Genomic DNA, 72,089 nt, shown 5'->3' on the forward strand with positions numbered 1-72,089 from the left:
CTATTCCTGCTCAATTTTTTTATTCTACTAGCATTGAGTGGTATATGTTTGTAAATATACATATCTTGCACCAAGTGGAACCACAAGAGGAAAGGAAGGTTGAGTCACATATGAAGTCTGCCATTTTGAACCAGTCTCTCATAAAATGATTTCTTGGAGAAAGACTACTCAGGCTCAGTACTGGGGTAAAAAGTGACCAGGAGTATTAGAGTATGGTGCTGTGCTTTCACTTTTCACTTTCACTCATTGGAGAAGGAAATGGCAACCCACTCCAGTGTTCTTGCCTGGAGAATCCCAGGGATGGGGGAGCCTGGTGGGCTGCCGTCTATGGGGTCGCACAGAGTCAGACATGAATGAAGCGACTTAGCAGCAGCAGCAGCTGTGCTTTTATTTAGTAGTTCTGTTCATTTTTTAATCTGCTCTGTTTTCTGTCTATTCTTTGATTAAAAAATCATTCTGATTTTCATAGCTTTATTTTGCTCTTCCATATCTGCTACTACAAGTTCCCCTCATTCTTCTTTGAAAAAGTGAATTTGCTCAGTCATGTCCAACTCTTTGCCACTGTATAGACTGTAGCCCACCAGGCTCCTCTATACATGGGATTTTTCCAGGCAAGAATACTGGAGTGGGTTGCTATTTCCTTCTCTCATTCTTCTTTATTTCTTAGTTATTAATGGTATTATTTTTTCTAAATAATCTTGATCATTTTTTCTCATTGATGTAATTTTATTAACTCAGGGTACACTATGCAACTGGTTTTTGATATGTAAAAATATCAATCAAGCAATTTTATCATTTCAGATAACATATATTTTAAGTTAGCAAACTTGATTTATGAGATATAATAGTTTTCCACAGACTTGAGAAGACATAGTCATAAAACTTCATTATTAAAAGGGGTGTAGGACATGTTTGAGAGATTTTTCAGATTTACAAATGACATCAAAAATTACACTGTATCATAGATTATAATAAATTTGAAAGTAATTTCAATAAAAATCTCATTTTGAACATTAAAACTTCTTATCCAAGAATATGATAAATCTCTTCATGTATTAAAGACTTCTCACATGTCTTAGTAAAATTTTATAATTCTGAGTGTTTTATATAAACTTAGGTATATTTGGTTAAGCTTATTTCTAGATTTTTTTATATTTTTGTTTCCTATTAAGAATTATATTTTTATGTCATGATTTCTAACTGATTTTATTGAAAATCAATAAAAGTTACTTTTTTATACAATTATTTTATAGTTGATCCATTTACTAAATTAGTTCATATTAATTTGAATATATTTAATTGTTCTTTGGGTTTTCTAAATAGGAACTTTTAGGTAAGAAATTATATTATGAGCAAATAATTTTCATGTCCCAGTGTTCATATATTTCATGCCTTTTCCTTGTTTTTTAAAGAGGCTAAAGTTTCTAAAGGTGGCAGTTTTTCATTCTTTTCTTGTTCTTTGTTAAATGATGATGCCCTTCGTGTTTAAACATTATACATATATTGGCCAAAGTTATTTATTTATTCATCACCTTTTTTTCAACATGTCTGAGTATTGAGAATTATAGAAGTACAGAAAGCAAAATAAAGACTATTGATAAATTTAATGCAATCCCAATAAAAATACTTAGCAAAATGATTCTGAGATTTATGCAGGATGGAGACTTCTTAAAAATAAGCAAAATCTTTTATAAAAGAAGAACACTAAGAAGAAATTTTCCCTGTATGATAATAAATATATTTATGAAATATAATAACAAATATAATTACAAAATTATAATGGAGTGTTCAATGCATCCCAACTGTACAGTTTTAGATTTAGCAGGTAAAAATATGGGAAAACAAGTTAAATTTGTATTTCAGGTAAACAATGAATAATTTTTCTTATCATAAGTATGTTTCATTCAATATTTGCAACACAGTTATACTAATTCATATTTAACTGAAAGTCTTATGCTTTACTGGCACATTAACTGAATGCTTGTATGTGTGTGTGTGTGTGTGTGTGTGTGTGTGTATATATATATATGTGCATATAGATGTACCCTGTATACCACTGAGGTACAGAATGGAGAGACAGACATAATTCTCATAGAACTCTCAGAATATAACCCTCATAGAACATAACCCTCATAGAACTCTCTGAAATAGCAAAACAAATACTTTTTAAAAAATATTTAATTAATGTATTTTAATTGGAAGATAATTCTTTACAATGTTGTGATGGTTTTTTCCATACATCAACCAACATCAATCAGCCACAGGTACACATGTGTCCCTCCATCCTGAAACCCCGTCCTACCTTCCTCCTCAGCCTATCCCTCTGGGTTGTACCAGAGCACTTGCTTTGGGCGCCTCTGCTTCATGTATCGAACTTGCACTGGTCATCTATTTTACATACTGTAATATACATGTTTCAATGCTATTTTCTCAAATCATCCCACTCTCACCTTCTCCCACTGAGTCTGTTCTTTTCATCTGTATCTCCTTTGCTGCCCAGCATGTTGGATCATCATTACTGGCTTTCTAAATTCCATATATTTAGTATTAATATATAGTATTTGTCTTTCTCTTTCTGACTCACTTCATACTGTAAAATATGCTTCAGTTTCATCCACCTCATAGGACTGACTCAAATATGTTCTTTTTTATAGCTGAGTAATATTTCATTGTGTATACGTATCACAGCTTTCTGTGATATCTTTCTCTGCTAATGAACATATAGATTGTTTCCATGTCCTAGCTATTGTAAATAGTTCTGCAGTGAACACTGGGGTATATGAGTCTCTTTCAATTCTGGTTTCCTCAGGGTATATGCCCAGTAGAGAAATTGCTGGGTTGTATGGCAGTTCGATTAAACTTAAAAGCTTTTGCACATTGAAGAAAACTATAAGCATGGTAAAAAGACAGCCTTCAGAATGGGAGAAAATAATAGCAAATGAAACAACTGACAAAAAATTAATCTCCAAAATATACAAGCAGCTTATGCAACTCAATACCAGAAAAACAAACAACCCAATCAAAAAGTGGGCAAAAGAACTAAACAGACATTTCTCCAAAGAAGAAATGCAGATGGCTAATAAATGAAAAGATGCTCAACATCACTCAGTATTAGAGAAATGCAAATCAAAACCACAATGAGATATCACCCATCAGAATGGCCATCATTAAAAAGTCTACAAACAATAAATGCTGGAGAGGGTGTGGAGAAAAGGGAACCCTCTTACACTGTTAGTGGGAATGCAAATTGGTATAGCCACTATGGAGAACAGTGTGGAGATTTATTATAAAAACAAATAATTGATAATCAATAGATAGTTCAAAACAGTTCTGGGTGTACTGAAATACTTAATACATGATAAAGGTAGTTTTCAAAATTAGTGAGAGGGCAGATGCATTAATTTTAAAATATCAGTGGTATAATTGGTTATCCATTGGAAAGAGAGCTAATTAAACTAGACTGCTACACTTAAATTCCTGGCAACTAGGGAAAAAAATGAAGAAATCGTAAGAATACATTTCCTCTTTTTAGAATGAGCAAGATATTTCTAAATAAGATGCAAAACTTAAAATATGCAAAAGGAAAATGGTATAAACTTTAATTATAATTTCTTTCAACAAGTCTATAAAGATAAGTAATAGATTCATAAAAATATAAGAATAAAATATATAATAATGTTAATTTAAAAATGATTGCTTACAAATTTAAAAAAAAAAAAGTTGAAAAATTAAGAATGAGAAACTATACAGATAAAAAATTTTAAACCTATTAATAATGAAGAGAATTCAAATCAACAATGATAAATTGTCAGTTTTCACTTTTCAAATTTATAAGAACAAAGATAAAATATATAATTTTGACAAAAATAGGAAAAAAGAATTCCATGAAGTATTTTGTAGACTATACAGTGTTGTGATACAATATTTTTCAGAGAATACTTGGCATTATTTAACAATATTTTGTAAAAAATGTTATACTCTATGATTTTTAAATTTTGCTTTTAGGAATCTCATCTACCAAAATATTTATATATGTGCACAAATGTAAATTTCAATGATCATAGTTTCTCTGTTGTTTTATTAAGAAATATAAAAACCTAAATACCCACCATAGTGCACAGAATAATGACCTCCAGAGTTACCAAGTTTTAATGTCTAGAGCCTATGACTATAACTTTCTATGACAAGAAAAGTACCATAATTTGGTTCCAAATTTGACTTATAAATTGGAATATTAATAAGCTAAGAATTTTGAGATAAGAAAATTATCTTGGATTATCCAGATAGGCCCTAAATACCATCACAAGTAGCCTTGTAAGAAGGAGTCAGAGGATAATTTGACACACACTGAAGAGAAGGCCACATGAAAATGGAGCAGAGAGAGATTTGAAGATGCTGTCCTTAAAAACTGTAGTGATGTGGCCACAAGTCAAGGAGTGCTGGCAGACTTCAAAAGGCAAGGAATGGATTTTCCCTGAGCGCCTTTGGGGAAATCAAAAGATGGAAGAGGCAAGGAGTGGGGTCTCTGGAGGGAGTATAGCCCAACTGCCAAGCTGATTTTAGCCCATCAATACTGATTTAAGGCTTTTGGTCCCAGTATCATAAAAAAATAAGATCCTGTTTTAATTCATCTAGTTTGTGCTTAATTGTTACAGTGGCCACAGGAAATTAATACACCCACCAAAAGGGGAATAGTCATATAAATTATGTTCTGTCGATATACAGGAATTTAATCATTGCGATAAGTGGTGGCTTTATATATATACATGAAAATTTTTCTAAGATATAAATTTAAGCAGCATAATATATAGACTATATATGTGAAAAAGAAAAGTAAGCCTGTATGTGTGTTCATATAAGTACAGAGGTGGGAACTTATCTAGATATTGTTTTTAAATGTAAAAGTGCAATATTTACCTATAGAAAGGGTGTAGGTTGGAGGGAGAAGGTAGAGAATTTTCACAGTATTAATTGTTTAGGTGTTCTGCAACATGCATAATTTGTATAATATTTGTATCATTTTTAAAAGTGGTAAGAATTTCTCCAAGCTATATTTTTTTGCAGATTCCAAATATGCAATCTCTTTGACTACTCATTAAATATTTGATTCCGTCACTAGACTTAAAGTTGCTTGAGAGTAAGAACTTTGTTCACTCTTGTTTCCAGCACCTAATGCACTGCTGTCACATAAAATACTTTAAAAAAATATGTCTGGAATGAATGATGGGCTGTAATGTCTGTCAGCAGCGGCCAAAGGTGAGTACACCCATAAACTGACAGCCAAGGCAGGCAATACCTTAGGAAATGACAGCTCATACCTTCGTTTTGCCTGTCCCTTCCCTCCAAGAATATGACAGCAGCAGCAGCAGCAGCTTAAGCAGGAAGATAATCCTAAATAACTCACCTCTGTTTCCATTAGGCCACTAGTTCACTGTCACAAGCTTGGGATATTCTGAGGGAATCCCGGCTGGTGTCGCTCTTACTGTAATGCCAAGGACAGAGTTTTGTCAGTCAAAAGCAGTGTGGTGAATCAGTGCTCAGACACAGGGCAAATCCAGAATGCTATTTGTAAGAACAAGTATGGCTCCTTTCCTGCAGAAGTTTCCAGGGCAGAGGCCAATGTCTTTGCCACCCATTCATCCTGTGAGAGAAGGGCTTGCTTGACTGAGGCAAAGTAGGGAACTGAGCCAGTTGACTGCCTTGGCTGATTGGCATCCCATACTACCTGTGGCTGCCGTGGGCCAGATCTGTGCAGGCTGAGTGCATGAAGGCTCTGGTGCATGATACATTTAAGGAAAAATTAATCTGAAAAAAAAAAATCACATAACACTCAAATGTCTAGCTATATTTATAGAAGTTGTGGGTTAAATTTCACTTCACGGGCTTTGTCCTTTATATTGACAAGTTAGATAAGATGATCTCATTTTTTAAATAATTTTTTGTGTTTAGATATTTCTCTGACAATTTTGTATTACAATTTAAAAATGAACTAGCTTATGCCTATACTCATGTTGGTTATGTTATTTTGAACTTGATTTCTGAGACTCCTGACAGCTTTTGAAAGATTTAACAACTGGCAGCAAGAAAAACTCCTATAGAATCTGTTTGACAAAATTTTTTTCTTCTGAAAAAAATGGCATCATTTAGCAGGTAATATATTGCAATAAAAATATGGTTATGCAATAATGGTTCATTAACATGACAAATCATAACATAACCTTTTCTATTAACTGTAGAAAGCAATTTATTGAAATGAAGACATCTTCCCTATGGCGCTTTTCCATAGTCATTGGTTTGAAAGGATTTTTTTATTATTATTCAAAACAGTCATTTTGATTTGCAAGAAGATAACAGTTGTTCATGACATTTTTATTTCTGCATAAACAGATTTCCATTTTGGCGAAGGTTAATACAGTAGGAATTTGTTTTTACTTTTGGATATACTATGATACCACTAGAGCACTTTGTTTGGTATGGAACTGCTAATTTATCCTTTATGCCTTTACGATTTTGTCAGGGCCGCATGTCTCCCTTAGTTTTTCTAATCTAAAATAATCCCAGTGAAATCCTTTGATTGTCTGTTTGGACCTGCTCCATTCCTAAAGCAGGAATGTAATGGGCTTTATGGCACTACTTGGGAGTAATTTATCCAGCAGAGTGACTATAGATACTTGTTTTAATAAGAATATGCTTTATGGTAAGTGGGGACTGCTATTTAATTAGCCAAAGGGAAAGTAGTTCATGATACAATCTGTTCCAATCATCTTGGACATTAAACAAAAAGTCAGGCTAAGTTATTTATGTACATGCACTTTATTTGTAGTTGCTTTGAGCAAACCTCTTCTCTGAAACTTTATAGCATTTTCTGAGTGAGCTGAATTGTAGCAGGGAGGAATAGGGGAAGAAAAGGACATGAGATTATCCCATAAAATTTTTGAAGAAGAAACAGACGGTTTGCTTATTGCTATCAAGGTTGTGAGTACAGCCATACCAAATGGAAAACAGGCAGAGAACTATGATTTATCATCTACCATTTGGTACTTTGCATCTTTAGTACTTTGTTGGTGAAAGAATGTTGCAGGATGTTAGTAAAGCATTAAAAGGGTGTGTGTGTGTGTTTCCCTTAGATTTCCATTGCCTTCCACGGAAAGATGTTTCTGAAAATTCACAACTATGGTCTTATACTTTTTATTTTAAAAAAAGTAAAAGAAATTAAAGATATTCAACAAAGATCCAATCATCTTAATTCTTAGAGCAAAATTAAGCAGATGGACACATCTTAAGAAATTTTTTTCCTTCCTAAGAAAATTATAATGATGATATAATGAATGTGTACACATGCTCAGTCATGTACAACTCTTTGTGACCCCATGGACTTCAGCGAACCAGGCTCCTCTGTCCATGGGATTTTCTAGGCAAGAATATTGGAGTGGGTTGCCATTTCCTCCTCCAGGGGATCTTCCCAACACAGGGATCAAACCCACATCTCCTGAGTCTCCTGCATTGGCACGTGGATTTTTTACAACTGAGCCACCTGGTAATAAATGTAAGCAGTATTTATTTCCAATTGGCCAACAGTTGTGGCAAGTAAGTAACTGATGATTCAAAGGACTGCCACAAGTACATTTGTGGATGGATGAAAACAAGGAAACAAAATACAAGACTTTAATCCTAGAATATCACCTCCCAGATTATGGCTTGCTCAGTAGGTATATTTTTCTCTCTTCCTTGGTATAAACTAGAGCTTCTTGGTGGCTCAGCAGTAAAGAATCTGCCTGCAATGCAGGAGCTGCCGAATACTCAGGTTCGATTCCTGGGTCAGGAGGACCTGCTGGAAGAGGGCATGGCAACCCACTCCAATATTCTTGCCTGAGCAATCCCATGGACAAAGGATCCCTGGTGGCCTAGAGTCCATAGGACTCATAAGACTCATGAAGAGTCGGACATGCCTGAAGTGACATAGCACGCACACACAGGTGTAGACTACTCCTGTTGTAAGCACAAAGAACCCAGCTGCTGAAGTCATGGTTCCATTCCACTTCACTCTCAGGTGTTGGGGAAGCAAGGCTTAAACCATCTTCCCGAGGTTTTCTCTCCACTAGGTAGCCCTACCCAGAGGATCACATGAGCTAACATTTGTGAGTGCCTTTTGTAGAGTGGATGTCTAGTGTAAGTTGACACTTGCTTGTAAAACTCGGTGAGCATAAGGTTTGGATTATAATTGTGTTTGCACACCCTCATGCAGGGCATTCTGCACAGCCAGGCTCCCTGAGTGAAATCTGGGTGAACTGGTCTCTGCTCTCCAGCAGTTTGAAGCCTTCTGCCCCTGTTTCCTGTCACGTCTATTATTTTGTCCATAATGCATGTCTTGCTCTTTTCAAAATTACTTATAAAACTACAACTCAAACTAGTGAGTTTCAAATTATGTAGTTTTTATCCAGCCATCTGAGCAACAAATCATTACCTTCACAATTCACCAGTCTCTTGGTAGCAAGGCAAAGACTTGGTGCCCAGTCTAGAGGCACATGTGAACTAAGAACTCTAGTGGCTGGCCAGGAAGTCAACGTCAATGATTACCCTACGTAAGACCATTGTATAATTTTCATGTTATTTGCATTTTACACCTTTAGTTTCTCTCCACCATCAGCAGGTTTTCTCCGACTCTTTGTTTTCTCCTGGCAAAGTCTTTTCAGCTGCCTAAACAACACCTCAAGAATGGTTGCATGTTGTCATATCCTAGACAGCTCAGGGAGGTTACAAAAGGTTTTAGAGTCACTACTGTTTTAACAATTGACTGCCACACCATCCAGGTCATTAGGAAACAGAGGCAGTGCAATTGCCCCCATGAAATGACACTGGTCGAGTCTGTGTTTAGTGCTTTTAACGTAAGAAGACAGAAAAGGAAATACTAAAGACCAAATTTTCCTTCAACTCTGCAGTCTCACACAACCCTCAGTGACTTGGAAAGTTTTCTGACAGGAGACAATGTGCAGAGCGAACAAGTCACTCCCCTTCCTCCTCCTGAAGATGCGTAAGCAGCTGGTGCCTGCAAGCCCTGGCTGGAGGAGAGTAAATGCACGACTGATATTAAACAAATATAGGCTTGTGCCAGGAACTCAGAACAGATTCTGTATACAATGGAATGGTATGGTTCAAAGGGCCTGGCATGGTTCATGATCACTTCAGGTGTTAAGTGTCAAGGGTTGGTGTATCAGAGTCAATAATTTTTTAAAAGGCATTTATTTGATTTTTCTTTGGAGTTCTCTAGGTTATTTTGCTACACTTTTCTTAGCATGGCATAATGTTTCATTGTGAAAATTGTTGATTACCATAAAGCTAGAACCAATTTTATTGGTTTTCATTGTCAGATTTGATTCACTTTCAAGTGTCACATTATTTTTAATCTTTTCTTAACAAATCAATTTAAAATCATTTTTCATTCAAACCAAGACTGCAACTCATTGTCACCAATCTGAGCTGGGAGTGGGGATAAAAATAAGTATAAGTTCAGCTTCTGTTCATTACACTAGTGTTCAACGGTCTGGGCCAGGCAATAGAAACTTGGACACACAGTTAGAAATGCAGACATCTCATTCATCAAGTAATACTTATGAAATGAGTCTGAGTGGCACTGATCTAAGTGGTGAGTAGAATGAATTAGATATCCTATACCTGTTTTCCAGGATGGAGTCAGTCTTGTTGACACTGAAGCTGAGTGAGCCACAGTTGTCTTCATCTTGTTACGCTATAGCTACTCAACTGATCTGTTGACAAAATTGAATGAGATGTATAAAAAAGAAAAAGAAAAACCCTGAAAGTCAAGCAAACATAGAACTTAATAGGAATCAACTAGATGGGCTAACACCTTTTTTTATCATCAACTTTGCAATGCTGGAAGTTCTGGAAAAGTTTAAGAGGAGTGGAGTGGATATGTAACTCTATATCAAGATTTATTCTTATGGTTACCATTATGGTGTGTTTCAGCTTCCCAGATTAGCTCTAGTGGTAAAGAACCTGCCTGCCAGTGTAAGAGATGCAAGAGACACCGGTTTGATCCCTGAGTTTGGAAGGTCCCCTTGAGAAGGAAATGACACCCCATTCCAGTATTCTTGCCTGGAAAATTCCATAGACAGAGGAACCTGGCGGACTTCAGTCCATGGGACTGCATAGAGTCAGACACGACCAAGCATGCATGGTGTGTTTCACATTGTATGGCTTACTTTTTTTCTTTCTCACCAAATCACAAACTCCTAGAAGGCAGCTTTCATGTTTTGTTTTGTTTTCTTCTTTTTTTGTCCCCGGCATCTTTTACAGTTTCTGCAGCAGGAAAGTGCTCAAGAACTGTTCCACATTGGATGAATAACATGAATGAATGAACAAATGAATGAACACAGCTTAATCAGGAGTAGGACCTATGTGCATCAAATCCTAGTTATTCTTTTCACTTTCCCAGGGTCACTTCACACCTAAGATGATGTTCTTTCCTATATAAGTAAGTTTTCAGAGAAAATAATTATGTTATCAGGTCAGATCAGTCTCTCAGTCGTGTCCAACTCTTTGCGACCCCATGAGTCACAGCACGCCAGGCCTCCCTGTCCATCACCAACTCCCGGAGTTCACTGAGACTCACATCCATCGAGTCAGTGATGCCATCCAGCCATCTCATCCTCTGTCGCCCTCTTCTCCTCCTGCCCCCAGTCCTTCCCAGCATCAGAGTCTTTTCCAATGAGTCAGCTCTTCGCATGAGGTGGCCAAAGTATTGGAGTTTCAGCTTTAGCATCATTCCCTCCAAAGAAATCCCAGGGCTGATCTCCTTCAGAATGGACTGGTTGGATTTCCTCAAAGTCCAAGGGACTCTCAAGAATCTTCTCCAACACCACAGTTCAAAAGCATCAATTCTTCGGCGCTCAGCCTTCTTCACAGTCCAACTCTCACATCCATACATGACCACAGGAAAAACCATAGCCTTGACTAGACGGACCTTTTTTGGCAAAGTAATGTCTCTGCTTTTGAATATACAATCTAGGATGGTCATAACTTTCCTTCCAAGGAGTAAGCGTCTTTAAATTTCATGGCTGCAGTCACCATCTGCAGTGATTTTGGAGCCCAGAAAGATAAAGTCTGGCACTGTCTCCACTGTATCCCCATCTATTTCCCGTGAAGTGGTGGGACCGGATGCCATGATCTTCGTTTTCTGAATGTCGAGCTTTAAGCCAACTTTTTCACTCTCCACTTTCACTTTCATCAAGAGGCTTTTTAGTTCCTCTTCACTTTCTGCCATAAGGGTGGTGTCATCTGCATATCTGAGGTTACTGATATTTCTCCCGGCAATCTTGATTCCAGCTTGTGTTTCTTCCAGTCCAGCATTTCTCAGGATGTACTCTGCATATAAGTTAAATAAACAGGGTGACAATATACAGCCTTGATGGACTCCTTTTCCTATTTGGAACCAGTCTGTTGTTCCATGTCCAGTTCTCACTGTTGCTTCCTGACCTGCATACAAATTTCTCAAGAGGCAGGTCAGGTGGTCTGGTATTCCCATCTCTTTCAGAATTTTCCACAGTTTATTGTGATCCACACAGTCAAAGGCTTTGGCATAGTCAATAAAGCAGAAATAGATGTTTTTCTGGAACTCTCTTGCTTTTTCCATGATCCAGCAGATGTTGGCAATTTGATCTCTGGTTCCTCTGCCTTTTCTAAAACCAGCTTGAACATCATGAAGTTCACGGTTCACATATTGCTGAAGCCTGGCTTGGAGAATTTTGAGCATTACTTTACTAGAGTGTGAGATGAGTGCAATTGTGCAGTAGTTTGAGCATTCTTTAGCATTGCCTTTCTTTGGGATTGGAATGAAAATTGACCTTTTCCAGTCCTGTGGCCACTGCTGAGTTTTCCCAATTTGCTGGCATATTGAGTGCAGCACCTTCACAGCATCTTTTTTTCAGGATTTGGAATAGCTCAACTGGAATTCCATCACCTCCACTAGCTTTGTTCGTAGTGATGCTTTCTAAGGTCCACTTGACTTCACATTCCAGGATGTCTGGCTCTAGGTCAGTGATCACACCATTGTGATTATCTGGGTCGTGAAGATCTTTTTGGTACAGTTCTTCTGTGTATTCTTGCCATCTCTTCTCAATATCTTCTGCTTCTGTTAGGTCCATACCATTTCGTCCTTTATCAAGCTCATCTTTGCATGAAATGTTCCTTTGGTATCTCTGATTTTCTTGAAAAGATTCCTAGTCTTTCCCATTCTGTTGTTTTCCTCTATTTCTTTGCACTGATGGCTGAAGAAGGCTTTCTTATCTCTTCTTGCTATTCTTTGGAACTCTGCATTCAGATGTTTATATCTTTCCTTTTCTCCTTTGCTTTTCGCTTCTCTTCTTTTCACAGCTATTTGTAAGGCCTCCCCAGACAGCCATTTTGCTTTTTTGCATTTCTTTTCTATGGGAATGGTCTTGATCCCTGTCTCCTGTACAATGTCACGAACCTCATTCCGTAGTTCATCAGGCACTCTATTCAAAATGGACCTCAGCCTGAAATTGCTGCACTGAAATGATTATCTTGTAGGAACCTGAGTGTCTTAAGAATAACTAGCATCCTGTGCCAATTGGTGTTTGTTTCTTCTGTCAGAGGTTTCATATTATAGATTTCCTAACATTATTTTTTAGGAAAGGTAAAAGTATAAATCATGGAAATTAAGATATTAATGTCTCTATTTATCCTATTGTTCATAATCATAACCCAATTTGTAAGGTTCTGTGCTAAGGGTTTAGTATATATAATCTGAACTTTATTCTGTGTGATTTGGTTAAACATTTTCCTATTTCTTGTTCTGGGAAGGCAGCAAAAATAATTCATAACCTGTTTGGGAAAATGTTAAAAACAACCTTTAAAAACTTAAATTCTTTCAAAGCACCCTTGAATCGATTAGTTCCTTTTTCTCATGTCAGCCATGGAATGAGATCATACCTGTATGATAGTATGATCTCTATTTACAAATATGTAAAATATCTCTATTTTACATATGATCTCTATTTTACAAAGAAAACTGAAGTTTTTGAATCTATTTAATCCTTGGATAGGACACTGCCTACATATGAGCCACAGGAGGTGCTGGATCTGCTTCCAGTAACTCATAGCCTACATGAGGCTGGCTGGTCCTTAGACTCAGGTATCCAGGGCCCCTGCATTAGACATGGAGCTTTAGAGCATTCTACTGCCCTCCTCTGACTGTTTTTGTTTTTTCCCATAGGACCAAGGAGATGTGTTCACCTAGAACTTGAGCCACCATCCCTTCTAGACCACACACCAGGTACCTGAGACCCAGAGTTCTCCACTCAGTGAGGAAGCCCTGCTTCCTGGGTTTGTGCAGAGCCTCTTCCCCAGGTTCATTCTCCCAAAGGCACACCACTAATTCCTAGGCCAGATAGGTTTCTGCAAAATAAAAGAAAAAGAAAAAAGAAATGGCCAACATGGAGCAAAACCAGCAAAGGACGGGAAGAGAAGAGTGGACAGCTCCAAACAAAATTTAGGGACAGGTCTGAGAAAGGGAGGTTAAATTAGGAATTACAACACTACCCATGGTAAGAGGTATGGTGGAAGTGAACAGAGAATGCTATGGAAAATGGAAGAAGGACACAACTCAGGTGGGCAATGCAGGTGGGAGGAAGGTATGTTGGCAAAGGCTCTGAGAGAAGTTAAATCTTAGAGGCTTGGTTAGAATTATGTTATGAGGGAAGAAAAATTATGTATGAGGGAAGAAAAAAAGGAAGGATTTTTAGTAGAGGGAAGGATGTATAGAGGCACGGAGGCATAAGATCACTTATGAGATCTTGAGGTCTTATGAGATCTTCAGATCCAAGAAATTTATGGACCTGAAATTTCTTCCATGTGGCTGAAAAAACAGAAAGAGGGGCACAAATAAATTGGAGGGGAGAGATGGACAATTGTTGCTATTTAGCTGCATTCACTACCTTTCTTATGGAAATATGAATTTGATTTTATTTGGATTCTTTCCATTGGGAACTATTGGGCAGGACTAATATGATGCCTGGTTTCTGTTGGCCTGAGAAGAAAAAGAGTGAGAAAAAGACTGAAAATTACTGAGATCCTTATGTTTACAGAAGCATTCCCATATGAAACAGACAAGCAGCTTCCAGCTTTGAGCCCTTTTGAAATACCCTGGTTTTCCCCAGCATTTAATCTTGCTTCTGCCGCCTTCTATTCCAACCTATTAGCACCAGGTATCCTTCTAACAAATTTGATTTTTTATTAAATAAATTATAGTCAGTATCAATAGATTGAAATTGGAGTCCTAGCTGATATTAGAAGAAAGCATGGCCTGATTATCAAAGGCCTTGAACGTCAGCTGTGGAATTTGGACTTTATTTTTAAGGTAATGAAGAACGGTAATAAACATGAATGAAATGGGGCTAAATGACTTGTCAAAATGTCTGGCCACTTTAACTTACCAACTTCCTAACAATCTGGAATTCTCCATAAAGGTAATATATTAAACATGCAGCCCTCAGTAAGACAAAGAAAACATGGCAACTGTTATTATTCTTCCTAATACTATTAAAGTCATTGTAGCTTTCCAAATGATTTAATTTTGCTGAAGAATGAATGAATATCGAGCTCATAGCACTCCTTGTACTTTCCCTTTTTATATTTGGAACACAAAATAATAATTGTTGCCTAGATGAAGACATTTATAAATACACAGGAATAATGCTGTGTATGCACTCTTCTTTATGATTTTCATACAATTTTATCTGTTCCATGTATAAATATTAAGAATAGATTCACTATGAAATTAGTTAAGTGAGAATAAACTTGTCTATTCTGAAAGCACATATTTATTATGATTTATCTGTCCACATTGACCAAAAGTTATTTTTATGTTTTAAAGAAGAAAGATAACTGTGATATATTTAACTCTTGAACTAATTTATTCATTCAATTAGCAACTATTTATTAAGATGTTTTAAGGCAAGGTACTATACTAGGCACATTTTATGATGATTCACCCAAGTAGTTCTTAAACATCAAGTGGGTGACAAAACAATTGTGTGCCATGCATTGTTTTAGAATTACTCTGGCAATTCCAAATTTAGTCATCTTGAATAAAATCTCTTCAAATCTTTGAAAATATAAATGTTCCAGGGATCTGGCAAATGCAAGAAATTATGTATGGTTGTCTGGGGGTGGGGTGTGCATCTGTGCATCTTTGTGGTTTTTGCAAATATGGGGACCACAAAGTAAAAATTAAACCTCGATGCCCTTATGACTTTATTGGCTGTTGTACTCTGAAGACAGCAAGCCTAGATGTTTTGAGATTTACAGTTTCCTGGAGCCTTTCCACAAACAGTTTTGACGTAGTATAGAATACTTGATCAACTGTCACCCAAGGCGATTTGAAGGAAATGCAGGAAAAGGAAGGGTCTATTTTGAACCTTGAAAATGCAAACTCTTCTCTTCCACCACGAGGAGGAAAAATTACCCTTTTCCTTCTAGAGAAGATCTATGGAACACTGAGGTTGAAATCCCAAGCTCTGCAATACTAAGATTTCTGGACATCATCACTAAACTTCTAAGGAGCATTTGCAGCTCTTTGCAAAGCTTGCCAGAAGACAACTTTAGTAAGAACTGGAACTTTATGATCGTAGATATTATACCTGACACCATCTCGTGGTTAAAATGAATTTGGAAAGATACAGACTCAATTAGCAAAGCAAAGACGAACAAGCAGCATTCCAAAAATCCTCATTCTCTGATACTTTGACATTTATAGTTGTCTGATTTTAAGGATAATGCTTAATCTTATTCAGTCTCAGTCATCTCATCTTTAAACAGAGCTAAGAATACCTACTTTTTCAGATTACTGGGACAATTTCATGAGATAACGTATATAAAGTGCAAAATAAAATTCCTGGCATATACTGCTGCTACTAAGTCGCTTCAGTCATGTCCGACTCTGTGCGACCCCATAGACGGCAGCCCACCAGGCTCCCCCGTCCCTGGGATTCTCCAGGCAAGAACACTGGAGTGGGTTGCCATTGCCTTCTCCAATGCATGAAAGTGAAAAGTGAAAAGTGAAAGTGAAGTAGCTCAGTCGTGTCCGACTCTTCACGACCTCATGGACTGCAGCCTACCAGGCTCCTCCGTCCATGGGGGTTTGCAGGCAAGAGTACTGGAGTGCAGTGCCATTGCATATGCTAGGAGTTGAATAGATGCTGTGTCCTTTCTGTGCTTGTTAGTGCCTTACACGATTTATGCCTAGGAGACGGTCAGGTTCTTTGGAAAATGGTATTCACTTTATCAATAGTAAGAATAAGAAAGTTATGTACCAATTATTGAACACCTACTTTGTTCCAGATTAAGAAGGTCTCTATCACACAATTATGTGAAGTAAACCTTATTATCTTCATTTTTCAGATAAAGGAAATAAAACCCAGAGAGGCTGGATGACTCGTCTAGGAACATATAGCTAGTCACTGAAGCTGCATGTGGTTTTAGGCCTGGTTCTACAGCTTAAACTCTTTCTATTTGTCCACACATGTCAGTCAAGAGACTGTAATTAAGAAGTTAATCAATCATTTATACAAATGACTACAGGAATGGATACATCAAAAGTGGTTAAGCTTTATAGACATCATAGTAATGTCTGGGTATTTTTCTTATATCTCTGAACTCTATTGATAGTAAACATTTTATTTCTCAGTTTTCTTAAAATCTCAGTTCAAAAATATTAAGATTTGATATTTACAAGCATACTCATTTGAATTTTTTTAAGAAGTGAATTTTCCCATGATGTCTCATCTGTTAATACACATATGCTGCCCCTATACACACAGAGTAATGTGAGGCTTTCTTGTCTAACAGGAGCAAGCTGGAGGAGGAATTGAAGGTATCTATACCTTCGTTCCCTGGGTTGGAGTGTTAATGTATGAATATCACTTGGCCTCAGGGTGCAGTCACATGAGGCATTCTCAGTTAATTTCACTATTTGATAAAGAATCAAGAATGTCTTATCAGAGGTCCTTCCACAGGGATTTGCCTTCCCATTTCATACTGTCAGTACCCTTTACACTAAGGCTTGATAAATTCTCACTACTGATTATGATCCAATGTACTTATATTTTACTGTCAATAATTATATATGTAAATGTATGCATGGATGCCCACCTGCACCAGATGAAGGGGGCCAGAGGCTTATTTTCCCAGGTGGTTTTTCTGAATAACTATTTTGCCTCATTGTAGCCATTATGGCGAGCAGTTCTCTTCCCTTGCTGCTCTCTTCTACTCGCCTGGTCAGAGTACTGTGGTGTGAGTGGGTACCCTCTGTAGTCTCAGTGCTAAGCACACTGGTATGTTGTTCTAACTTGCCATTTTCTCCTCTTAAAAGTCTTTCTGTACTACATTATAAATACCAAAAGAATGTTAGTAGAAAAAACACATAAATGCATGTTATTTTGTTTTTAAAGACTTTATAAGAGGCTGAGTTTTTTGGGGGGAGGCTGGGACAAGGAGAAGTATTGTTTTCACTTTTAATTTCATGTTGACCAATATTTTTACTGTGGGTAAAATTAAAATAGACTTTTTCCTGTGTTTTAACCAAGATATGTATTTTTAAGAACTAGGCATTCTAGGGTATATACCTAACTTCTTCCAAGAGTCAAGCCAATGGACAAATCACTTTTGCTTGAAGATATAGTTCCTCCCACCACCATCCATTAAAACTTGCTTATGATGACAAATTCAAGTTTAGCAATAAATGATTTCACTTTGCCTTTTTCCCCCTAAAGAGAGAAAGTGAATTTTCTTCTTGAATATCTGAGAAATGTATATGGAAATCAATCATTGGGCCTAGTCTAGTGGGTGATAATGAAATAAGTCAACTAAAAGAAATGAAATTAATGGTAAGACTCAAGTATATGGGAGAGAGTGACAGAATATATTAATAAAGTCTAGTGAGAAACATGACAGGGTTGGATTCCTACATCAAAGAAGCCAGTGAGATTCCCTACTCATGGCAAACAAATATTTTGTTTCTGATTAGTAGTGATAATAATGACAACCCTAAAATGAAAGTAACATGTGAACACAGTACTGCCTGAGAATTGAAGCCTTGGAATGGTTACTTCTTGAAAGCATGAAGTCTTTTTCTTTGAAAAATTCACGAGAAAAAAATTGAACAGCAATTTTAAAGATTAGTTTAGGTACTCTTTAGACCAAAATGTGTTAGTTGATTTATTTTAAGAATATATAAAGACACTATGCTTAATAAATGATAACATTATAGAGTAAGCCAGAGTCCTCTTTAATCACAGCATGCCTGCATGCTCAATTGCTCCAGTTGTGTCTGACTCTTTAGACCCTATGGGCTATAGCCCACCAGGCTCCTCTGTCCATGGGATTCTCCAGGCAAGAATACTGGAGTGGGTTGCCATGCCCTCCTCCAGGGATCTCCCTGACCCAGGGATCAAATTCCCGTCTCTTGTGTCTAATGCAGGCAGATTGAAGGAGGATTCCTTACCCACTGATCCACTGTGGAAGCCCCTCTAATCTCCGAGGTAACCACTATTCTGAGTTTGATGTGTATTCTTCTAATCCATTTTTCCTTCCTAATCCCACCAATTTGTGTTATGACTTCTTGACTGCAAGCACAAGTGTGATTATGGCGATAGTGCTGATTTTCAGGTATGGCTTGTAGAATTAGTCTTATTACTTTAAAGTCAGATCTTGTATAATTCATTTTTGTAATTCTGTTTAGTATTTCCCCAGGCCTTCCAATACTTAAAAATAAACACACAGCAGGGAAATGACTCCTGAGGTAGCACTCAGATGGTGGGAATTCTACAATCACTTATTAAATTATTCTCCTAAATCCTGAGTGGCTTTAGTAAGATGGAATTTCTAAGGATGCTACAATGTATTGAATACCATTATACTTAAAAGAAAAGAGAAGTTCAGAAAGTTAGATCTAGCAGGGCTTTTATGGGAAGCCTTCTTTCTCTTTCACCTCTCATCACCGCCCCCTTCTCTTAGCATCGTGCAGAGAAAGGGAAGAAGAACCAAACATCAAACTAAAAGTATCTAAACCTTTGCTCTTGCTTACTTGAAGTCAGCCACTCTACTCTTTTATGATGCTGCTTGGTCAGAGAGTTATTATTAGGATTTATAAGCAGTCCCATGATAGACTTAGATTTTTTAGGTGTTTATAACTGTCATAAAAATTTAGTATGGCATGCAAGGTCTCAACCTGGCAGTAAATTTTGTAATAATACTTCTCTGTATTATAAGAAAGTTGTTTGTCCATCCTCAAGGAGTTGGAAAAATGGTGGAACGGAATAAGATTTTATTGTACCTGGAAAATTTTGACAGTGAGAGGAAGAAGCCTTCTTGTTTTACACAAAGTGTTCAAAGTGCCAAGAGGAATGATAACATAGGGCAAAGTACACTAGACCACAGAACAGTTTCTGCACTTACCAGCTAATACACTTCGGACAAGTCGTTGAACGTCTCTGTCCCTGAAATTCCTTATTTGCACAATGAGGACAATAACAGTAACTGCCTTATAAGGTTCAGGGAACACTGAATAAATTAATATATGGTAAACGTTCAGAATAGTACCCGGCATATAAAACAACTATGTGTTTGTTATTTAATATTATCTTAGAGAGCCAGCTAAACTCTCTAAATTCTTGTCCAGACAGCTTCACTGATGATTAAGGTATGTTTTCAGGTTACATATAGGTTAACACAAAGCATACTTCTTATAATTATTATGTGACTTATATAGTCAGAGTAACTGTGAGTAGCATTTCTCACTTTTATATTTTTGTTTGACACAGTCTAGGGACAAGAAACAGAACTCTATGAAATGCCATCATACACACAGAAAGGGAGAAGCAGACAAAGCTGACTCCAAAGTAGAGTAGAAGGTGTGCATTGGACTGCAAGGTAACGTATCTAGCAGAGATCATGGCTTTGATTTTGGTTAACTTGAGTCTCAAGCAGATGTTAGACTCCGATCTCACTTCCCAAAGGGTCTTATCGTTTAGGATTAGATGTGATTGGCTCTAAAGAAAACATGAAGTTTCTTCTAAACAACTTTTCCCAAAGATAAGAATCAGTTTAGTGGGTAGACAGGGCACTTTCTCAGTAAACCCTTGGCAGGCTGATGTTTGTAAGAAGCTGCCCTTTGAGCTCTTTGACTGCTGAATGACAATCTCTTTCTAAAGATCTTTGTAAATCTTTAGCATGACATATAAGAAAAAATGGGGTCAAAGCATAATGCTTCTATTTTTCACATTGTAAAAGTGCCTGCTTCTTTTTTTTTTCCTCCCTCTAAGTCAGTGATGTGTATGTGGTGTGAGTGTGTGTGTATGTGTGTGTTATGAGCATTTGTGAATTTTTTTTAGATGGCTCATTCATCTGTACTATGTCTTAGGCCTGTACTGGGGGCATTACACATTATCTCACAATAATATTGAGAGGTAAATACTCTCATTACCATTTAAAAGAAGAGAAAGAGGTCCAGACAAGATAAACTTGCAGAACTAGTTAGATAAGGAACCTAGGCTTGAGCACAGGTATGACTCAAAGACATGGGCTCTTGTTCTAATAATGAACTCATTTTTGAGGCATGTCTGGGTGTTCATTGGAAGGACTGATGTTGAAGCTGAAACTCCAATACTTTGGCCACCTGATGTGAAGAGCTGACTCATTTGAAAAGTCTTTGATGCTGGGAAAGATTGAGGTCAGGAGGAGAAGGGGACGACAGAGGATGAGTTGGTTGGATGGCCTCACCAACTCAATAGACATGGGTTTGGGTGGACTCTGGGAGTTGGTGATGGACAGGGAGGCCTGGCGTGCTGCGGTTCACGGGGTTGCAAAGAGTCGGACACGACTGAGCAACTGAACTGAACTGAACTACCTTTAGGAGTTCCTAACTTTCTAAATCATGGAAATACTAGTTGTTGTATAGAAGAGATAGGTAGAATTTGTTTCTGGCTCTCCTTTCACTCATTTTCTTATCATCATCCTTTCCAATCATTCACTCTCATGTTCCTTTTTTCTCATTTTGTTGTAAACTCAACAAATTAAATTAATTTGAAACCTAATTGCTGAAGTCTCAGTTATCAAGGCCATGTTTGGTAATTAGAGCTAATCTAGTAGACCAGTTTATAGGAAATCTACTCAGTTTCACTTGCAGAGCCGCATTTCTGGCCCTTCCACCCAGGCTACTCCACTGCTTCCGAACACCATCAGGACACTTTAACATGGAGCATGCCAGCATGAATTGAAACTGACATGAAGCAGAAACAAAAAGTAGCTCTGATGTATTTTCCCACAAACAACTTCCACAATAGACAGTGTGGAACTATTTCCTCTTCATTCTTCCTGTGCCAATGACAAGCTCTTATTTGAAACTTTTTGAGGCTGCAGATTGATAACTTCTATGTTCAGTTCACATTGAGCACTTTTCCCCTCCTCTCTTTCCTCTCTTAACTGTGCTATTTGTGCGCATACCTCAGTCCTAGTAGATAATGGATACATTTGCCCACCTAGGGTTTGGTGATTTTATTAACCTGTGAATTCTCTTCTTCAGCGTTAGTGCCTTGTATGAGTTGCAGTGAAGCAGAGGTTAGAGTCAAGTTAGGGGCATTTCAAGTTCAAATCCTTGCTCTGAGTTCAAATTCTCACTCTGTTAGTCATTAACACTGTGATAATGGGCAGATTATTAAGCCTCACTGAGTCTCAATTTCCTCATGTAAAATTTAAAGAATTATAGAACCTAGTTCATGGAGTTGTGGATTCAACAAGACAATTCACATAAAATATTGCGTACATTATATCAATCATATCTCAAAAAAACTAGGGAAGATATGCTTCATGTAAGATCTGACACTTAATAATATATCATTGTTATATCTGGCAAAACTTTTTAAACTGTGAAAGCCAGCATCAGCAGGACTGTAGTGTTGTGATTTGTAAAGCCTGACGTAGAACACTGAGCATCATGGGAAATGTATATGGTGAAATTAAGCACTAGCTCTAGCCTGTTCCCTTCATAATCTGGGTTTGTGCCTTATAAGATATATAAAAATATTCTAGCTTCTGGATCCAAGATCATTGTTATTATTATTTAGTTATAATCTCAAATAACTATTGAATATTTAGTATTTACTACTGCTAGTTATCAGAGAGCTAGTTATCTAAGAACAAGCTGGGTTTATAAAAGGCAGAGGAACAAGAGGTCAAATTACCAACATTCCCTGGATCATATAGAAAGAAAAGGAATTCCAGAAAAGCATCTACTTCTGCTTCATTGAGTATGCTAAAGATTCTGACTCTGTGTATCACAACAAACTGTGGAAAACACTCAAAGAGATAGGAATATAAGCTACCTTATTTGTCTCCTGAGAAACTTGTATGCGGGTCAAGAAGCAAAAGTTAGAACTGAACACAAAACAACAGACTGGTTCCAAATTGGGAAAGGAGTTCGTCAAATATTGTCACTTTGTTTATTTAACGGACATGCAGAGTACATCATGTGAAATCCCAGGCTGGATGAAGCATAAGCTGGAATCAAGATTGCCAGGAGAAATATCAACAACCTCAGATATGCAGATGATACCACTCTAATGATAGAAAGTAAAGAGAAACTAAAGAACTTTTGATGAGAGTCAAAGAGGAGAGTGAAAAAGCTGGCTTAAAATTCAATGTTTAAAAAACTAAGATCATGGCATCTGGTCCTATTACTTCATGGCAAATATAAGGGGGAAAAGTGGAAGCAGTGACAGATTTTATTTTCTTGGGCTCCAAAATCAATGAGAACAGTGACTGCAGCCATGAAATTAAAAGATGTTTGATCCTTGGAAGGAAAGCTATGACAAACCTAGATAGCATATTAAAAAGCAAAGACATCACTTTGGTGACAGAGGTCCATATAGTCAAAGCTGTGTTTTTTTCCTGTCATGTATGGATGTGAGAGTTGGACTGTAAAGAATTGAGCACCAAAGAATTGATGCTTTTGAATTGTGGTTGCTGGAGAAGACTCTTGAGAGTCCCTCGGACTGCAAGGAGATCAAACCAGTCAGTCCCAAAGGAAGTAAAATCTGAATATTTACTGGAAGGACTAATGTTAAGTTGAAGTTCCAATACTTTGGCCACCTGACTTCAGTCCATGGGGTTTCAAAGAGTCGTAAACAACTGAAGCAACTTAGCACACAAGCACCTGATTCGAAGAGCGGACTCGTTGGAAAAGACCCTGATTCTGGGAAAGATTGAAGGCAGAAGGAGAAGACGGCAGCAGAGGATTAGATGATTAGATAGTATCACTAACTCAATGGACATGAATTTGCGTAAACTCCGGAAAATAGTGACATACAGGGAAGCCTGTTGTGCTGCAGTCCACTGGGTCACAAAGAGTTGAACATGACTTAGTGATTGAACAACAATAACAAATAAAACAACAAAAGTTATCAGAGCAAGTATACTCAAAAGGTAGAGGTTAGTAAACATTACCCCAAAAAAGGTATTTAAAGGTAATGTGCTTCATTTTACATAAATCTGTCTTTTATTAAAAGAAATTTGATGCCATATAAAATGCATTCAGTAATATGACCTTTTCTTGATCTGATTACAAGATACAAGTTTTCTTGCTTGAAGGCAGAGTTAAATTTCAGTCTACAGTCAGCTTGGTGACTCTAAAATGATTTTTACTATTTGAGACAATTCTTTTGCATCAATGTGATATAAACTATCATATATTGTTATATAAATTATAATATATGATAACAACCATTACAGCTTACAATGTGTGTTGCAAGAACTGAAATTTTTTTGTATAGTCTGTTCACTCCTGAATGCTCAGCACCTAGAACAGTTCCTGATACATACTGCTGATGATACCTTTTGCTATTATATACTAGATTTTTGTGCTATATTCTATCAACATTGATAAGAAATGGCTCCTCATAAAAAGATACTCACCCTAAGCTAAGTGAGAATATAAGTAAATCCATTAAAATAAATTAAAAGATATATGCTTGGGTAGAATAATGGCCATTTTTGAATTTAGAGAGGAGAATTTAGGTTTTCAAATGAGTAGTTTTCCGGATGAACATAAATAGAAGTTAGAAGACATTTAAGCCTAAAATGATGGCTCTATGGAAAACCATCTTACCTTCAATATTTTCAAATAGTTTGGAATGACAAGATCTCATAGCATGAGAGAAGGGTGTCAAGGAATAAAGCAGGAGAAGAGGGCAGCATCCAGGTCTTAGAAAGTCTTTGTGCCCTTGAGAAGCAAACTCTCTTATCTTGTGGGAAAAGGGGAACCATTCACGTAGAGTTATGAAAGTGGAGACATGTAATTTTCCCTATGATAAATATCAATTTTTAGATGGTAATAAGACTAGAGGAAATCAGCAGGCAACTTGCCATCATTTCAGAAGAAATAATAAAAGCATTAAATAAGACAAAGTCAGAGTGGCAACTTGAGGAGATGTTAAGAGGTGGAATAAAAGGAATGAATGAAGCAAGCAAAGTGGTCATAAATGAGACAAGCAGAGGACAGGCCAACCTTTCTTGCTTGGGTAGAAAGTGGATGGTAGAACCATTGATCAGAAAGGTAAGTCAATTTTGGAAATGTAGGATTTTCATGTGGAGATACCCAATAGATAATTATTACATACTGGGTCTGTAGCACAGAAGTAAAGTTCAAGCTGGTGGTATATCTGGCATTTTCAGTATTTATAAAATCATCCAGAAAGATTATTAAAAATTAAAAAGAGAAACAGTATACCTTTAAAGAGAGTTCTCTGAGCAATTGTCATAAAGCAGAGGTCTCAAGTGGACAAGTCACATCTGTATATACATGGCTCTCCAAACAGCTTTCTGTATTACACCCTCATCCTAAAAAGATGAATGGATCTTAACATTAATATCACCAATAATAAAAATAATAATAACCTATTGTATAAAATGATCCACTGAGGTACAGAAAGAAAATACTGAAGCTTCTAAGTATGTTTATTGTACATACTATGAAAAAGAATGCAATTAATTTATAAGAAAAATCTAATAACAAATTAAAATAACTCACTCAGTCCATGTTTCAAAGTCCTTCAGTTCAGTCTCTCAGTTGTGTCCAACTCTTTGTGACGTCATGGACTGCAGCACACCAGGCTTCCCTGTCCATCACCAACTCCTAGAGCTTGCTCAAACTCATGTCCATCGAGTAGGTGATGCCATCCAAACATCTCATCCTCTGTTGTCCCCTTCTCCTCCTCTCTTCAATCTTTCCCAGCATCAGGGTCTTTTCTAAAGAGTCAGTTCCTTGCATCAGGTGGCTAAAGTATTGGAGCTTCAGCTTCAGCATCAGTCCTTTCAATGAATATTCAGGACTTATTTTCTTTAGGATTGACAGTTTTGATCTTACAGTCCAAGGGACTCTCAAGAGTCCTTTGAAGACGATAATAGTTCTATAAGGCAAAATACTTAACAGAGTCCTCTTCAACTCATTCATTTTACTTGCATTGTAGTATTTTCTAGTTGGTATAGGGACAGTGATGAGAATCCACAGATTATGTTATCAGATTTCAACTAAACTAACTCTTCTAAGGGCTTCCCAGTTTGCACTAGTGGTAAAGAATCCTCCTGCCAATGTCGGAGATATAAGAGATACTGGTTTGATCCCTGGGTCAGAAAGATCCTCTGGAGGAGGGCACAGCAACCCACTCAAGTATTCTTGCCCGGAGAATCCAATGGAGAGAGAAACCTGGCAGGCTCCAGTCCATGGGGTCTCAAAGAGTCAGACATGACTGAAGCAACTTAGCAGCCTAATACTTCTAAATTAGCAAGCAGTTCACAAAATTTCCAGTAAGGAAACAATGTTGACTAAAGATAATACCATAGATGACATAGGAAACGTATAGAGCTGACATGTCCACTCACAGAATAAACTCAGGAACTAAAAACAATGAAAATTTATTTGGATATTCCAATATTCTTTCAAAGTGAGTTTAAAAAAAATCAAGAAAAACTACTTGAAATACAGCTTGTCATCCACTGTCATGACAAAGAGCTTCAAATAGAAAATATGAATTGAGATATTAGCTAATGACCTTTAAAAATAATGTTTATTTCATTATTGTAAACTTATATTTTGTGCCTATATTTTAAGGTATTCAGAGACAATCATATAATGTAATTAACAAATAAGGTACATATATAGAAGACTGGTTTCTGATGTGTAAATGTTTTAAGTGTAGAAATGAACAATCCACAAGATTTGGAAAGCAGTGAATGAAGGAGTCAATATGTCCTTCAAGTAGTATTCCTTGTTAATTCAATGGTAAAGAGTCCACCTGCAATGCAGCAGACTCAGGAGATGCGGGTTTGGTCCCTGGGCTGGGAAGATCCCCTGGAGGAGGAGATGGCAACCCATTCCAGTATTCTTGCCTGGGAAATCCCATGGACAGAAGAGCCTGGTGAGCTATAGTCCATAGGATCACAAAGAGTCAGACACAAATGAGCGTCTAAACACACACACACAAGGATTGTCAAAAGGGATTGTGACTGCATATATCCCTTCATCATACCAGCTGAGAAAGGAGTTCACTTTATTTCTCTGTGTAACACATCCCTGAAAAGAAAGCCACAATCTTCTCATCACACTATTGATCTCATTATTGAAATTAAATCTCTGAGCTGTTACAGGGCACAGAGGCAAGAGAAGAAATTTTAGCAGTGTGATGATTTTATTAAATGTTTGAGAGTCTTAGTGCCAGAAATTACAAGTGCAATCACTGGCCCTACTTTCACAGTCCATTAAGCAAACAAGCTGTTTCTGTTTGGACTATTTTATTTGATTCGGTAACATAAAAGTCTTTCATAACAAGAAATCCATGAAGAAAAGTTGACTTATCAATACGTTTCCATTTAATCGTGTAAACTTTCATATAAACAATATAGCTACATATTCAAGCTGTGGCATTTACACTGGCATACTGGCTATCGTTAAGATTCATGAATCTTCCCATGGCCCTCAGTTGGTTCTGGGTGATCAGAGAGTGCAATCTTCACTAGAAATCTTAGTTAAAGGTTTATAGGGGTAAATCCAAAATAGAAACTGCAGTGTGAACTCCATTTAACTTCAAGGCTTGAATTGCTTCAGTGATGTGTGTTCCCAGAATGTAAAAGGCTATAGGAAAGTAGTAGCAGTACATTCAGTAAAACTGAAGATTAGACTTTCAGTGGCAGCTACTTAGGCACACATGTTAATGTTTAGGAATTAGATAACTGTCGATAAATAAAATAAGTATAAAATTTAAAGAGAAAAATGGAGACAATAGTAAATTTTTTTTTTTTTTAAGGAAATACATATTCTTCATAACTTATGGGGAAAATTGATAAAATCTACAAAGCTGGAGATAAAAATAAATAACACCTGCTTTGTAGGTGGCATATTATGAGAATTTGTATTTGGCATTTAAGATTTTTGGTGGATGAGCAAAGGACAGGTAGAACTCAATTCGGAGAAGAATGTGGCAGTGATGGGGCTTGTTTGTTGTAGTAGGAGAGGTCTAGAAGCTGGATAATATTTATAAAAAGTATAGCTGTAAGAATGTTGAGAAGCTACCTTCTTCAGCCCACTCTAATCATCTACCATCAGGGACACATGCAAGTAGTTATAGGAAAAAAATGTTATAATCATCACAAGGGTTCAGAATTTTACCTAACCATAGTATTTCTTAACTTGCTTCCAAGTTGGCTCAAGAAGTAGAGGTAAACAATTTCTCTAAGTTCTCAAGTTTTCTGAGAGGGTTCACCAGTGAGTAATGAGGATAAGGAGAAATGATCATTCAAGAAGAAATTTAACCATTGGATCAAATATGGGATCTACCATGATAAAGCCTTACTATTAACAAAATGCAAAAATATGGTTTGCTGGATTAAAACATTTTTATGAAACAAATGAGGTGATATGGGAGCAAAAAAGCAAGAGTAAAAAACCCATGACCTTCTGATTAGGGAAGGGCTTGGGAAGTAAGAGAGCTAGGTGGCCTAAGTCTCATCCAGAGACTTAAAGAGGCTCCAGAGGGAAGACATCTTTGGCCACTTGTGTTTATCTAAACAGAAACTCATGTGCATCTTTGGGCAGTTTTGTGAGTCTGAAAGTTTTGTGTGTACTGAAAATTTTACATTATGTACAAATCAATTGTCATCAAATAGTGATCAATTTTATCTTTAATCTGTTTGAACAATTTCATAGTGATAATTGACTGAGATTTCCTTTGGCTTTAAAAATGGACTGTTTTCCTCTTTTTCTCTGTTACTGTTTTCTACTCCTGCAACGGAGCCTACTCTGAATGAAATATATTAAAAACAAAGCCCCTTGCACTTGGTCTTCTTTACTTCATTCTAAGTCACTGACGAGTTCTCCTTTTGCCAGCTTTTAATTGCAATGGCACCTCACTCCAGTACTCTTGCCTGGAAAATCCCATGGATGGAGGAGCCTGGTTTGCTGCAGTCCATGGGGTTGCTAAGAGTCAGACACGACTGAGCGACTTCACTTTCACTTTTCACTTTCATGCATTGGAGAAGGAAATGGCAACCCACTCCAGTGTTCTTGCCTGGAGAATCCCAGGGACGGGGGACCCTGGTGGGCTGCCGTCTATGGGGTTGCACAGAGTCGGACACGACTGAAGCAACTTAGCAGCAGCAGCAGCAACAATCCCAGATGTAACCCCAGGTTTGGTTGTTCTTCTCTTAAAACTAAGCTTTTCATTTTCTTGACATTTATGCCTCTTTTTGTTTGTTTTTTCTTCTGTCTTCTGTTCCCACCAGCATGGCAGATCTCTTGGAAGGTTTTTCATTTTCTTGGATTTTCTTCCTCTAGTACTTCTCTTGATTGTGAAGCTGATATTTCCATGTCCTGGGCCCATTTCATTTGGTCTCTCTTTTATAGAATATAGTTCTAGTTGAAGAGGTCTCCTTACATTAAGATTTCATGAGCCAATTCTTATTATATCTCAAATACTAATATTAAACTTTCCTCTAAGACATCACTGGAGCTTCATCTCTGAGCATACTCCAGAATTTATGTCTAAATACTTGCAGGGATTGGCAGACAGTTCTTTTAATTACACACAAGAATCTACCTCTAGTTTGCTGAAAATGGAACATCTCATGCAAGCAGTATTTATGGATACAGTAGTAGAGAACTCAGTATCAGGAAGCAGATGGATAGGGGAAGGGGAAAAGGGGTATGAAATGTTTGTCTTTCTTAGATGACCAAGACAAAAAAAGAAAACAAAAAAGGGCTGCTACCATTCTGACAGTCATTGTATAAAAGTACAAAAATAACCAATTGGGATACATCCCTTTCAAGCTCCTCCTAACTCTGAATATTTTGTTTCTAAATTTGCCACCTCTGTTTGTCATCTTGAAATGGTAGCTAACCTTTCCCAAGGCTAGTGGTCTTACCTCCTCATAGAAAGCAGCCAACATATAATTTCTAGATATCAACAGTGATAAGAGGGAGAAAAAGGCAACAACAGAAGTTTCAGTATAGAGTAATAGTAATAGCTAAATAACAACAGGAGGCAGAGAGATGCGTTTCTCGACTGTTGAAGGACTGCTCCTGGTGATATGTAGAGCAGTTCCTGGAGTTGGTGGCAGTGAATACACATCTCTGGGAATCAAAGCAGAATCTAATTATGAATGAAGCCCAGTAGAATTCCCCCTCATCACCTAGTACTGTTACTATTGTCAATGAATGCCTCTTGCTATCTACGAGGACTTTGGGGAATCGGCTGCATAACACAGGTTTTTGTGAGCTCCCAAAATCATAAGATATTTAGCATCTCTGCACTTACGTCTTCCTGTAACAATATGTTTTATCGTTTGGAGAAAGAAGGAGTAAATCTACTTGAAGCAAAAGTGGTGAAAGCTTTTAGAAATGTTTATGGTTGTATGTAAATACGCATTTGGCAGACTCCATTGCTGAAAGATTTGTTTGTGTGTGTATTGGTAGTAATGGTTTCCCCCCATTTCTCCTTCTGATGCCCGCTTTTCTCCTCTTGCTCCTGTTGGCATTGCTCCTCCCTTTCCAATCACTTTACTTCCTCTTTCTAAAGAACAGAAGATAAGCTGGTCCTTGGGAGAAGAAGCTTCTCTTCAGATACAGATACAGATACAGATACAGATTAAAGAACAAAAGGACATGCTCCCCACTCATTTTCCATTATCTCTGTGTATCAATGGCTGTGTTTCAAATGTGATCTTGTAAGAAGCCCAAAAGAGGCAAGTTGCCAGTGTGAAGCAACTAATACCAAACCTGGCCAACCTCAAAAGGATTTCAATTTAGACTGTTGAGAAGACATCAAAAATGGAGGTTTCTGCTTATTCTCAGCCTTTCACTGCCTGTAGTCAGGGTGAGGTAGTCCACACAATAAAAATCCAGGGCAGCAAGGTTGTTGAACCAAATCTTCAAGTCCAAGTATGTGCTCTGGAATCAAATGAAAGCACCTTCTGCTTAGAGCCTGCTGAAGTGCCTGGTCATAATAGGTTTAAATGAATAAGTTATTAACCTGTGAGGTTTCTGATGTGGGTTGAAAGGCAGGTCACTGGTGCTGTAATTCTAATAGCAGTGGTGATGATGGTGGAGGTGTTTCCTGTGTGTGTGTGTGCGTGTGTGTGTGTGAATATTTATTGCAAACTTATTCTTCACCCAGGAAGTTCTTGGCAGGAATTTAAAATGCAAGGCTTATAAACTAACACATGTGCTTTGAACAGTGCCAGGTTTACAGTCAAGAGAGGGCAGTACATGGCACTATTAAGGATAACAAGAAGAAGAATTCTCTGATGGGAACTCTAATAAATGTAGTAGCATGCTGTAATAAAGAGCACTGGAAAATGGATGAGGTATAACAAAATTATTCATAAAGAGAAATGGAAAAGGATGTCATGCTGAGTGGATACACGCAGTTATATAGACACTAACAAGGTTATCACGAGAAGCTGAGTGCTAGGACGTTCACATATGTTTTCTAACTAGCTCAAAGAGAGACTGTTTTTATCTTAAAGAACAGGAGAGCCTGGAGTTAGAGGTGTGCTAAATCTTGCTACTGATTTTTAATAATTCAGAGCCAAATAGCAATAATGGTTCATGTAGGTCAGTTTAATGAACAAAGCAACCTCACTTCAGGTTGTTTGATGGAAGGTTCTCTGCCGAGTTGCTAACTGGTATACTTTAAAGCTATCTCCAGGGTTCTTTTTGATATGATATTATCCTCCTCACATACTGCGCTTTCTATACACCAAAATATAATGTGATGCCACGAGCTAGAATGAAAACACTAAAAGAATTTTCAAATGAGCCCATGAGCTCTTGCTCTAAAGGGGCAGTAATACTAGAAAAACAGAGGCAGCTGCCCTGCTCACACACTGTTCAATAAAGTTTTCTAGAAATTGCAGTAATTCAGAGTTGGCTAGGAAGTCTTCCCTGGGGAAGGAAATGGCAACCCACTCCAGTATTCTTGCCTGGAGAATCCCATGCACAGAGGAGCCTGGTGGGCTATAATCCATGGGGTCGCAAAGAGTCAGACACAACTGAGTGACTAACACACACACACACAGAGGAAGTCTTCTATCAGTCCTTGGAACTAAGGAGAGCTTATTCACAATATGTTTATTATCTGAGGCTAACCAGCATAATATTACAACAGATTTAACTGGTATTAAATGGACTGATTGAAACCAATTCACACAATATATCGATAAGGAATCATTTTATTGTCAAGCAGGATATGCAGGATCCTCTATTTCTGTGAATTTCCTTTAATAATAAATCAAATAGTGCAATTACATGTGTGTCTTAAGTTTAACCCATGAAAAGAAGATTAATTATATATTTGAGGCACTCAAGACTTTTTCTAGAACAAAATTATATCAAGACATGGCTAGGAGTACTGGTGGCTTGAAAGCCAATAAAAATAATTGAAAGGATTTTCTTACTGAAATGGGCCCTTGTGGATGTTTCCCATTCCATATGAGAGGAGACCAGAAAGCCCACTAACACTGGAATGCCTTGCAGAATTTGGCAGTCTTGGCCATATAATCTTCATGACTAACCTGAACCTTATAGAATGGAGACTTGCTTCAGTTCCTTTTCATTTTAGAGGCCTCTCATGATATTTGGTTTTCTATTTAGTAGCACTCATGTAAAGAGTAAGCAGCACATATGTTTTTCAGTGTATTCATTTTTTGAATATCTCTTCTACTGCTTTCTCTGCTCTCCTCTGGTACTTCAAAATGTACACTTACACATTTTGGAAACACTTAGGAAGCAAAGGCTCGGGCATGACGAGTGGACCCCTCTACCTTGAGGGGTTTTGTACCGAGAGGGCTCCTTTGACAACCAGCTTACCTAGGTGTCACACCTCGTCACGCAATATTCAGTTACACTCAGCCTCTCTTGCCAGAGGTTCCGAGTATCTTTGAGGTATGTTCCATCCCTTTCAAGTGCTACTTGCCCTGGATTTATTTAGTGGGGCTATAGGCCTGGAACAGAGGCTGGGTTCTTACTCCCAGGTTATAAATACTATCATTATGCATGCACTGGTTCTCTAAGGCAAGTCACCTATCCAGAGAGGTTGGGTTTCTCAGAGTTTTCACAATGAAGGTTTGCTGGAGCTAAAGCATTTATGAATCAAAAGCTTGAGTGCTGGGGGCTGGGTGTGGGGTTCAAATTAAGCAACTGAGTCCCTGTTTCTTAACTCAGAAAAACACACTGTACTCTGCTTTCCAGGAAAAGGCCTGCACGCTGGGTGGAGCAGGGTCAACTTTTGTGCTGAAAGTAAAAAAGCGTAACGTTTCTTCCCCAGTCACCTGAATTAAAACAACATTGTACTGTTGTTAAACTTATAGTTGGCAAGGAAATTCACCTACTTCACCTAATTTGAGCCTCTGTAGGCTATGTATTGTCAATTCCACTTTATAGGTGAGAAAAGCAAGTCTTATAAACAATCAGTTTGCCACCCAAATGCTAAGTGGAAGAACTGGTATGAGAATTGAGACCTTCTCTTTCTAAGTCCACTGATTTTTTTTACCTCCAAAAACATCTATAGGTCCTTTGTCAGATATTAGCAACATTACTTAATTCTTTTTATAGCTGCTGTGCAAAACAGGAAGCAGAGATCTCAGGGAGGAAGACACAGGCAGGTGACCTTAGAGGAAGTTGTCTAGATTTGTGCTGTGACATCATGCCTGGGTCAATTTTCAGGCCCAGGGAAGCCAGTACACCAGGGACTCAGGGAAGAAGCAGATAGTGGATGTTCCTAATAGAGGAGAAAGAGAGCTTGGATAAACTCTCAAGACCAACTTCTCCTTCTCAAGTTTGCCTTAGGGAGCAATACAATCAGAGCCGATTAACGCAGGCCTTAATGCTTTATAGCAAAAGTGAATAACACTTATTGAGGGGAGACTAATGCAAGCTAAACTTTCATTTTCAAGGATAAATTAAAATTCTGCTTAAGTTTCCTAATTCCCTAGCTCCCTGGATCATACAGGTCAATAGTTAGTATGGTAGAATCCCTGGAACAAGTTCTCCTAAAGAGACTGTGTTAAAGAAATGAGTGCTACAGAAAAAAGAAAAAATGATAAACACCAGAAAATGCTTCAGAGACATTGTATCATTGTTACTTGGAGGAAGTGTCACACGTAACTTCAGACTAACTGTTTATACGGTGGAAAATCAATTTTGAAAAATGTAAGCAGTGACCGCTGTGGGGCCCTAGCTAGGGTTTGAAATAAAACTCCTTTAAGTAGGACATAATTATTTTCTTTGGTTTCTAAAATATTGGCTATCATAAGCCATAAAAAATATTTATTTAATGCAACTGGCCCTAACCTATTTATCAAATGTAACCATAGCCCCAGGCACAAAATCCCAGCACTGGCTCACAGGCACGTGGGCGATGCTGCTACAGATGGAGGGCATGTCTTGCTGACACACTGGAGAGGGGGTCACAGTGAGAAGCATGCAGAAGGCATGTACCATCTTATTCTCTATGCTGAACCCCCACCAACCTTACCAGCTACATTTTATTTACGAAACAGATTTATGGTTCTAAAAAACAAAGCAAACTCATCAAATGAATTTATTTTAAATACTGAAGCCAAATTAGCAGTTTTCTTTGCATCTGTGACTTTTTACAATGAATCTGGATATGGTTTTGTTCCCACTTTCAGTCTGGAAAAAGACTGATCTTACAAAGTATTTGGTCTATCCACCTTCCTCTGTGAACCACCCTCACTCAAGTGGGTTTCTCCAAAATCTACAGCTCAGTATGTATTTTCAGGGCCTGAGAAGTGAGGCTGCTAAGTCTGTTGTTCTTTATACCCCTGGCCTGTGAAGAAGTGTCACATTCTAAAGAATTTTATGCTCTTTGAACTTACTTTTATATAGTGAGAGATAAACAGAGTTGGTGCTCAATAAAGCTTTTGGTTGTAAATAACTAACTAGGTTTTGCTACCTAGATTGTTGTTCAGTGACTCAGTCATGGCTGACTCTTTGTGACCCCATTAACTGCAGCACACCAGGCTTCCCTGTCCTTCACTATCTCCTGAAATTTGCTCAAACTCATGTCCATTGAGTCAGTGATGCCATCCAGTCATCTCATCCTCTCTCGTCCCCTTCTCCTCTTGCCCTCAATCTTTCCCAGCATCAAGGTCTTATCCATGGAGTTGGCTCTTTGCATCAGGTGGCCAAAGTATTGGAGTTCAGCTTCATCATCAATACTTCCAGTGAATATTCAGGGTTGATTTCCTTTAGGATTGAATGGTTTGATCTCCTTGCTGTCCAAGAACTAGTTGGTGTAGCTAACAAATATGTAATTGAATGTGACTTGAAGCTTAAAAGAAGCCTGGAGTTTGTAGCCTTCTTTATTGTGAAATACAAGGCATACATAAAACTCCACAAATCAAAAATGTGCAGTTCAATGATTTTTTGTAAGGCAATACCTCTGTGACTACTGCTAAGTCATTTCAGTCATGTCTGGCTCTGTGTGACCCCATAGACGGCAGCCCACCAGGCTCCCCCATCCCTGGGATTCTCCAGGCAGGAGTACTGGAGTGGGGTGCCATTGCCTTCTCTGTGACTACTGCCTAGGCCTAAAAACGTAAAGCCTGTTGAAGTGTTTCTTACAACATTCATAAATTAATTTAGAAATTTTTCATGTCCCTACTATGCCCAGCACTATCATAGGAATCCTTAGAGTCAGTGGGAAAGATAAACCATATGCAAATAAGTATATAACATGTTAGGCAGATACATGATAGGCAGAGAAGTAGAGGGTTTAGGGAGACACCAGGTGAAGGTGCAGAGGGTCATTTTACATGTAGAGAGCCTTTGAAGGACAGGGATCATGTTTTGTTTTAGTCTGTGTTCCTGGGTGACTCACCCATAGTATTGATTAATAAATGTCTATCAAGTAAACTGGATAATGATAGAATCAAGTATTCATGAGCGGACAAAGCAGTCACAGAAGACAGAAAAAAAAAAACTGAATAAAAAAAAAAAAAGACCAATCGCAAATTAGTTGGCTATGGAACAAGTCTAGGCAAATCGCATTTTGTTTGGGGCAGAAAAAAAAAATGGTTCAGACAATGTGTAGCATTAGGACAGGAAATCTGATTCATTCTCAGGCACTTCCTTTCAAACTATTGCACTAAGCTAAGATTTTACAAGTTCAAGAGAGCTCCAAATGCAGACTTGCTCAGTTGTGTCTTTGCAATCCCATGGACTGTAGCCTGCCAGGTTCCTCTGTCCATGGAATTCTCCAGGCAAGAATACTGGATTGGGTTGCCATTCCCTTCACCAAGGGGTCTTCCCAACCCAGGGATTGAACCCGGGGTCTCCTGCATTGCAGACAGATTCTCTACCATATGAGCCACGAGGGAAGCCTAAATACAAACACCAGACTACAAAATTTGAGCCAGTGTTTACCTATCTGTGACTGGGCTTCACTTTCCTAAATGTTTCCAAAAATCAGTGATTGTGTATTTTAAAATGCCAGTGGAAGATAAAGAAAGTAGTAGGCACAAAGTATTACAAAAGATAAAAATCTCAACTATTTAGTTAAATACTCTTCAATTTTAATATTGACATTGCTAAACAACTCACCAAAGATCACTTTAGACCTCTGAAGATAAGAGAAACTAACTAGAGAGAGGGGGAGAGAGAGAGACTTCCTTTAATACTGAGACGCAGGTCAATCAAGAATGTTATTTGGCCAAAGCTGCAGAACCCAGACATAGAATTGGCTCAGAGTTTTAAATAAAGTGGAATCTAAATGGAAAATTTCAAGGGCCAATTTTAATAGAAAAAGAAATATTTGCAGGGTTTTTTTTTTTTTACTTTTTAGAATATTTAACAATGTAGCCTGTAAGAGCACTGTAAAGGAAAGAAAAAAAGAGAGAGAGAGAGACTTTTTTGGGGGGTAGAGAGGATAAAGAAAGGGGAGGAGAAGAGAGGAAAGAAGAAAGGGGAGGAAAGAGGGAGGGACCCTTGATATCAACAATTTGAGGAAAGTTCAGTTCAGTTCAGTCTCTCAGTGGTGTCCAACTCTTTGCGACCCCATGAATCGCAGCATGCCAGACCTCCCTGTCCATCACCAACTCCCGGAGTTCACCCAGACTCACGTCCATCGAGTCAGTGATGCCATCCAGCCATCTCATCCTCTGTCGTCCCCTTCTCCTCCTGCCCCCAATCCTTCCCAGCATCAGAGTCTTTTCCAATGAGTCAACTCTTCGCATGAGGTGGCCAAAGTACTGGAGTTTCAGCTTTAGCATCATTCCTTCCAAAGAAATCCCAGGGCTGATCTCCTTCAGAATGGACTGGTTAGAAATTTGCAAAACAGAATTGAAATGTCTGAGGAGTTGTTACATGGCTGCTTTATTAGAAAATTATCTTCATGTTAAGCTGCCTCTGTATTTTGCTTCTTTTTTATGCCCACTGCAAATTGATACAGTATTCCAAGCAGTGTGCTCTCCATGTAGTAGTCCTTCAATAAATGCAAATGATGACATTGATTTTACTAAATCTATTTCCCACTTCCTTTTTAATGACTCCTAATAATCTTCATAATTAAGTTAAATCAATAGTAGCACAAGTGGAGAACGGGGCATTAAAAAAAAACTAATGTGATCAATCATTCCATCAACCAATAAATATTAATTGCACTTCAAGCATTGTGCTGGGGCTTTAACTATAAACAAGGTATATATGGTCCTTGATCTAAGGATTATAAAAACTAGCTAGAGTGATATTTGACAACAATCTTTATTATTGCCTTGGTCATCATCTTTTTCTTCATTATCATTATTGCTAACACATTTTGAGAATTTCTTCAGTTCCAGGTAGTCTTTTAGCATTTACATATATTACCTCATTTGGGCTTCGTTGGTAAAGAATATGCCTGCAATGCATGTGACCCTGGTTTGATTCCTAGGTCAGGAAGATCCCTCAGAGAAGGTATAGGCCCACTCGAGTATTCTTTGGCTTCCCTTGTGGCTCAGCTGGTAAAGAATACGCCTGCAATGCGGGAGACCTGGGTTCGATCCCTGGGTTGGGAAAATTCCCTGGAGAAGGGAAAGGCTACCCACTCCAGTATTCTGGCCTGGAGAATTCCATGGATTGTATAGTCCATGGGGTTGCAAAGAATCGGACATGATAGAGTGACTTTCACTTTCACTTTTCACCTCATTTAATCTTTACAACAACATTTTGAGCAGACAATATTAGCCTCATTTTTCTAATGAAGAAACTAAAGCTCTAAAAACCTAGGAATTATAGAGTGAATTTCAATATACTGCTAAAGTTGTTATGAACCATAATTTGATGGTTTAAATGGTGACTAAAAGCAGCTATCAAAATTCAGAAAGAGAATCAAGATTCTCTTCCTCCGTATACCCTCCCTCTGCTCAAAGAAAAATACATCTGAAAGTCTTCAAGTAGCTTTATTTTAAAGATTATCTTTTACTTTCTTAACTTTTCAAAGAAGGAATCACTGGTGATAATGGTTACAGTGTTTTATATACTTGATGCTTTGGAAGTTGTTAAGATAGGAACGGTAATACAGATGATGTGATGTGATCCAGAGCCTTCTAAAATGAGGGGAAAGGGCACACCGATTGAGATGTAAGCCAAGGCACTCTCCTTGGGAATTTAGAGCCCTGTGTTTCATTTTCTGACCTCACTACAGAGACTTCCACATCATCCAGGCCTGCCATTGGATAATAACTGTGTCCAGCAACCCCTGGGACCCAACCAATTTATCATCTACTCTGCTAGAGAGATTTTTGGTTCCTTGCATCCCATCTTGTGCTGTGGGGTCTAGCGAAGCCAAAGGGTTGCTAATTGCCATGTTAAATTCTCCTGGCCTCAGCTATTCTCTCCCCAGTGTCTCTCAATCTCCCAGTCCAATTGGGGACATTCACAGGAATTTATCTGCCCGCCAGGAGCTCAAAAAGCATTTACTGCTAGTTGGTCTGTATCAGCAAAGGAAAACGGTGGTTTTAGTCAGGGTGACTGTGCTCTGCATTTTATGATGCTATTTCATAATAGGAGGTTGCAATCTTCTGCCTACTCTAAGATAAAAGGGAAAAGAATTCACAACAAGCTGTTTTTGGGGAAACATTTTCTTGAATTTAAGGTTATCTATCAAGATAACAGTTATTACTAATGTCCTTATCTGATGTTGTCTAAATAAAGTCCATTAACTGACTTTACATTCCCAGGTCCAGTTGCAATAACTTTATCATAGCTGTCAATACCCTATTGAAAATAATAATTCTAGCATTGATTTCTACTTCTTTTTTTGCTTAAAGACCCTTTGGCATCTCCACCAAATTTCTGGATTAAAAAAACCTGCGACATTGGGTAAAAGATTTTAAAAGTTATTGTGTGAACAAGAGTCCCTAGGTGATCCTTCTTATGCAATATTTTAGACAATTTAATTCTGTTCCACAAAATATAGAATCTGTGACTCAGGGTGATTTTTTTTTTCTTCTTCCACTTTCAAGTTTGAAAATATTTTAGGCAGCATGAAATGCATGTGCATCATTTTCACATGCATCATAATAAACAAGGCATGCCTACTGCATCATAGTTACCATGCCACCATCTCTGATCTGACCTACACATTTTTACGCTGACCTAAGAACACAGAAAAAACCTTCGTGCAGCTGACTCAATGGGAAGGATTATCATTTCTTTTAGTGAGGATATGTTTGAAATATATTTGATGGGAAATGGGCTTTTTTTTTCAGAAATTGGAAAGAAGAACAGTATTAAGTGCATCACCAACCAAATGCAAATGAACAAAATGAACGTCCACCTCCCTGTGCAACAATGGCAGAGGCGGTTTGCCGGTGTCAGGTATATTTGAATATGTTACTGACTTACATGGCACACGATGTGATTGATGCAGGTACTACATTACAAACCACGGTGGTCTGTTCCATTGGAACATGGATTTGAAAGACTATTGTTGTTCTTGGTGAGACCTTTTTGACTCCTTTCTGCTTGTACACTTTTTTTTTTTTTTCCAAAGCAGATGATGGGGACTAATGTCGCAGCCCCTGAACAAAAGGATTGAAAAATTTGGACTTTATTCCTGGCCCAGTCATACAATGTTCTCCTCCCTAGACCATGTTGATTTTTGTCTGTTCATTTGTTTGTTTTTCTCTTTCAGGTAAGACTTAAGCCCATGGTTTTTTTAGAGGTCACTTAATGTGGTAGAAAGAACACCAGCTTTGGGGTCAGCAAAATCTGAGTGGTGGTCCTGATTCTGCCATGAATATGGTGTAAGACTTTAGGCAAATTATTTATTCTTTTGGAGATTCAGAGTCTTATCTGAAAAATGGAAATCAGATCGCCCACCTTGCAGAACTGTTTGTGAGAATTTAATTAAACTTCATAAATATAGTGACCAGCACAGTATAAGTTACATTGTAGGGAACTAATTATAATAATAATAGAACATAAACAGATAAGTAAAAACATAGGGTATTGTGATCTGGTATCTTTTTTTTTTTTTTTTTTTCAATGGATGCAGTGTCACTTCTGAAGAAATATTAGTTGTCTAGTGAAAGAGAAATTTGTTTCTCCCTTTACTAAATGACAATGAAGTTTATATTATTTCTCTGCTTCTTTGATGCAAACATTGAGTGGAATAGTGAGGACATTAAATTGTTAAGTGAGTCTAGTTGGTAAGCCTAAAAAATAATTGCTTTATAGCCTGTTTAGGAAATGTAGTGATCTGATTTTAATTTTCTTATTTAAAGGATATTCTGAACACCCATCCGCTGTTTGAGCTGTTTCTTTGCATTTTCAGCTTCTGTATGTCCCTGAAGGTAGTTTTCTGTGATGCACATACGAGAGGATATGAGCCTGAGTTCCCTGAACTCAAGAAGGGACCCTTCTTTCCATATGACTAAGTCATTTCTGGTTTGCATCAATCACCCATGACATGGAGGCTCACATATGCTGATCTAGTCAGCCTCCAAGAAGAGGACAACTTTCAATTTATCTCCAAAAAATTTGTTTTGAGGATTGATGTGAGATAGGCCTTGAATCCTAAATTTTCTGTTTTAAAAGTTATGATATCATTTTACAAGTTAACAACCAATGTTCGATATTAAAATAGATGGCAATATGATGATTTACTCAGAAGTTTTAGTCCTAAATTTTTTTTTTTTTAACTGGCTGTGACTTCCCCCAGTGTCTTAACTTTTCTATTCTCTGATCTTTCATCTATAAAAGAAGGTATTTCAAGTAGGTGATGCCAGATTTTTCTTCAATAGTAAGTTATAATAGTAAGTATAAAAAGGAAAAAAGAGCAGCTCCCAAGATTAATCAGTTTTACAATTATTGGTGAGACCCTGAAGTTTGCCTGAATTCAAAGAACTAGTTATGTGACCTTGGGAACTTTAATTTCCTCACCTGTGAAATGGGAACACAAGTAACATGAACCTCAGAGGGTAGTTGTGAAGGTTAACTGAATAATACATGTGAGATGTTTGCCACAGCTTAACCATAAATGTCAGCCACGTGTAGCAGTGAGGATAGCAGTGGGGACCAGGAACTAGCTCTTTAATTCAATTCTCACAGCCTGAAACTTTATAAGTATTAATATCCACATTTTATAGACGTAACTAAAGTTCAGAAAGGTTAAGCAATTTTTAAAATGTCATGTGGTTAGGAAGTGACAGTCAGATTTTGAAACTGGGTCTGTTTAATTTTAACCACTAGGAAGGATATTTTCTAGCTCTATGGTTCTGTGAAAATTCTATTTTGATTAGAATTACAAAATGGTTATGAGTTAGTTGTTCTGTATTTTTGCTCCCAAAGCACTGTATACACACATATATAAAACTAGCAACACATTCATCATTTCTTGTAACTTTTTTTTTTTAACTTGTCTGACCAACAAGAGACAGTAAAATTTGAGGACAACAGTCGTGGTGTATGAGGCCAAGAGACGGATCTTGGCACACAGTAGGCATATAAGAATTGTCTTTTGAACAAAATATATTTTAAGAAAATACAGCATCTAGGGTGAAGCAAAGCAGAATAAGACAAACAATTTCATTGGGTTAATTTGGCTTCAGGAAAAAACAGAAAAATAGAGACTACAGAAATAGGCTTTTATCAGGGCAGAAGGGTAACAGACATTTAAGGTCAGCTACTATTTAGCCTTGAGGCAGGGAATGGGATTCATTTCAGGAACTTCCTCCTAAAACAATTGCTCTGAACCAAGACTTGACTGGTTCCTGCAATGAACATAATTAAAGTTAATCACATTTTTTTATATCCAGAGTAGTTTTAAACTTAGAGACCTGACTATTAAATTTGGACCAAACAGAGGCAGCTCACTTTCAAAGACATTCTAGGAGAAATTCACTACGGTTGATGTTTTGTATTAAAATTTATATCATCCATCATCCTAATAGATTATACATATGATTTGTCCATCACATTATAAGAACAAAATGCTATCTTGTCTCCTTGATACTGTGTCTTAAAGGAAAAAAAAAAAAAAAAACAAGAAAGAAACACCACACTGTTCTTTTTTTTTTTTTCTTTGAAGTTGTTCATAGCACACAAGGTCTGGCATCGGGAGTAATTAGAGTAAACCATGCAGAAATCCCAAAGGAAGCAGGCAGGTAGGGTAATGTTTGCTGCATTAAAAACTTAAAAAGAAAGCTTGGTGTTTTAGAGGACAAGAAGGTGAACAAACCCTTCCGAGGACGATTAAATGAGTGAATCCGTCTTACCTGTCTAAATGAGACTCCCTGGCCATACTCTGAGATGTAACGATAATTATGGGAAAAGCTTAAGAGGAAATTTTTAATAATTAACAATGCTACCCTACACAATAGGCAGACACATGTTTTTGAAGATTATGACCAACAGTAACTGTGCACTAGGATCGCCTGAGATGCTGGTAGCCACCCCAGGTCTAAGAAAGCTGAATCTCCTATCCCCAGGATGCATTCAGTCCTCGCCCCCAACAGGTCCCTTGGGAGACTGTAAAGTTCTATTGACAGGTGAAGACCTCTGACAGATAGGGCCCTTACAGAGGGAGCCTTCTTTTTCCTCAAACAGTGTCTAATTTTTTTTTCAGTTAATTTGGTTTGTGTCAAATATATCCCATGCGTATTGCCTTCATATCTCCTTTCCTTATGAAGGCAGAAGGAAGCAAAGTATTTAAAAGCAAAAATACTGTGAAAATAGGGTTTCTGGATTTAGCAAGTAAAAAAGTCCCACATGTTACATGAAACATACTTATACTAAACAATTATTCATTATTTACCTCCAATTCCAGTGTAAATGAATGTCCTATATTTTATCTGTCTACTCCATGCAAAAAGGCATATGTCACAGCCTGGAGGCAGTCAGCACACTATTTGCAAATGACCTTGCCTGTGAACTGATGCAGAGAAAATTGCATTTGTCACCTAAAATAATTAATCTAAATCTTAAAATGTTTCCTTTATTTAGGAAACAAGAGTTCAAAAGTCGTTTTCACAATGTAACAGCCTCTGTTATAGACTTTGATTTTACTGTGTTCCTTAATTCAACCTAATTCAATGCTTTATGGTTGTGGTGGTGGTTTTTTAAAGAACTAGATTTTTAGTCAGTGAAAATAATCTGAAAGAAATGTATCTGTCCTCCAAACTCAAAGTTGTACTTGATTTTTCACCTAGACAAGTGAAGTGGCTCTTTAAATAATTACCAACACTAAAATGGACCTAGCTACCAAGAGCTTCAGGAAGTCTACATAAAGTAGGTGATGATAAGCATCTGTCATACATTGAGGTCTGTCTTAGCGTCCTGAACAGGGCAACAGGTGTGGCCACAATGTGAACAGATGCTTCCACGTGTGGGAGTTGGGGTTTGAGTCTGCCTCTGCCTTTTCCTTTGTGTCATTCACTGTGGTGATGTGTGTTTCAAGCTGTTCAACTCCTTTGCCTCACTTTATGCCTCTATTTGGTAGAGCTGTGGGCTGTGGTGTGCTATTTCTTTCTTGCATATTTTTATAGGATTGTTAAGAACTTTTTTCTTTTTTTTAATTTTAGTCTTGCTGTTTTGAGACTTCTGAATCAGACTTTCTGGTCACTGGTTTAGGGTATGATTTTATAGCAGAGGGAGAGAAAGAGAGAAACAGTAGAGGCATTATTCTTAAGAGGGGAAAAAGCCCCAGCCAAAGGCAGATGACCTTGCCCTTGTTCTGCCTTGACACGGGAAGTTGAACTGCCCCAGGAAGTCATTAACAGACTAGTAGTGACTGTTTTGTCAGGTCTTATTGTTTAATTAGATCACAACTTGGTCCCAATTCTAAAATCCTTTTGGCACATGCCATAATTCTCAGTACTTAGTATCAACTACTTCTAAGCAGCTGCCTATATAAGGCAAAAAGCAAGTAAATTTAGCATTTGAACTAATTTAATTAAAAACATAACAGACTCTTAGAGTAAGAAGTTTCTAGTGGTCAGTCACTCAAACTTTTGTGGAAGTGATTGCTCCCTGTGGCTGCAAAATGCTCAATTTGACCACAGGCTTCCTTTGAATCACATTAAGTGTTTTGCACCATGTCTGGAGAATAAGTTTTCATCTTCTCAACAGCATATCCTAGTTTGAAGATGCTTCCTCTGCGTTCAGGGACTGTGATGTGAATACCTTTAGACACAAAGCTGAATCAAAGTTCTAGACCTGGAGAATGAGAGTTGTTGCAGACTTTACATATTTGGCTCTGAGAGTCTGAGCCATCAGAGCTGAGCCTTCTGGGGGTGCATCATCACAATTAATGCCATGCAAAAATTAAAAAGAGGAAAGATCTACAAAGATCTGAGAAATCTCAGTTTAAAATAAAAAATTTCCTGGTCACTCAGTTTAAGGTTCAAGAGCTAGGTATTTTCAGTAAAAAATGCCTAAATGCTGGGAGTTATCAACCTTTCCAAGGAGAAGATGCCAGAGACCAATGAATTTGATTCTTGAGATATTTCCCCTAGAGAATCAGCCTGCAGTTCATTTTTATTAATTTCATTCTTCTGCCTCGTGATATTTCTATAGACATCTTCCTTTTTCTTTTTTTTAAAAATGTGTCAAAGTCCATCAATTATTTCTGTTGTTTATATCTTCCTCCATTACCTCCATTTAACAAAGCTCATCCTGTTGGATTGTGTTAATATTTCCCTTTACATGTCTCTCCATTTCCTGTATCTGTAGAGTGATGATTTTGTTTTTCCAAATTTTGTTTTCAATGTTTTTCCAAAAGGTACTAAGTATTATATAAATTGTATTAAGAGGATGATATAGAAAAACTTAGGAGACATGCTACCTCAGATTGCTGAGGTTGAGCAATCTTGGCAGAGAAGGCATCTTATGTGTGAAACTCAAGAAGAGTATGAGAAAGGAGAATAACTAATGAAACTGCAACTGTGATTTCACTATGAAAAGAAAATAAATTGTGAAGGTTGAGCAATAGATGATATGGCCAAAAAGAAAAGCAAGAATAAAATTGTAAAGAATATTGCACACCACAATAGGGTTTGATTTTCATCCTGGTGGGAAAAGGGCGTAGTAAAGGATCTTAAAGAGAATAATTTCTGCTTTTGAAAGATCACTTTGGAAAAATGTGGAGAATGGGTATAAGTAAGGAAAAATATGGATTAAAAGAGTGGTGAAAGTGAAAGTGAAAGTGAAGTCGCTCAGTCATGTCCAACTCTTTGCGACCCCGTGGACTATAGCCTACTAGGCTCCTCGCTCCATGGGATTCTCCAGGCAAGAATACTGGAATGGGTTGCCATAGCCTTCTCCAGGGGAGCTTCCCAACGCAGGGATCAAACCCGTGTCTCCCACATTGCAGGCAGATGCTTTAACCTCTGAGCCACCAGGGAAGCCTTGGTAGAGTGGTAGAGGCTATTTTAGTAAATTAAGCAAGAAACAGTATCAGAAACTCAGATAGTAATCATGCAAAAAGCTAGGTAGAAAGAATCCATGATGAACAGTTAAATGATGAAAGTGTGAGTGAGTGACAAGACAGTGAAGGGTGACGGTTTCCAGTCTTGGTAAAAAGAGGAATTGTGGAGATGATTCATTCATTTATTGAGAAAGCATAAACAAAGATGAAAGCTCCAGTCTGGACAGGGATCAAATCCATTTTGGACATGTTGAACTTGCAGTATCTATTGTACACATAAGTGCAGATATTCAGTTAGCTGAGAGTCATAAATAGGGGATCCATTGGTCTGTCTGTAGAGTGCTGTGGAATCTCAAGAATAAATGAGATCACCAAAAGAGCATTCTAGACTCTAGAGTAGAGTCTAGGACAAGAGGTAGGAATAAATCAAAGAAGGCTTTATGTAACCAAAATGAGGAAGAAAGAATTTCAAGAATTTCATGTAAAGATGGGCACATTAAAGGACAGAAATGGCATGGACCTAACAGAAGTAGAAGATATTAAAAAGAAGTAGCAAGAATACACAGAACTATACAAAAAAGATCTTCATGACCCAGACAACCATGATGGTGTGATCACATCTAGAGTCAGACATCCTGGAGTGCGAAGTCAAGTGGGCTTTAGGAAGCATCACTACAAACAAAGCTAGTGGAAATGATGGAATTCCAGTTGAGCGATTTCAAATTCTAAAAGATGATGCTGTGAAAGTGCTGCACTCAATATGCCAGCAATATTCCGGCTACACTCAATATTCCGGAAAACTCAGCAGTGGCTGCAGGACTGGAAAAGGTCAGTTTCATTCCAATCCCAAAGAAAGGCAACACCAAAGAACGTTCAAACCACAACACAATTACACTCATCTCACATGCTAGCAAAGTAATGCTCAAAATTATCCAAACTAGGCTTCAACACTGTGTGAACTGAGAACTTCCAGATGTTCAAGCTAGATTTAGAAAAGGCAGAGGAACCAGAGATCAAATTGCCAACATCTGTTGGATCATAGAAAAAGCAAGAGTTCCAGAAAAACACCTACTTCTGCTTTATTGACTGACTATGCCAAAGCCTTTGACTGTGTGGATCACAACAAACTGTGGAAAATTATGAAGAGATGGGAATACCATACCACCTGACCTGCCTCCTGAGAAATCTATATGCAGGTAGAGCTGCAACAGTTAGAACCTGACATGGAACAACAGACTGGTTCCAAATTGGGAAAGGATTCAAGGCTGTATATTTGTCACCCTGCTTATTTAACTTATATGCAGAGAATATCATGTGAAATGCTGAGCTGGATGAAACACAAGCTGGAATCAAGATTGCTGGGAAAAATAACAATAACCTCAGATATGCAGATGACACCACCCTTATGGCAGAAAGTGAAGAAGAACTAAAGAGCCTCTTGATGAAAGTGAAAGAGGAGAGTGAAAAAGCTGGCTTAAAGCTCAACATTCAGAAAACTGAGATCAGGGCATCCGGTCCCATCACTTCATGGGAAATAGATGGGGAAACAGTGGAAACAGTGAGATACTTTATTTTCTTGGGCTCCAAAATCACTGCAGATGGTGATTGCAGCCATGAATTTAAAAGACTCTTGCTCCCTGGCAGAAAAGCTATGACCAACCTAGACAGCATATTAAAAAGCAGAGATGTTACTTTGCCACAAAGGTCCATCTAGTCAAATCTATGGTTTTTCCAGTAGTCATGTATGGATGTGAGAGTTGAACCATAAAGAAAGCTGAGTGCTGAAGAACTGATGCTTTTGAACTGTGGTGTTGGAGAAGACTCTTGTGAGTCACTTGGACTGCAAGGAGATTAAACCAGTCAGTCCTAAAGTTAATCAGTCTTGAATATTCATTGGAAGGACTGATGCTAAAGCTGAAGTTCCAATACTTTGGCCACTTGGTGCAAAGAATTTACTCACTGGAAAAGACCCTGATGCCCGGAAAGTTTGAAGACAGGAGGAGAAGGGGATGACAGAGGTTGAGATGGTTGTATGGCCTCACCAACTTGATGGACATGAGTTTGAGCAAGCTCTGGGAGTTGGTGATGGACAGGGAAACCTGGTGTGCTGCAGTCCATGGTGTCACAAAGAGTCAGACGTGACTGAGTGACTGAACTGAACTGAACTGCTCAATACTATCAATTAGAGAAGTGGGCCCTGAAAAGTTCTTTGCATTCAGTAGCTGGGCACTCACTGGTGACTTTATCAAAGATGGTTTCATAGAAGTAATATTGTAGATCTAACTGCAATGGGATTTGTTGAGTTAGTTTTAATAATTTGTGTCTTTCAAAAATTTGAATTTTGAAATTTCTCCATTTTTAAAATTTGTCCATTTAATCTAAGGTGTTGTATTTATTGGTACAAAATATTTCATAATATTCTCTAATTGTGATTTAATCTCTATAGGAGTCATAATGATATCTTCTCTTTCTAGATGTGGGTAGTTTGTCTTCTCTCTTTTTATCTTGATTTGTCTAGCTGGAAGTTCATATTTTTTGTTGTTGTTCAAATAATACATGGTTTCATTGTTTCACTATATTCTTTTTCTATTTCATTAATTTCTCCTCTTTATTATTTCCATTCTTATGCATATTCTTCCTCTTGTTTTTCTTGTTGTTAAGTTGGGAACTTGGATCATTAAATTTTAAACTATCTTTTCAAATAGAAACAATTAACACTATAAGATTTGCTCCAAGTTTTAGCTACACTCATGATTTTGATATGCAATATTTTAAGTTTCACTCAAAACATTTTATAATTTTTCTCATGTTTTTTCCATGAGTTATTTAGAAGCATGTTGTTTTATTTTCAAATGTTTGAGGATTTCCCAGATAACTTTGTTATTAGTTTGTTTTATGGCTAGATAACATACACTATGAAATTTCAATTTCATTTTAAAAATTGTTGCAATCTGTTTGATTTAAATGAACATTTGCATATTTTAAGATATGTATTCCAAGGACTTTGGGGCATTCTAAAAAGCTAATTATAGCATATAATTGTTGCTTAGCATAGTTCGACTCTTTTATATTCTTACTGACTTTCTGTCAATTTGCTCCATCAACATTTGTCCTTTTGGTTTATTCAGATTTTGCTTTGTGCATTGTGAAGTCCTGTTATTAAGTGCATAGATATTTAAGATTGCTTTGTTTCCTTAATGGACTGACCCCTTTAACATCATGAAAGTTCAGATAATACACCTTGTTTTATAGTTTATCTAATATTAATTATAGTCACTCCAGTTGCTTTATGCTGAGTTTGCATAATATGGCTTTATTTCCCTTTTTGTTTTTAACCTAGCTATGTTATTATATTAAAATGAGTTTCTTGTTAACAGCATAGAATTTGGACTTTAAGTATACAGTATGATAATTTCTTTTAATTATAAGTTCATACCATTCGCATTTAATATGAGTATTTATATGCTAAGGTTTGTCAGGCGAGTGTATACTCCTCGGGTCTGTCTTGTCACAACAAAGTTTTGGAGTGATGGACATTAAAGCCTTCCGTGGGTCACAGCTCTCAGGTCTTGGACAGACAGTGTTAGAGCTCTCAGGTCTTGAACAGACCGTGTTATAGCTCTTAGACAAATCGGTGTTACAGCTCCGTGTTACAGCTCTATTTTATTTAGAAAATAGCAGGAGAATCCATCCTTGAGGCATGAGGGCATGCCAACCCAAGGACACGAAGAAAAAAGAGTGGGGGAGCGTGCCAGCATGTGGGAGAGAGAGAGAGAGCCCTTTGGCTCCTCTTTTTATATGTTTTTTCCTCCCCCTGGGCCTGCCCTATGTAAATTAGGCTAGCCAGGAGTGCTGTTTATTCTACCTGAGGTCCTCACTCTGGTCCTTAGACCTTCCTTGACCTTTCTTTTTCTATTTTCGTGGGCTTTTCCCTTCCTTTTCTTTTAGCCACCACCATTTTGGACTCCTGTTTCCTATTCTAACTACCTAACAGGTTTAAATTATTAGTTTTCTATTTTTTCTATTTGTGACATCTATTTTTTATTCCTTTTTTAGTCTTTTGCTGCCTTTTTATGGATTGAATATTTTTAGTATTTTATTTTACTTTTGCATATTGGCTTATTAGCAATATTTTTTGCTTATTTTTTACTGATTGCCTTAGAGCTTACAAAATGCATTTTACTATCATAATTGCTTTTCCATTTTGGATGACTAACCATAGCAGTGTGCTAAGTCTTAGGGATTCCCAGCTTGAAATTTTCATGCTAAAATCAGGAAAGTCTCAGGCACACAAGAATGAAATGGATCACTACTCTTCTCATATAGTATAAAAATATTAAAACATTACATTATAAACCCCAAAATGCACTACTATTTTGCTTGTTTTAATTAGCTGTATTTATAGGTTTTTCTTTTAATAGGAAATTTTACTATGTTTATCCACATATTTATGTTTTTCACACTTTTTATTCCTTTGTGAGACCCAAGTTTCCATTTGGTATCATTTTTTTGTTGTTGTTAAGCTTTTGTTATTGACTTCATTTAGCATTATTTATAATTTATGTTTGCTGGTAACCAATGCAGATTTTTTTAATTTAAATTTTATTAAAATTTTATTTTTTAGAGTAGTTTAAGATAGCTACCTAGAAGAAGTCTTGTAAGAAATTTACATTTTATTTCAAGTGCAAAGAAGTCAATGAAGGGTTTTAGTAGGTGGAGGATGAAATGTCTTATTTGCATTTGAAAGGAAACTTTGGGAAGTGGAATCAAAGAAAGTGAAAATTAGAGAAGGGAAGCTTAGCATTTGAGGTATGAAAATGGACATTTTGATAAAAACACAATCTAAGGAATGACTGTATTTCAGGATCACTGGAGTCAGCAAGCAGAAGAAATTGGAGAAACATACCTCTGTTTAGATGTCTAACTCTTTGAAAATGATAATAATCAATGATGAAGAGATATGCAATGTCTTCCAGAAAAGGGAAAGCCTATATATATTTAAAAACATGAAATAGTGGCAAAATGTTTGCATAGGCCTATGATGTATTTATATGTTGAAAAAAAAAGAGGAAGCTGATGAGCGATGATGATGGGAAAATAGTTGGGCAACTCAGTCAAGTGCTAGTGTGCACTGGCCAGGATGATGGGCTGTAATGGGTATCCAGAGGATAAAGTTTGGTTTCAGTTAAGGTCAGAAGTGGATTGAGGAAAATAGTGAATCTAGGAGACCTACTAATAAGAGAGCAGGTGTTCCACAGCCCATAATACGAGAGTATCACAGAGAGGGTAGACATCCAGATAAGAAAGTCTCTGCTGCTCTCACTCCAGGGCTGTTCAGGCTCTTGTGTGAAGCTTCTAGAATCACTTCGATTTGGAATGAGCACATCTGGCAGCTTTGGACAGAGTAAACATTTCCATTCCATTTATAAAAATACAGTGGAAGTTGGTAAAAGTGGCCCAAACTGGAGGGGAAGAGGGGAAGATGAAGCATCTTAATTAGCTCAGGACAAACAACATTAATGTGGTAATCAGAGTGAGTGGTGGAGAGTGAGACACAGGAAAGGAAAAAAAAAATGCACAAGGAAACAAAGAAACAAAAAGAATGAAATGAGAGAAGAATGATAAAACTGACCAAAAAGGAAGAGCTCAGACAGAGAAGCAAGCATAGGATATTAGTGGTTTTTTTTTTTTTTTTTTTGTATGCTAAGATATCTAAATATAACTGGACTTCAGTGAAAGAACTGAATATATCTCCTTGTCTATTAATTTGGTAATCTGATCAAAAAGCATTTGGATTTATGTAAAGATAATAGATAACAGAGCCAGAAGAATTAGAGCAATTTTCTTTTTTAAAAATATCATTTAACTTCCATACATATGAAAAGTAAATGTTTCCACTAGGGAATAAAACACTGAGCAAACCCTGCTTAGCATCTATAAGTGAGTTTGTCATATGGTTACTAAAATGAGTTATATTCAATCTTCAGTTTGTATGTTCATTCTGTATATCCCTGGGCCTTGGCCTTAGGGATGGCACACATCTGATGGAAGTCACATACACTCTGTGAGAATCAAAATTAAAAATTATAGATGCTTCATCTAATAAGACAATAGGGAATGTCAGCTTATTATAGCCCTGCAGAAAAATTTTTCCCAATACTGTTTCAGTCACATTCTGTGGAAAGGTATCAGGCGCTATGGTTTAACAAGTGTGTTGGTCCATTGCTTCATAAACAGTGGGCATACTACATTACCTTGGGGATGGGTTGTTCCCTTGACCCCCTTGGACCCTGGACTTCCAGTCAAACAACCATCAGCCAACAATCCTAGAGCTGTCATTATTCCCTAATAAGCCTCTTTGCTCCAACCACACCATCCTGCTTACTATTCTCTATCTATTATTTGCTAATTTTAGCACATATTGCTCTTAATCATAGCATGTCAAAGCTGAAAAGGCTCTTATAGATTTAGATCAGCCCTCAATTTACACCTGAGCAAACACATTTCCGAAGTCCTTCAACCCCTAACTCAAAACTTACTTCCCACAAACTTGCTTTCCCTCTGAAGTTGAAGCCAGCTCTGGGAATCACTCTTTTCCTTAGTACTTCTTTTGTTATTATAATTTCTGTTTGTCCAAGAAGGAAGTCTTGGATAAGTCAATGTTCCTCCCCTGGCTTCCATTTCTTCCTCTGTAACAAGAAAGGTCTGGATCTGATGACCTGTAAGTTCCCTTTTTACGATAGCGTGTTTGTTTTCCAAGTCTATCTCTGAAGTCTTGGATCCTTTATAAATTGTTCTTGGTCATACATGCAGGCAGTTGTCACTTTGCATGATTCCTGGTAACTGAAATTGGTACCTATTGATACCAGTTTCTCACTGCAACATCCATGGTGTCAGAGGTCAAATGTTAGTTACCACAGAACCGTGCCAAGTGAAGAATCAGTGCCAGTGTGCATGGGTTTCAGCTAGTATCACACAGTGCCAAGTAAGAACTGCCTGTATATTTCTATTCCTTAGTAGTATTTTACTTCTTGGACCTCATTCTTCAAATTTTCTTTGAAGAATGAACCTTGCCTTGGTAGATAAACCGTAATTCAAGGACCTTGTCCTTCCCTTGCCAAGTGTGATTACATGACCAGAACTAGGCCAGTTAAATGTTCCCCCAAGAACTTACATCTTCAACCATAGCAGTTCAAGGCTTGAAAAGGGCTGGAGTGGAGTCACAAGATGGCATTGCTCTGAAGGGACTGTTCACCAGTTCCTCTCTGCTACTTGCTGTTAGAATTGATCTTGTTCCTGTACTTTCTCAGGTTTAATTCTTTAGCAGTGAGGAAAACGTGCTGAGGAATCCTCTTCATAACCTGCCAGAAAATCTGCTAAATACTTGACCTGTGCTCACATTTTTCATTGGCCTGATCTTTGTCACAAAGAAGATTAAGGATAGAAGAACCCCTAGCGCTTGGACAACAGCTAGGGGTTGTCCACAGATAGTAGAGCCTTCAGGACCCCCTGGGGCACGCACTGCTGCTCGCCTGTTTGCAGGGGCTTTGAAGAAATGAGATATGAGAGATTGTAAAGGAATTGAGATTTTGTTAGCCACATGTCCTTCTAGCTATAGGAGCGAGGACCTCCTACCTTAACCCGAGGTCTTCTGGAATCTGAGACTGAGCCATGTGAGCTTTCTGCCTGGTTTGTTTTTGCTGTCCCAGTTTGGGATAAGCATGGTGGGCTTATTGTCACTTCCACCGTGCTGGGTTTTCTTGTGTTCAGCTTCCACCACGGGAGCTTCTGCCGAGTTGGGCTTCTGCTGTGCTTGGCCTGGGCCTCGCGGGGGCCAAGCCAAGGTTGTTCCAGCCAGGTTAAATCCAAGAAATGGCACCATATATGTTGGGGGAGTGTGTGATTTCCTCTGTTCTGTCTCACCACAGCAAAAATTTGAAGCGACGGACAAATCGGTGTTACAGCTCAGTTTTTTTAGGAAAAACAAAGGATAGTATGCCCTCAGGGAGTGAGGGTGAGCTGACCCAAAAGACGAAGAGAAGAGAGGCCTCAATCCTTCTAGGCTTCCTCCTTTTATACATTTATCTCCTCCCCAATGAGCCTGCCCTATGTAAATTGTGCTAGCCAGGAAGGCTGTTTGTTTTACCTGAGGTCCTCACTTCAGTCCTTGGACCATCCTTTGTTCTATTTTCATGGGCTTTTCCCTTCTTTGTCTTATAGTCACTGACATTTTGGACTCCCTTTTCCTATTCTAACTACCTATCATTTTGGTTCCGAGAATTACCCTATCTCATTGTACTAAATCCTTATTTTGCTTAGGTTAGGCCATCTGTGTTGTAAGCAACAGCAGCATCTCAGCTGTTTCAGGGTTTCTTGTTTTACTTGAACCAGCGTATTAATTTCTTCCTACAAACTTCACAAATGAGGAGCATTCACTGGTTGCCCTTCCAATTTCTGAGCACTTACTCGTTTCTTACTTTTATTCAATCTGACTCTTAACTCATTTGAGCTCCACTTTTGAAAGTTACTTCTTGCTAAATATAAAGGTCTTTTAAACTTTATTTTAATTTCTCAAACTTTGGATATTTCCTTTGCATGTGTCTGACAGAATGGAAACTCTCACCCACATTTTTGTGTGCCAGTTCAGCCCTCACTTCTCGGACAGCTCTTTCCATTGCTCTTTTAAGCCCTCCTTCTTCCTTCTATCTCATAAATGCTGACATATATAGGCTTCTGCCCCTAGCTGTCTGTGTTCTACTGGGGTCTATGTTGCTCAGCCTGGATCCTTCCTTCTCTACCCCAGAACATCTGATAGTCTGCTGAGAGTAAAGGCAGAGGTTACATAAGACACATCTCCTTAGATTATAAATTTTACTTGACACTGTGGAGTAGAAAACGTAATTTTTATATTAATTCAATCTTAAAATGAATTTTTAGGATAAGAAATTTCTTCTTTCAGTGAGAGTTCCTATCTACTTCTTAATAACCAACCTTTTCACTCAGGCAGAAATAGGATCAGCTAGCATACTTCTTAGGAGAAGGCAATGGCACCCCACTCCAGTACTCTTGCCTGGAAAATCCCATGGATGGAGGAGCCTGGTGGGCTGCAGTCCATGAGGTCGCTAAGAGTCAGACACGACTGAGCGACTTGACTTTCACTTTTCACTTTCATGCATTGGAGAAGGAAATGGCAACCCACTCCAGTGTTCTTGCCTGGAGAATCCCAGGGACGGGGGAGCCTGGTGGGCTGCCGTCTATGGGGTCGCACAGAGTCGGATACGACTGAAGCGACTTAGCAGCAGCAGCAGCATACTTCTTGGCCACAAGGTACCTTCCAGAAACTGCCTTAGAGAAGCACTGCCTGGGATGATTGTATTTACTCTTACACCAGTTTAGCAAATTAAGTAATTAAAAGTAGGGGCTTTGAAATCTGAAGGATATGGCTCCATGTTCCACCACTTCCTGGGTATGTGACCTTGAGAAGTTTTTTAACATTTCTGAGCCTGACTTTTCATCTATGAAATGGGAAAAGAATATCTATCTCGTAGGGTTGCTGTGAGAATTAAACAAGTGCTGTAAAATAAAATGTGTCCAGTGAAAGCTAATTGCTGCAGAGAATTGGCCTTCATCTGTATAAATAATAGTCAAATCTTTATCTCTAGCCTTAGGGATCCTCTCAAGTTCTAGTCCATAAATTACAATGATCATTTAGTTGTCTTACTTGTTCCTTAAATTCTATTTATCTAAACTGAGGTTATCTCCCTCTTAAAACAAAGTATTGCCTTCAAACTTCACTATTTTTACCGATGGCACCACCATTCTGTCTAGCATTAAGGCATAAAACTCTGACTCTTTCATCTAAATCACCACCACATGTCCCATCTCTTGACTGGAATAAAACTTAGCATCTTGCTTCTGCAATGTCTCTCATAAATCCCTTGCACCCTCCTTTTTTTTTTTATTTTGGTTACAATTGATGAACTTACACTGATAAATCGCTATCACCTAAAGTCTACAGTTTACATTAGAGTTCACTCTTGGGTGTTGTACATTCTGTGGACTTTGACAAACGTATAATGACATGTATTCACTATAGTATCACGAAACAGTCTTACTGCTCTACCTATTCCTACCTTCCTCCCTGCAAACTCCTTGAAAGTTGTCTTTTAGTGCTCTTGCTCATCTTTTATTGGGTTGTTTCTTTTCATGTTGTTGAATTTTAAGAGTTATTTTCACATTTTGGCTAACATCTTTTACTGAATATATCATTTGCAAATATTTTCTCCCATTCTGTGGCTTGTCTTCTCATTCTCTTGACCATCTTCCACAAAACAGAATGTAATGTGACAATGAAGAATGTGTAAATATCAGTTCAGTTTTTAGCTCAGTCACTCTGTCGTGTCCCTCTCTTTGTGAACACATGGACTGCAGCATGCCTGGCCTCCGTGTCCATCACCAACTCCTGGGACTGACTCAAAGTCATGTCCATCAAGGGAGTGATGCCATCCAACCATCTCATCCTCTGTCATCCCCTTCTCCTCCTGCTTTCAATCTTTCTCAGCATCAAGGTCTTTTCAAATGAGCCAGTTCTTCGCATCAGTTGGCCAAAGTATTAGAGTTTCAGCATCAGTCTTTCCAATGAAAGTCTTTCCAATTTAGGACTGATTAACTCTAGGACTGACTGGTTGGATCTCCATGCAGTCCAAGGGAATCACAAGAGTCTTCTCAACACCACAGTTCAAAAGCATCAATTCTTCAGCACTCAGCTTTCTTTATAGTCCAACTCTTACATCCATACATGACTACAGGAAAAACCATAGCTTTGACTAAACAGAACTTTGTTAGCAGAGTAATATCTCTGCCTTTTAATATGCTGTCTAGGTTGGTCATAGCTTTTCTTCCAAGGAGCAAGAATTGTATAATTCCATGGTTGCAGTCACCATCTGCAGTGATTTTGGAGCCCAAAAAAATAAAGTATCTCACTATTTCCAGCATTTCCCCATCTATTGGCCATGAAGTGATGGGACTGGATGCCATGATCCTGGTTCTCTAAATGTTGAGTTTTAAGCCAGCTTTTTCATTCTCCTCTTTCACTTTCATCAAGAGGCTGTTTAGTTCTTCACTTTATGCCATAAGGGTGGTGTCTGAGGTTATTGATATTTCTCCTGGCAATCTTGATTCCAGCTTGTGCTTCATCCAGCCTGGGATTTTGCATAACGTACCCTGCATATAAGTTAAATGTACAGGGTGACAATATACAGCCTTGACGTACTCTTATCCCAATTTGGAACTAGTCTGTTGTTCCATGTCCAGCTCTAACTGCTGCTTCCTGACCTGCATACAGATTTCTCAAGAGGCATGTAAGGTGGTCTGGTATTTCCATCTCTTTCAGAATTTTCCATAGTTAATTATGATCCACACAGTCAAAGACTTTGGCATAGTCAATAAAGCAGAAGTATATGTTTCTCTGAAACTCTCTTGCTTTTTTGATGATCCAGTGGTTGCTGGCAATTTTACCTCTGGTTCCTCTGCCTTTTCTAAATCCAGCTTGAACATCTGGAAGTTCATGGTTCACATACTATTGAATCCTGGCTTGGATAATTTTGAGCATTACTTTGCTAGTATGTGAGATGAGTGCAATTGTGCAGTAGTTTGAACATTCTTTGACATTGCCTTACTTTGGGATTGGAAGGAAAGCTGACCTTTTCCAGTCTTGTGGCCACTGCTGAGTTTTCGAAATTTGCTGGCATATTGAGTGCAGTACTTTCAGAGCATCATCTTTTAGGATTTGAAATAGCTCAACTGGAATTCCATCACCTCCACTAGCTTTGTTTGTAGTGATGCTTTCTAAGGCCCACTTGACTTCACATTCCAGGATGTCTGGCTCTAGATGAGTGATTACACCATCATGGTTATCTGGGTCATGAAGATCTTTTTTTTTTTGTTCTTCTGCGTATTCTTGCCACCTCTTAATATCTTTTGCTTCTGTTAGTTTCAAACCATTTCTGTCCTTTATTGTGCCCATCTTTGCATGAAATGTTCCCTTGGTATCTCTAATTTTCTTGAAAAGATCTCTAGTCTTTCCCATTCTGTTGTTTTCCTCTATTTCTTTGCATTGATCACTGAGGAAGGCTTTCTTATCTCTCCTTGCTATTTGGAACTCTGCATTCAGATGAGTGTATCTTTCCTTTTCTCCTTTGCCTTTCATTTCTATTCTTTTCTCAGCTATTTTTAGGCCTCCTCAGACAACCATTTTGTCTTTTTGCATTTCTTTTTCTTGGGGATGTTCTTGATCCCCGCCTCTTATACAATGTCATGAACCTCCATCCATAGTTCTTCAGGCACTGTCTATCAGATCTAATCCCTTGAATCTATTTGTCACTTTCACTGTATAATTGTAAGAGGTTTGATTTAGGTTATACCTGAATGGTCTAGTGGTTTTCTCTACTTTTTTCAATATAAGTCTGAATTTTGCAATAAGGGGTTCGTGATCTGAGCCACAGTCAGTTTCCGGTCTTGTTTTTCACTGACAATATAGAGTTTCTCCATATTTGGCTGCAAAGAATATAATCAATCTGATTTTGGTATTCACCCTCCTGTTGGAAGAGGGTATTTGCGATGACCAGTGCATTCTCTTGGCAAAACTCTGTTAGCCTTTGCCCTGCTTCATTTTGGAAACATAAGGTCATCTAGGGTAACCAAGTAACCACAAAGCAAGAACTACTGATATCCAAGAACTTTCATAGCTGGAAGAGACAGTTCAGTTCAGTTCAGTTCAGTCGCTCAGTCGTGTCCGGCTCTTCGTGACCCCATGAATCGCAGCACGCCAGGCCTCCCTGTCCATCACCAACTCCCGGAGTTCACTCAGACTCATATCCATCAAGTCAGTGATGCCATCCAGCCATCTCATCCTCTGTCGTCCCCTTCTCCTCCTGCCCCCAATCCCTCCCAGCATCAGAGTCTTTTCCAATGAGTCAGCTCTTCGCATGAGGTGGCCAAAGTACTGGAGTTTCAGCTTTAGCATCATTCCCTCCAAAGAAATCCCAGGGCTGATCTCCTTCAGAATGACTGGTTGGATCTCCTTGCAGTCCAAGGGACTCTCAAGAGTCTTCTCCAACACCACAGTTCAAAAGCATCAATTCTTCGGTGCTCAGCTTTCTTCACAGTCCAACTCTCACATCCATACATGACCACAGGAAAAACCATAGCCTTGATTAGATGGACCTTTGTTGGCAAAGTAATGTCTCTGCTTTTGAATATGCTATCTAGGTTGGTCATAACTTTGCTTCCAAGGAGTAAGTGTCTTTTAATTTCATGGCTGCAATCACCATCTGCAGTGATTTTGGAGCCCAAAAAAATAAAGTCTGACACTGTTTCCACTGTTTCCCCATCTATTTCCCATGAAGTGATGGGACCGGATGCCATGATCTTCATTTTCTGAATGTTGAGCTTTAAGCCAGCTTTTTCACTCTCCACTTTCACTTTCATCAAGAGGCTTTTTAGTTCCTCTTCACTTTCTGCCAAGGAATAGATTATTCCTTGGGGCCCCCAGAAGGAAACAGCCCCACTGATTGACTTTACTTTTTTCCCATAGGCTCATTTTGGACTTTGGGCCTCAAGAGCTGAAAAAGAACACATTTCTGTTTGTTGAGCTGGAAGTTCGAACTACCAATCACTGGTGAGGTTTTATACCTTATGGAAGAGAGCAAAGAGCATAACACTGTCAACCATCAGAAGTAAGAACTCACAGATTGCAGCTCTGAGTCACCAAGGAGAACTCCACTCAAAAGGTGCTTGTTGGAAGAACATTTCAATCACAAACGGAAGAAAAGGCCTAGCAACAGTAGGGTCTGTGGCATGAGCCTGTCTTCCATGGGCAGCAGGATAGCCTATACAGAGTGGTGAGCTGCACAGGCCCCTCTTGTCCTGTGAGTGAAAATTCCGTTCCCTTCCCTCAGAGGAGAAATGCTAGTGGACTGGCCAGATGCTATGCCATGCACCACTTAAGCAGTACAAGAAAGTTCACTTTGCACTCAGAATAGGGAAATATTTCCCCTAATAAGGAAGGAGAATCTGAGCTATGTCTCAGCACTGGTCATAAGGGAATGTTCCAGGCTCACGGCCCTGACTGGGCAATGTAAGACTGGTGATAGGTTACTATTGTTTTACAGCATTAAATTCATCATGTTTTTACAGAAACAATAGAGAATGAATACACTTATATTTACCAAGTTGGGTTTTTAAGAGGATCAAATGATGAAATTGAACATATATAAATAAAGTACCTATCATAGTGCCTGGCATAGTGTCTTATACAGAGTAAGTATCATGTCAGATCTTTTAAAAAATGATCCCAACTACAGAGAGGCAAATGGATTGAAAATATTAAGATGCGTAGGCAGCAATTACATGTTTATAGCACACTCCATATAAGAAATGAAGGTGACAGCAAATTAGAAAGAAATAGAAAGATTTCAAGTATTTCAAGAGGGTAGAGAAAATTTGACCATAGATTACATGGAGAGGAGTAGAGGTGAAAGAGTCAAGATTGACTTTCACCTTCCACATGAACAATATAACCATCTACTCCTTCCTTTTCTCTTTGGGGATCTAAGGTTCACATTTGCTAAAGGTAAAGTTGTTAGGTTGTGGCAGTGAAACAAAATATCTGGCCCACTTTTCCACTGGTGTGATATTTGTGTGATATTCATTTGTCCTAAACACTGTCACAATCTGCACATAACAAGAGCCAGGGTTCACATTTGTTTGTTTTAATTCAGCATTTATTTCCTTAACATGCAGACTTATGGCACTTGCAACTTGGTTCTGTAACCTCCGAATGGCCTAAAGTCTGGCACAATGACAGCAATCTCAGGTGCCTCCAAAGTACTGTGCTCCATAGAACTATTCCCTGGAAGAGAACAGTCAAGAATCAAGGACCTGATTCAGGAAATAAGGTACACTGTCCAGAAGCATTTAGTAACAGTGTGACTGTTCTGCTTTGCTCCTGGATAATTTAATCAAGTGACAGATATGTCCAACAAGTTTCCATTTAGTATGTGGGGTGGCCAGGGAAAAAAAAAAGATTAGAAGAAAAAGCCATCCAGCAATTTTGTTTGTCTCAGTCCACAGTTTATATGATGATATCCAATATAGAATTCTTTCTCTTCTGATACAATCAATTACACTGACAACTTTTTTTCCTAATCTCGGATCTGTGTATACCTGCACATTTCAATGTTTCCAGAAGACTCATTATAATCATCACTGAATATTTATTGAGAACCCACTGGGCACAAAGAACTGTACTAGGCATGTGATCAAGAGAGAGCCTATTTCCAGCCAAGTTCTTTTGTTTCCATCCTGTTCTGGGAGTAATAACATACCTAAGGAAAGTGGAATTCTACACATAATCAAACTTATTATCTGATTTGATCATTATTTTGATTGCTACTTATGATTTATAATAGAGGTCATTATTTTATTACATACTTTCTGTATATAATTAAGTTACTTTAAATGAAGACTTTCATTCAGCTCTAGTTAGTAAGAATAATGTATTTCTGATTTTCTCATCAGCAACTGAAGAAAAATTGAGCCACACAAAAAAAGGTATTATACTACTGAATAGGTTTTTTTTCTTTCAAAAGCTTAGAATTCATTGTATATATAAATGGGAAGATTGATGGCATTTAGTATGAGATAAATTTCATTGTTTCAAAAAATTATCAGAAGTATGTCAAGAAAACGAAGTTCCTAGTGTTCCATGTGGGGTTTGAATTCTCTGATCAAATTACAAGTTTCAAGTTTTAACAGTAAAAAAGATCACAGTGTCATAGTTGCACATATATTTTGTAAAAGACAAAGGGCTAAATTGATAAAGGAAAAAAGAAAAATCAGTGCCTTCCAAAACAGAATTTCATGATTTTCATTGTTAGTGAGTTGTTTTATGTGTCAGGTAAACTTTGATCTTAAAATATCTTGCACAGGCAGGATTTCCTCCAGAGACCATTTTCTGTCTTGATATCCTCATAAGAGAAGCAAGAATAAATATTTTGTTCCATAAAATATTCCTCCCATGACTACTCGTATCTCTCAAACTTGTCTTTGTGTGAAGACAGTTGTAGCCAATTTTGGGGAGATATATTTAGGTTTTAAGAAAGCTTCTCTCTCTCTTAAATGGGAATCATTTTCTAATATCCTAAAAATTGGGACAAGGTTTAGGGGGGATATTCCCATATCAAAACACCTTAATTTAATATCCAATGTCCTGAACAAATTTCATCTGGTTTCTCTCCCTTTATTTCTTTGCTCTCTGCTCTAATCTTTCCCTTCCTCTCTCCCTGTGCCCTCCCTCTCCTCTTAACAGGATGTCTGTGTCAGTGTAGAAAGTGAGAGAATGTTAGCAGTTGCACGTCGTTCCTTCCAGCTCTGATCTGGCAAGTGAAGACGCCTCACCCTTCTGCCCGAGCCATTTAGTACCAAAGCCATTTAGGTACATTCTGTGCACCCCCTCAGACAACAAGTTTTCCTTACTGTGCCAAAATCTTCTTGGAAACCTAAGCCAGATGAATTAGTCAAAAGTACGTTCTCTATGATCACAAAAAGTAATCTGGACTGTGTTTGGGCTATATTTAAACTGAATTTAAAATGATAAGGTCTGCTTGTGTTTCCCTCTCCAACAGAGGAGAGGCAATTGACTTTCCCACTGGCTCCTATTTTTGTTATCAGAATTTTTGAGTTAGTCGTGTCCTATTTAATTCATTCATCAATGTAAATTTGGATATTTTTGCATTCTGAGCTCTTCCTTAACACATTTGCAGTGTTTATAAAGACATCATGACTAACAGAGGCAGACAATCAGCTTTGCTAGGAACACCCTAAGTTTATCCAACCGAGGGAGTCCAGTTCATCTTCCCATTATTGAGAATTCCACTGCACAAGTGGAGTCCTGGATTCCGTCTAGGACAAAACTCTCATTTCTTCAAAGAATTTGTTTCCTATGGTCTTCCCCAAAGAAAGTCAATAAACTTCTGTTTAGTACTTTCGTAAAGGGTTTGCTATCAAAAACAGGTCCCCCCGCCCACAGGAAAAACTTACAATTCCTTTTAAAAGGCTGACCCTGATAGTGATTTATACACATTTTATTGTAGTATTTAAACGTAGTCTGACTTTTCTCATAGAAAGTTCCATACTTGTGAATTTGGAACTTGGTAATAACCTGAGACTATGAATAGGCAGTGGCAATGATGGCCAGAACTTTGCTCCCCCTGTAGCTTCTTCCCATCACCACCCACCATCCACTCGCTCACTGCTGAGATAATGAACTGGGCTTTGTTTCAAAAGTCTGAGTGCCAGACCCAAACTATTACCTCTCCTGTGCCAAATAGACAGATAAGTTATCACTGGTCTGGATTCATCCTACCCAATACCAGAGTTCTCTCTCCATCTTTAATAGGTCCTCTGATTGTGAATTTCTACACTTCTGATTGGAAGAGAGATGTGAATTATTTTCCATTTTTCAAATTAAAAGTTGATTCATTAAAGAAAAGCATATTTTATTTTTACCATGGTGATTGTCCAAAAGAAACAGTCTACAAGCAGTATCTGACCTGTCATTAGTTCTAAGTCAAAATGTTTAGACAGCATGATAACTGGTGTCTTGAATTCCACACGCACATACAAGAAAATCTGTATTACTCTGGTATATATTTAGTCTGGAATACAGTACTGGTAGCATCAGTTCATCTATGTCTGAGTACCATATATCACATAGAGTCCATGAAAATACACAAATGTGTTTACCTGGAACTCATACCCATTTCATATTGTGTTAAAACATGACAGGAAACAGTAGGTGCTTTGAGGGTACCAGTTAGATGTTTACTAGCTCTTCAAATGACTCTTGCCATCAATCAATTCTTCATCTACTCAAAATGAAGAGTTGAGAACAGAAAGTTTACAAAGATAGAGGTGTCAGACTCAATCTTCCTGTAAACGTTTCAGATTGACAGCATCAAGATGAAGAACAGAGAATATGCTGTGCAGACAGAAAGAGTAGACTTTAGCTTTAGGCTCCACTACTTATTGGTTGTTACCCTTTTAAAATTGTAATTTTTATAGGTTAAATGATAATAATAAAACAAATCCTGAATGTTCTTTGGAAGGACTGATGCTGAAGCTGAAGCTCCAATACTTTGGACATTCTTCTGATGTGAAGAGCCAGCTCATTAGAAAAGACTATGATGCTGGGAAAGACTGAAGGCAGGAGAAGAAGTGGACAACAGAAGATGAGATAGTTGGATGGCATCACCGACTCAATGGACATGAGTTTGAGCAAGCTCTGGGAGATAATGGAGGATGGGAAAGCCTGGTGTGCTGCAGTCCATGGGGTTGCAAAGAGATGGACATGACTTAGTGACTGAACAGCCGTGTTAGACTTCTTGGGGAGTTTTTAAGTGGAATGTAAAAGGTATACTTAGCACAATGCTTAACCAAGGGAATGCTAGATGTTACAGAAGACTTTTTCTAACTATCTCATAAGATTTCCCCTTCTCAAGGAATTACCTCCTCCAACCCCATTTTCAGGAATGAGGAGAAGCAGTGCCTGTAATACTTGACTCTGTTCATTTGACCGTAGCTAATTCGGAATGGACAGTGACTCAAGCTGGACTAATTCTGGTTTGTGAATCAAGAGCCAGAAGCTATTTCACTTCAATGGCAGCAGTCAGGAGACAATTTTCCAAAACTCTTGCAGTTGAGGTTCCAAATGTTCAAGTTTCCTATTTCTTACAGTTCTCAAGGCTGATTGTTGATCTCTTCTTCAGATTCCATGAGATAGTCTAGATTATTTGAATAGATTCTTATCCCCACGCATTTTCTAAGTTAAATTGGATGCAACTGGTTTTTGAAACTTACAAAATAGAAGTTTTAAACTGTAATTAGTAGTAGTCATTGTAATAGTGAAAGTGACACCATCACTAGGAGTAGTAGGGATAGTGTAATCCAAACTCTTTGGCTTCTCATGCAGTGTGTTACACCATCTAGTTCCAACCCTTATGTTTATTTCACCTTTATGTTTTGGTTACATCCATGATGATAAGGTTCAGAGATTACTCTTGAATCTATGGCTCCATGGAACCAAAAGATATTGCAGAGAGAAGTCACTCATTAAATATTTGTTGAATAAAAAAATGGAAAAACTTGTGAAGGGAATAAAGTTAGATTAGGTATGTAAAAGTCTAGAGTATATAGAGAAAAAATGATGTTTTTGAAAGTACTTTAAAACAAGGCACTTTAGTGGGCAGAGGTAAAAGTATATACATCTCATGGTGTCACTGGGTTACAGAATAAACCTGGACTGATTAATAAATCACTTTCTTTCTCTAAGCTAAATAATAGTGTGTAGAGGTTAAAGGAGAAAAGTTTTTATAAAGTTTTTTAAAAACTCTCAAAGTAAATGAGTCATAACAAACATATCTCTTTACTTGCCAAAACACAACCGCTCCCTTCAACCTCCATAACACTTTTACTGTTATAAGGGTCATATATCACAGTGACTTCTGAAGGTAGTTTTTTGTTTGAGAATCTGAAGCAAATAGGTGTTGAGTGCAGCTTTTGCAATCTTTTGAGTTAAGTTGTCTTTTGGAACTCTGGCATTTACCTAGAAGGGACTGTTACTTTGATAAGAGATCTGATTTTGAAAAGTCAAAATATTATAATGATGATACATTGGAAAACACCTGTAGAAAAACTCTTTTTTTTTTAATTCTTTTTCTTGGCAAAGAATTTGGAGGCTGTGTGAGGAGGTATGGATATAAATATCCAGCAGACTACTGTCCTCCTGGACTTTCTACATGGAACTATCTCAGAAACTTAACCTGGTTGAGTTCCTGTTCTGTTGTTTTAAGGGAGCAGAGATTCTTTTATGGGGAAGTGGGAGGAGAATGAAAATGTATTTTAATTTATTTTATGATAAATATCATTAAGTCAAAATTTAAAGCTATGTAATTTTATTTTCAGTTTGATGCCCAAAATGCAAGAAGGAGTCATTTAATAAGAGATTGAAATGAGCATTTGCTAACAATGAAGTCATTATTTTAATGAAACCTGATCAACTTTCGTGAATAATTTGGGATTTTTTTAAACAACATATTTCAAGGCAGAAAAAAAGGGAAAAGACCATACGTTTGGCAGAAATGAAAAATGGTTACTATGGCAGCTTGATTTGGACATGGAAAACCTGTTTCAAGCTATTCATAAACCCAACTCTTGCAAACTATTTATTATGTACAATAAATTATATGAAACATGTAATGAAAAAATGAGAAAGACTTGTTTTAGAACTCAGAGAGTTAATGTAAACTATTTGAGAAGGAAGGACTGGGTAAGAAGTGGATCCTGATGTTCGCTGCTGAACTAGCTTAATGAACTTGTACCCATACCAAAAGGACACCCCCACACTTCTCCAGTTGACACAAATGTCCCATTCTTTAAGAAGAAAAAATGTGGAATGTGCCCTAACCACATAAAGCACACCATTTTCACAATTCCAACACAATTCATTTAGCCTCTATTCTTCATGCCTGAGTGGACATCCCTCATTACACACCCAAGGCGAAACTTGGAGATGGTGATGGGAGAGATGCATTGCCAACCCTCATATGCTGAGCTGCTTGTTCAACACGAGGATTTAAAAAAATATATGATTATATTCTCCAAGTGGAGCATGTATGTTCCCCTGAGTCCTGAGAAGCTGGTAATTCTGTATCAGAAATATGTGTTTCTGCATATGCATGACATAAGATGAAGACTTGGTTTCTGATCTCAAAGTCATTGTCAACACAAAATTTACATTCTCAGACTAAGAATCATTAGAAGCAGTACTCAATCAAAACTATGAGTCGTACCTGGATAATGAATGCTTTACAATGAGACGAATCCATTTGGGTGGGAATAAAAATAGGTGTCATATTGCTGTATTTATTTCAAAATCGGAAGATTTGTGCTTTGTAGAATGGAATCAATTCAGAAAAGAAGTAAAGAATAGGGACACAAAGAGGTTTTAAAGCAGGAGTGCGGTGGGCAGGATACCATGTGCTAATGAAAGCAGTACATAGTCTGTGTTGAAGTATTATCTTATAAAAAGGCAGTGAGGAACCAACCTGCATGCAAAAATCCATTCAGTATGTGGGCGGTAAGAAAACGAAAGGAAAATTCTACGGTACAGTCACTGAATCTGTGAAGTAGTCAAAATAAACTCTCTTTTTAAGCAAGATTAAACAGAGCTGTATCCCTGAAGCCAGACCACCTGGGTTGAAACCCAAGCTTTGCATTTATAAAACTGCTACTCTCTGTGCCTCAATTTCGTCATATGTAAGATGGGTATGTGTTAAGTCATTTCAGTAGTATTCATCTTTTTACAGCCCTATGAACCATAGCCTGCCGGGCTCCTCTGTCCATGATACTCTCCAGACAAGGGTACTGGAGTGGTTGCCTCCTCCAGGTGACCTTCCCGACCCAGGAATCTAACCTGCATCTCTTACAACTCCTGCACTGCAGGCAGATTCTTAATACTAGTGCCTTTTGGGAACCCCAAAGATGGGTATGGATAATGCCATATACAATGAATAGAATTACCACAGAGACTAAATAAGTCAATACTTGTAATGCACATAGAACAGTACCTAGCACAAAGTAAGCAATTTATTCAGTTCAGTTCAGTTGCTCAGTCCTGTCCGACTCTTTGCAACCTCATGAATCACAAACAGCACGCCAGGATTCCCTGCCCATCACCAACTCCCAGAGTTTACCCAAACTGATGTCCATCGAGTCACGGGTGCCATCCAGCCATCTCATCCTTTGTTGTCCCCTTCTCCTCCCACCTTCAATCTTTCCCAGCATCGGGGTATTTTCAAATGAGTCAGTTCTTCAAACAAGTGGCCAAAGTATTGGAGTTTCAGCTTCAGTATCAGTGCTTCCACTGAATATTCAGAACGGATCTCCTTTAGGATGGATCGGTTGGATCTCCTTGCAGTCCAAGGGACTCTCAAGAGTCTTCTTCAACACCACAGTTTTAAAAGCATCAATTCTTCGGCACTCAGCTTTCTTCACAGTCCAACTCTCACATCCATACATGACCACTGGAAAACCATAGTCTTGACTAGATGGACATTTGTTGAAAAAGTAATGCCTCTGCTTTTTAATATGCTATCTAGGTTGGTCATAAGTTTCCTTCCAAGGAGTAAGCATCTTTTAATTTCATGGCTGCAATCAACATCTGTGGTGATTTTCAGTTCAGTTCAGTCGCTCAGTCATGTCTGACTTTTTGCGACCCCATGAATCACAGCACGCCAGGCCTCCCTGTCCAGCAGCAACTCCCGGAATTCACCCAGACTCACGTCCATCAAGTTAGTATGCCACCGCCATCTCATCCTCTGTCATCCTCTTCTCCTCCTGCCCCCAATCCCTCCCAGCATCAGTCTTTTCCAATGAGTCAACACTTCGCATGAGGTGGCCAAAGTACTGGAGTTTCAGCTTTAGCATCATTCCTTCCAAAGAAATCCCAGGGCTGATCTCCTTCAGCCCTTGCAGTCCAAGGGACTCTCAAGAGTCTTCTCCAACACCACAGTTCAAAAGCATCAATTCTTTGGTGCTCAGCTCTCTTCACAGTCCAACTCTCACATCCATACATGACCACAGGAAAAACCATAGCCTTGACCTTTGTTGGCAAAGTAATGTCTCTGCTTTTGAATATGCTATCTAGGTTGGTCATAACTTTGCTTCCAAGGAGTAAGCCATCTTTTAATTTCATGGCTGCAGTCACCATCTGCAGTGATTTTGGAGCCCCAAAAAATAAAGTCTGACACTGTCTCCACTGTTTCCCCATCTATTTCCCATGAAGTGAAGGGACCGGATGCCATGATCTTCGTTTTCTGAATGTTGAGCTTTAAGCCAACTTTTTCACTCTCCTCTTTCACTTTCATCAAGAGGCTCTTTAGTTCCTCTTCACTTTCTGCCATAAGGGTGGTGTCATCTGCATATCTGAGGTTATTGATATTTCTTCCGGCAATCTTGATTCCAGCCTGTGCTTCTTCCAGTCCAGCGTTTCTCATGATGTACTCTGCTTATAAGTTAAATAAGCAGGGTTACTATATACAGCCTTGACATACTCCTTTTCCTATTTGGAACCAGTCTGTTGTTCCATGTCCAGTTCTCACTGTTGCTTCCTGACCTGCATACAAATTTCTCAAGAGGCAGGTCAGGTGGTCTGGTATTCCCATCTCTTTCAGAATTTTCCACAGTTTATTGTGATCCACACAGTCAAAGGCTTTGGCATAGTCAATAAAGCAGAAATAGATGTTTTTCTGGAACTCTCTTGCTTTTTCCATGATCCAGCAGATGTTGGCAATTTGATCTCTGGTTCCTCTGCCTTTTCTAAAACCAGCTTGAACATCATGAAGTTCACGGTTCACATATTGCTGAAGCCTGGCTTGGAGAATGTTGAGCATTTCTTTACTAGCGTGTGAGATGAGTGCAATTGTGTGGTAGTTTGAGCATTCTTTAGCATTGCCTTTCTTTGGAATTGGAATGAAAACTGACCTTCTCCAGTCCTGTGGCCACTGCTGAGTTTTCCAAATTTGCTGGCATATTGAGTGCAGCACTTTCACAGCATCATCTTTCAGGATTTGGAATAGCTCAACTGGAATTCCATCACCTCCACTAGCTTTGTTCGTAGTGATGCTTTCTAAGGCCCACTTGACTTCACATTCCATGATGTCTGGCTCTAGGTCAGTGATCACACCATCGTAATTTTCTAGGTCGTGAAGATCTTTTTTGTACAGTTCTTCTGTGTATTCTTGCCACCTCTTCTTGATATCTTCTGCTTCTGTTAGGTCCATACCATTTCTGTCCTTTATCAAGACCATCTTTGCATGAAATGTTCCCTTGATATCTCTAATTTTCTTGAAGAGATCTCTAGTCTTTTCCATTCTGTTGTTTTCCTCTATTTCTTTGCATTGATCACTGAAGAAGGCTTTCTTATCTCTTCTTGCTATTCTTTGGAACTCTGCATTCAGATGCTTATATCTTTCCTTGTCTCCTTTTCTTTTCACTTCTCTTTTTTTCACAGCTATTTGTAAGGTCTCCCCAGGCAGCCATTTTGCTTTTTTGCATTTCTTTTCCATGGGGATGGTCGTGATCCCTTCTGTTAGGTCCATACCATATCTGTCCTTTATCAAGCCCATCTTTTCATGAAATGTTCCCTTGGTATCTCTAATTTTCTTGAAGAGATCTCTAGTCTTTCCCATTCTGTTGTTTTCCTCTATTTCTTTGCATTGATCCCTGAGGAAGGCTTTCTTGTCTCTCCTTTCTATTCTTTGGAACACTGCATTCAGATGTTTATATCTTTCCTTGTCTCCTTTTCTTTTCACTTCTCTTCTTTTCACAGCTATTTGTAAGGCCTTCCCAGACAGCCGTTTTGCTTTTTTGTATTTCTTTTCCATGGGGATGGTCTTGATCTCTGTCTCCTGTACAATGTCATGAACCTCAGTCCACAGTTCATCAGGCACTCTATCAGATCTAGTCCCTTAAATCTATTTCTCACTTCCACTGTATAATCATAAGAGATTTGATTTAGGTCATACCTGAATGGTCTAGTGGTTTTCCCTACTTTCTTCAATTTCAGTCTGAATTTGGCAATAAGGAGTTCATGATCTGAGCCTCAGTCAGCTCCCGATCTTGTTTTTGCTGACTGTATGGAGCTTCTCCATCTTTGGGTGCAAAGAATATAATCAATCTGATTTCAGTGTTGACCATTTGGTGATGTCCATGTATAGAGTCTTCTCTTGTGTTGTTGGAAGAGGATGTTTGCTATGACCAGTGTGTTTTCTTGGCAAAACTCTACTAACATTTGCCCTGCTTCTTTCCGTATTCCAAGGCCAAATTTGCCTGTTACCCCAGGTGTTTCTTGACTTCCTACTTTTGCATTCCAGTCCCGTATAATGAAAAGGACATCTTTCTGGGTGTTAGTTCTAAAAGGTCTTGTAGGTCTTCATAGAACCATTCAACTTTAGCTTCTTCAGTGCTACTGGTTGGGGCATAGACTTGGATTACTGTGATATTGAATGGTTTGCCTTGGAAATGAAAAGAGATCATTCTGTCATTTTTGAGATTGCATCCAAGTACTGCATTTCGGACTCATTTGTAGATCGTGATGGCTACTCCATTTCTTCTAAGGGATTCCTGCCCACAGTAGTAGATATAATGGTCATCTGAGTTACATTCACCCATTCCAGTCCATTTCAGTTCGCTGATTACTAGAATGTCGACATTCACTCTTGCCATCTCCTGTTTGACCACTTCCAATTTGCCTTGATTCATGGACCCAACATTCCAGGTTCCTATGCAATATTGCTCTTTACAGTATCGGACCTTGCTTCTATCACCAGTCACATCCACAACTGGGTGTTGTTTTTGCTTTGGCTCCATCCTTTCATTCTTTCTGGAGTTATTTCTCCGCTGATCTCCAGTAGCATATTGGGCACCTACCAACCTGGGGAGTTCCTCTTTCAGTATCCTATCATTTTGCCTTTTCATACTGTTCATGGGGTTCTCAAAGCAAGAATACTGAAGTAATTTGCCATTCCCTTCTCCAGTGGACCACATTCTGTCAGACCTCTCCACCATGACCCTCCCATCATTGGTGGCCCCACACAGCATGGCTTAGTTTCATTGAGTTAGACAAGGCTGTGGTCCATGTTATCAGATTGACTAGTTTTCTGTGATTATGCTTTCAGTGTGTCTGCCCTCTGATGCCCTCTTGCAACACCTACCGTCTTACTTGGGTTTCTTTTACCATGGACGTGGGGTATCTCTTCATGGCTGCTCCAGCAAAGTGCAGCCACTGCTCCTTACCTTGGACAAGGGGTATCTCCTCACGGCTTCCCCTCCTGACCTTGAATTATTTGTGGTCATTAAATTAAAATTTTGAAATTTACAGATTATTTGCCTAATTTCTTAACGCTTGAATATATCTCTCCTCATGTAAATTTTAGAATTAACACCCTTATTAGGATCTTTAAAATTTTTAATTTTAACAGACCTGCACATATTTAAAGTATAAAAGGGGTTTCCTAGGTGTATCCAGAGTACATCATACAAAATGCAAGGCTGGATGAAGTACAGCTGGTAACAAGATTTTGGGAGAAATATTGATAATCTAAGATATACAGCCTTGTCTAACTCAATGAAACTATGAGCCATGCCATGTAGGGCCACCCAAGATGAATGGGTCATGGTGGAGACTTCTGACAAAATGTGGTCCACTGGAGAAGGGAATGGCAAACCACTTCAGTATTCTTGCCTTGATAACCCCATGAACAGTATGAAAAGGCAAAAAGATAGGACACTGAAAGATGAACTCCTCAGGTTGGTAGGTGCCCAATATGCTACTGGAGAACAGTGAAGAAACAACTTCAGAAAGGATGAAGAGATGGAGCCAAAGCAAAAGCATCACCCAGTTGTGGATGTGACTGGTGATGGAAGTAAAGTCTGATGCTGTAAGAGCAATACTGGAATGTTGGG

Source organism: Bos mutus, chromosome 3 (genome assembly GCF_027580195.1).
Source record: "Bos mutus isolate GX-2022 chromosome 3, NWIPB_WYAK_1.1, whole genome shotgun sequence".
Lineage (NCBI taxonomy): Eukaryota > Metazoa > Chordata > Mammalia > Artiodactyla > Bovidae > Bos > Bos mutus.